This window comes from Hippopotamus amphibius, chromosome 10, assembly GCF_030028045.1.
Source record: "Hippopotamus amphibius kiboko isolate mHipAmp2 chromosome 10, mHipAmp2.hap2, whole genome shotgun sequence".
Taxonomy (NCBI): domain Eukaryota; kingdom Metazoa; phylum Chordata; class Mammalia; order Artiodactyla; family Hippopotamidae; genus Hippopotamus; species Hippopotamus amphibius.
In genome coordinates this window covers 58,732,121-58,800,422 of record NC_080195.1, presented here as the reverse complement: position 1 = coordinate 58,800,422, position 68,302 = coordinate 58,732,121, and the positions used below count along the sequence as shown (strand labels likewise).

Genomic DNA, 68,302 nt, shown 5'->3' with positions numbered 1-68,302 from the left:
AACAAAGTTTTAATCACGCCGAATATTTGCCACAAAATGGTGTAGGTGAAATCTCCCTTACCCAGTTGCTCTTTACCTGGACCCTGAACGGTATCTTTGAAGTTAAGTTAAAGACTAGAAGCTGTTTCAAGACGGTAGAAGGGAAGCAGAACCATAGAAAATTGCAAGCAGGGAACTTTCTCTGTGTATACTTTTCTTCTGTCTTGGTTGAAACTCCTGCTTTGAGGGCCCGTCCCATAGAGATAGAGGTGCTACTATCTCCTGTTGTGAGGAGAGGATATCACTTGACTTTTAGTTGGTTCCTCTGTTTGAGACTGAGCCCTCTGCTTGGGTAGAAGTCAGACTAAGTGAAGTGCCTTGAAAGCAGCACACACTTTCTCTACAGCTGTGAAATTTGCTACTAGAATTTTTATATTGTATAATTATATAATATTTTATATATTCTTATATTTAATACGTTATAGACCTTTAACATACTATATAAAATATTTTAACATTTCATATTTTGTAAGCTTTTAAATGTAAAATTTATACACACTGCCCTGCTGCAAAGATTTCCCATGTTCATATATTTGAAAGAACTCACAGACTCCACAGAGCACACTCACATAAGATTTTTTAATCAAGGCAAAGGATATGGTGAAGCAGGAAAAGGAGACTGTAGACATTCGGGGTTCCAAGAGAGAGCCCATGCCTACGCTCCCCAGGGTCCTTATGATACAGAGACCGCTCTATCCCCACTGTCTCCAGCTGGAACTACCAAGATCTGTGGGAGGAATTCTGACTTTGAAAGAGCTCAGAGTAGAATTTCGCAGGATTTTTGTGCCTCTCTGGCCATGTAATCAGTCAGGTTTACATAATCTATTAGGCCAGTTTGAAATCATCATGAAAGAAATGAACCCTAGGGATCCCCAGGGTAGTTTCAAACTTTAAACAGCACATTGTAAATCCTACTGCCTTTTACTTGGCCAAGAGTCGAAAACAGGCATCATCATGTCCCCAGAGATAAAAGAGAGCTTTTCCAGTCTAGCTGTAAACCAACTCCGTCCTGTACATGTGTGTGTATATATATACACACACACACACACACACACACATATATATACATATATACACACCCTTATCTCCAAACCTCCTTCCTCCAGTTAGGAAGCTAGGGAGGAAAAGGCAGGGCATAGCCGTGTCACTTATTTTGGCCCCTCAGCCACAGCTGATCCTTGCATGGGCAATAGACTACAAGTATATTCCTTATCTTTCCTAGTGCTCAGTTTCCCCAAGTCAGGGATAGTAAATAGGCACACATTACTCCAAGTTCATGCTTTGAGATCAAAGCTATTCTCTAGTCTCAATCTTGATGAAGTTTTTTTCATACATTCGTACTTATTGTTCATTTTGGTTTATTTCAGGGAGGGGGTAGTGTTTATGAATGAATTAATCTTAGTGCCACCATCTTTCCATGGACATCCAGACAACTTCTTAAATCTGGGAGAGGTAAGAGTTCCCAGAAGAAGGAGTGCCTGCCCCATGAGTATCCAAAAGCCATTGACCATGGTGACAATGGAGTCAGTATGAGGTACTTGCACAAATCAAGTGAAGGCTGACAGGACGAACAATATAATAATTCTAGCCTCCAAAAGATTGAAGAACTGTCATCACTTATCTCTCCCTGGTCCCTTCCTCATAGCCCTCTCCCCATCTTTGATTATATATACTATCTTATAATTGCTCATGTACATGGCTCTTCTCCACTAATCTGTACTGGGGGTACTTCATAGATGGTGCTGTGGTTAAGAATCCACCTGCCAATGCAGGGGACATGGGTTCAATCCCTGCCCCAGGAAGATACCACATGCCACAGAGCAACTAAGTCCATGCACCACAACTATTGAGCCTGAGCTCTAGAGCCCATGAGCCACAACTATTGAATCCATATGCCACAACTACTGAAGCCCATGCACCTAGAGCCTGTGCTCCACAACAAGAGAAGCCACTGCAATGAGGAGCCCGCACACTGCAATGAAGAGTAGCCCCTGCTCGCCACAACTAGAGAAAGTCTATGTGCAGCAACGAAGACTCAACACAGCCAATAAAAATAAATAAATAAAATAAAATAATCTATACTGGGAAATGTCATTCAGTTTTGTATTCCTGGTTTCTAGAGAGTACATAGAAAATAATATAAATACAATAAATGTTGGAATCATATAACTTGAGCATAGCCTGAAAATGAGTATCTTGGATTAAGAACTGGAATGACTAGATGGTTCTCTTCACACATCAAGACTTTCAGCTATTCTTGATCAAGTCTTGCCAAATTTGGGTATATTCCTGCCTCTGCCCACCCTGTTCTAATTTGGCTCTCTAAAGAGTGTTTGTGACAAGAAGCAAGCCAAAGACAGAAAAGAGGACTAAAGGAGATAAACAGAATGATGATGAAATGCACAGGAGGAACTTACTCTTCCTCTACATTTTGGGGGAGGAAAATGAGGCTTGCTTCCAGAGATTAGCAATCTTTCAGAAATGGTTTGCCAAGCTGTTCCCTATGGCCCTCCTTCAAGGATCTCCTTTTGCCTTGTAGATGTCCTTGGAAAAGGTAGCACGTTTAGCATGTCAGTTATACCTAATCACGTGTAGCCATCTGTGAGCCAGAGTAGTTCATGAGAGAGAGGCCTGGAAAAGGAGAAAAGGGCCAGGTGAGAGGAAAGGGATGCTTATGGCGGAGGAGGAAAGCCAAAGAAAAATTTGCCCAGGGTCAGTTTTAGCTATTTAAAATCACCTCTTCACCCAGCCTCCTTGGGCACATGTATCAACACATGGATTGGAGAGTGGAGGACCATTTTTTTGCTTTCTAGAAGGAAGTACTAACATTTAAGGTCTCCGAAGTCTGCCCAGGGACTGCCCAGTTTTCCAAGCTTCAGGTGATGCATGCAGTCCCCAAGTTAGGAGATTTGTGTTGAAGCACAAACATATGCCTTGTTGAAGGGGCTCCTTAAATGTTGAGGAAGCTCACAGTCCTTGCCAGCCTGAATTCCTTGGAAGCTCCAGCCTGGCTCTTAAGGCAATGATGAGGGTTTCTGTGTATTAGAGGTGATGAGCTCTTTGGATCTCAGCAGCAGCAGTGCACTGTGCTAGGAAGAAGTCAGTGAAGTTGCTTAATAACCTTCCCCATTCCCATAACAATTTGAAACTGGATTCTGAAATGCGACGTCTGGGATCTCTGAGAACTTAACATTGATTGCATCACAGGAAATCTCTGAGCTTCTCTGCATTTAGCATTCTACTCTCTAGAGGCCAAGAAAGATTCGTAAATGTCACAGAGTTAGAAGAAACTTAAATGTCTAGTCCCACTCTCTCATTTAGAGATGAGAAACGGAGTCTCAGGGGTAAAGTGACTCATCTCAGGTCAGGGAAAAGACCAATAGTTTTCCCAAGTCCAGTGACCTTTTTAAAACACCCACTGAATTCTGTTACAAGTGGCCCTTTGCCTCGCAGCACCTTTAGTGTAGCTGCTTGACAATTAGCTTCTCTGACTGTAATGTAAATGCTTAACATTAATCTTTAGATTGTCAAGGCATCCATGTCAAAGAAGCCATCGCGAATAAACATGCTGGCGCTACACAGCTACCTAAAGACCCAGCAACCCCCATGACGTCCCCCTGTTGGAAAGCCCTGGGTAACTTCCATAACTGACCCCTTGAGTGACCCCATTTTTCCCTTCCTGTGTTTTAATTCCCACTCTCATGTTTTAAAGTCACCGATAAAGAGTAAACCCATGAAACCCTAGGCACCTCACCCTCAACCCCAGTACCGACAGAACCTGCATCCTTGCTATGTGTATCCTCCATGGCCAGTGAGTAATAAACCTTGTTTTTTTACAGAGTTTCCTGATGGCTGACGGCATAAAATTCATATTGTATGGCAAGATGAGAAAAACTTCCACAGGAAATTTTTCTTTGCCTGTTTTGGCCTCCTCCCTCCGCTTTAGTGCGTATTGTGTGTTTGCACTAATCAGGCCTCCTTAGGAGATAACCTTCCTTCTTAACCTCGTAAAAGGCCACTATGACCCATGACCCACTGCTTGCTTTGTACGTGTTGACCTGTTAGCTGTCAAATGACATGTAACCCTTTGCCTCAAAAAAACATATGTAACCGAACTTTGACCTCTAATTGGCGGAACAGACCTCAGAGCTTTCTGAAAGACTGTCTCCCAGGTTATAATCCTCAGGTTGGCTTGAATAAAATTTTCCATTTCTTTGTTGGATCAACTATTGATTAATTTTTTGTCAACATACGTGTTGCTGTAGTGCGCTTTGCAATCATGATAAGAACCACGAAGACCAGTCCAGCCACCACATTGGCTCGTATGGGGAAATGTCTGAAGTATTCGTCAGGCCCAGGTGGTGCCCTCGGGCGTTCCTAGCTGATAGCATCACTATCGAGAGGCTGAGGCCATCAGGAAACACCACCCACCCTTGATTCTTAAGTTCTTAATAACAAATAATGTGTACAAAACTAAGAGGAAAGTTGGCAATAGGAGCTTTGCACCAACTCAGAGAGAACTGAAGAGAAATAGTTAGCATGTTAACTGAGCTTCACTTGAAGTCAGTACTCACCAACCACACCCTCTATCTGCACACCCCAAACCATTAAGTACAGAGCAACCACAGAGCAGAAAGGATTCCTCAGCAGGGAAAAGGGAATTCGTGGCACAGAAATAGACAAAGGTTCTTTTCAAGAGGCTTCTCTTTTTCTGGAATCTATCTACAATGCTGAGTACTGAGACCTTCAACCAGGGTCAGCTGAGGCCATCATTCACCCTGTCCTGAGCTGTGTTTGTCCTCAAGGCTCTAGGAGTTGAAAAGGTGTGAGCTTCATTATTAACTGTGGAGCCCTATGGCAAAGACACAGAACAAAAGAAGCCTCTGGACAATAGCAGCTGTCGGCAAGGGCTCTTTGACCTTGGCCGAACAGCCCCTCCCCACTCCAAGACCTTGGCTGAATAGAGCACGCCCCCGCCCCCCAACTCCTTACTAGGTAAAGTATCCAACTTTTAGCAAGCTCACCAATCACCTAATGACATCCTTTGCCTTATGGCGTACTGACCAATCGATTAATGCCATTTTCCTAGCAAGAATTTTCTTTGTCTTGAGAGTATAAACATTGGCTACAAACCCACAAAAATGTCGGCTCTCCCTGGTCTGCCAGGAAGTTGTCCTGCTGTCTTTACAGCGTCCCTTCTCTCTAATAAACTCTATCTTCCTTACATTCTGCCTTGTGTCTTGAAATTCTTTTCCGACCCGCGCTCGAGCCTCGACATTAACTATAATCCAGAGAATGAGACCAGTGGGCTCCCCCAGCTCTGCTACATCTGGGCCACCAGCCTCTGCAAGGGAAGGATCTCTCTGCTGAATTCGTGTTCACCTTAGAGCCTTGGGGTTTCTCTGGTGAAAAGAGTTCTCGGAAATTCATGGAAGGGAATTATGACAACCAGCCACTTGGGTGAGGCTGCGTCCTTTTCAGAGCTGTCCGGATTTCCCTAACTCAACTGGCTGCTTTTCTTTCTAAATACCATAAGCTTTTTCAAAAACTATGATTTCTTTCTTACCTTTTGTTGTTGCTGTTTTGGGAAGGACATGCTTTTATAGGCAAAAATAATACTCAGATGTCAAACAACCTGATCTATACCTCTAGAAGATGGAGACTCAGGTTACCTAATTCTCTGATCCTCCCATTTGCTGAGATTTACTGTGTATTTTTCCAGATTATAGAATTTGAGGACATTTACCAATAGCATCTTCCTCTGAATTTGTCCGTTTGCTTATACTGTGGTCTCCCAAATGATTACCCATGACTTCTCTGCCTACTTATTAGAGGAAGGAGGATTCGATGCATTTGCTAATGATCAGCTCAGTGTCAGTGAAACCAAGAGAATGCTTGAAAAAGTAATCTCAGATTATGAAGAAGTGTTGTCTTTCTTTGAGTGCAGGAACTAGCACCTTATGAATGTTATTCTATAAGTGAATTTTCTATTATTCATACTTAATTAGTTTCCTTGGGAGATGAAACTCCCTCATTATAATATTTCCTGAAATTGAGACAATTTGGGTCCCTTAGGAATGGTCCCTACGTAATTTCAGAAACAATCATAAAGAAATCCATTTTTATTGGCAATTTTAAGCTGTGCTTCACCTTGGCAAAAATGTAAGAGCAATGCACATCAACCTGTTTCTTGCACCTTCACTCCTCAAGCAGCTGTACAGACTGTTCTAGAAGGAAAGAGGAGGAAAGCTCCCCACTATGGGAGAGGGGTAGGGTGGAAGCATAATTTATACAATAAGAAAACTGTGTTCTGAAGTCACTTGTACTTTCTGGACCTTAGTTACCTGTAAAACAGGTAAGAATGAATGGTCTTCATGGAGAATAAGGGACAAAACAAGTGATTCCTCAAGTTCATTGAGGTACAAATTCCACTTTTACTATAATTATTTATAACAAAGTTCAGATGATGTGAAGACAAACTTGTGCAAATAAGCACAGATAAGTTAAATGCTAGTAGTATTCACATACGGCTTGGATACAGTTAGCAATATCTAGGCTCTCTAGAGTTAATAACCAATGTCAAGATTATTTGCAGAATTAGTTAAAAAAATAACTAATAAGCATGCCCATTGCTGATAGAGGCTTGCACTGTCAGGATGCTAAACGCCCAGGGACTCTGACTGACTGACTTAGGGTAATATTACTTGGTCATTGTTTGCTGGAAAAAAAAAAAAAGTAGGAAAGAAGGAAGGACGGAAAAGAGGGAGGGAGGAACGGAGAATATTTAGTTTATATGCATATGTAAAAAATAAATGGTCTATTTCAAAGACAAGGATTATATTCTGCAGTCCAGTTACCATTTTATACACTGTAATTTAGTAACATTTTCCTTTGAAAACAAAAAGAACCCCTGGAAATAATCTTCTTCTTTGTAATTTTATTTTAGAGGTTGCCAGTATGGGAATGGGCCCATTAGCAAGTAAGTCCAGGTAGTGAAGTGTGAAGGTCAAGGTTTCCCATGCTGGGAATTCCATGATACCTGATAGAAATCTGACAGTATCACCTTTAGCTACAGAGCCAGATTCTGGTGGTGATTGAGAGGTTCCTTTTCCCTGAAAAGACACTGAAGGTAACAGACACAGGGCAGGAAGTGGCTATGATTATAAAGCTGAGTTTGGTACTTGCCGTGGCTTTGGCAGCCAATATCACTGGACCCTTATGGTATCAAGCTTCAGGAAAGAAACTCACAGTATAAAGCAGAGCCATCTTAATCATTTTTAGACTGACATTTCAAAAAGGGTTAAGAAGCTACTGCTCTGTCTGTTCCATCTGTTCAGATGTTCATGTGAAAACACCTGTGCTGTGATCTTTAATTTTCTTTAACAATCATAGTTTTCACTTAACAATTAATACTTTAAAAACAGTAAAAGAGAGGTATAAATACTTATTCTATAGAATTTTTTATTCTGAACCACGTCCACCACGTTAAGAAAAGGAAAATATCCATTTTCAGTGCCATTATTCAGCACCAGATCCCCTCCAGTTAGAGAAACAATTCTTTTAAACATCTTTATGATTTAAGGCTTCTTGACAACTCATGAGTAGGCAAAAGTTTGCTATTTATTTAATCTTGGAAGAACACTGAAAGAAAAAAGGCAGGGAATGTAGGCAGTGTGGAAGAACTCTCCTTTATGTAGCTGGCCACATGTGGCTTTAAACAGCTACAGGGGAAACTGGCTGGGGCTAAGGTTACATATTTCTGTTCAGTAAGGGTATCCATGGTGGTAACTCTCATGATGACGGTAATCATCCTGGTAACCATCCTGGTATCCTTGATGGTAACTATGGTAACCATAGCCTGCATATTCATCTTCTGGGCAGCGCATCCCCAGTGATTGCTGAATGGCCATTTCCTGTCTCCGGAGTTGCATTGAATCAATTAAATCGTACACAATCACCATGGACCACATTGGGGAAGGATACCAGGATTTCACATTTCCATCTTTTCCAACTAGAAGCATAGAGAAGTACTCTGGGCTCACTTGAAAATAGTTACGTATGTCTTTCACCAAATGGGCTGGTACATCTTCTCGCTCCACAACGGAGCTCCCTAGAATAGGATTAGAAAAGTTGTTACTGGATTAAAGGGACAACACTCAGGAAAGCATCAAAGTGAGAAGAAATCACCGTGAGAATAGAGAAAGGACCCAAGAGTCTGTTCTCTTTAGCACAGAAATCTAAAGAAGTTTGCTGGGTTTTTTCTGCTAGAAATGAAATGTCCCTGCTGTTCTACAACATTATTAGTGTGTCAAACTTTGGGGCACCTAAAGTCTCTTTATAGGAGTGTTACAAAATATGACACCAGTCCCTTCATTTAATTCTGGCAAGATCAACTGCTTTAACATTTGGCACTGACAAAGATTATATTGTTTATATTTCTAAGTTTATTTCCAATTAGCTTAGTTTCTTCTTTGCAATTACAGTTTTCCTTTTGATGCTGTTGTCTTTATAACAAAAATCTTATTTCATTGTCAAAGGTGAAAAATACCAATTATCTAAGAGCTGGATTGATATATTTAAACTATTACAGTGAAAAGAAGAAAGGGAACAGGGAAGGGCTCTGACACTTTCTGGGTGTCTGCCCTTTCCAGCATCGTGCCAGGGATTTATATACATTATATCAGGTAAAGAGCTTGATCTTGGAAGGAAGGACTGGGTTTACTTTCTGAAATCTTTATCGTCACTGGTCATTTGCTTCCAGTTTCTTGAGCCTTTGAGTATATGTCCTCATCTGTTGAAAGGGAATCACTGAGGTATGACCTTTGTGCCTCATAAAACTATGGTGAAATTAAATGAGATAATCTAGATGAAAATGCTTTGTAAACCAATAAAGCCCCATGCAGACAAAAAAGAATTACATAGTTCAATTAAGAAAATGGATGTTTTTTCTGTCATTTATGAATGATTAAAAAAAAAAAACGTTAGTGCTTGTGCTCCCCTTCCCCTTCTACACACATCCTACACACGCACTCACATGCACACACACACACTCTCACACACACTCACTCTCACATTCACACACACTCACTCACACACACTCACACACACTCTCACACACACTCACACACACTCACTCTCACACTCTCACACACACACTCACACACACTCACTCACACACACACACTCACACTCTCACACACACACTCACACACTCACACACACACACTCTCACACACACACACTCTCACACACTCACTCACACACACACACACTCATTCACACACACACTCACACACACTCAGGCAAACACAAGGAGGGAGGATTTAGTGACCTTTCTTCACCTGAGGGGTACACCCACGGCTTACATATAATAATTTAACTGAGCTTATCAGTAGTTCAAACTGTTTTAAAGTAACAACACTTTACCATTAATCGGGAACAGTTCTAAAACTCCCCCTACTTCCTCTCCGACACCTAAAAGCTTCAGAACGGTTATGTGGCGCAGACCTGAGAGAAAAAAACAAAGCCACAGAATCTGTAAGTCTTCTTTCACATTCAAAGACTGGATGTCTGACAATTAAAAATCTCTAAGTTTAAAAAGAATATAAGACATAACCTGATTAGGTAAAGGAATTCTTTTTTTAAAGTTTTCCATTAAAAAATGTATTTAAATACTTATAAAGTCTTGAAAAAATAATTGCAGATTTTAGGATTAACCACAGGGTCACATGTGGCTTGGTTTGGTTTGGTTTTTGCAGATTGAAATACAAGAGTTTGCTCTTAAGCTGTGATTCTCACTCTTTTAAATGAGAAAGCAAAAATGAAGCCATTGGAACGTTAAAATATCTGAGATGACTTAAGCTGATTAGTGCTCTGGGAAAAAGTCATGTCTGATGTTATAACGACTTACATGGATAATTTAATTTCCTCTCAGCGAGAAGACTACAGACCCTAGTCGCTGTGCTTGCTTAAGAAATCATTCTGGCTTCCTCAAACAAAAGTCTGTCAGCTTAAAGGACAGCACTGTCTTAGCACTTTTTTCGAAGACTCAAAGGGGTAGCACTTAGGCAGGCACCGCTTGCTTCCCACCCTCAGCTCAAGTTTCAGGAGTGGAAAGAAGGTCATGCCTTGGCAGCTTGTTGGAATGCTTTTGAAGATGAAGCACATATGAAAAGATTCAGGAGAAAGAACACAAGAGGACAAGGGGGCTGTAGATGCACCCTATTCAGATTTCATGGTTTTAGACCAAATCCGAGCCTAAGCCATGGTAGCAACTGGGAGCGAATGAATATGAATGTTGACAGTGCTCATTGTCCAGGGGAGAAAACGGAGAGCCGCCACGGAGGGCACTTTTGAGGAAGAGCTGAAATCCAGGCAAAACGCTCTTCCGAAAAAATTTTGTGGCCTTCACTCTTCTCCCAGAGAAGTGATGCATGTCTGTTCTACATGTTGTTGAGTCATGTCGTCAAAAGGGAAGGTCATGAATTTAAATATTCTTGGAAAACACAACTCGTTCACATTTCCTGTCTTTTACAAAAGAGTTTGACTTGGGCTCTGTGTGCAGAGATTCAAAATGAAACATCACCGAACGGCTGCTGCAAAGATGTCATTAGAAAATTAGCAAACCATGATTTTATTTATATTCTTATTGTGCTCTAAGAACGTCTGTTTTACCCAGCACTGTCGATGGCTACAAATAATTTAAATTATGCCTAAGAATACCGGCACCATCAAATCTTCCTTACATATGTTGATATAAATTCTTAAAGCGTTAACCTGGATAAGAGGAGTATAAATAAAAATTCACAGACTTTCTAATTGTTCTGTTATGAGCTTGTTTTCTGCCTTCTTTTGAGTTATTATTTCACATCTTAAAACTGAAATGTATTTATAATTTGCAGGTACTGGGTCATAGCAAGGGCCCAGGCTCTGTTAATGTTTTACAGAACTTATATCACCACCTGGCCTTTTATAAATCAAACAGTTTTGTAACTAATAAATGATCTTCTTCCTAATAGAAGTATCAAAGTAATATGGATTCATCTATGTTCCAGTCATGAATTTTTTAATCTGTGGCCCCCTGGCTACTTTCCCCGCATCTAATGACTCTCAAAAGTCTCCCCCTGCAGAGGTGTATCTTGAAATGAAATTTCAGTTGTGATTTCCACTTCTGAAATTGCCATTACCTCTTTGGCTTAACACTGAACGTATTACTAAGTTCTCTGTATTAATATGCATTTCCTTTCTATATGCCCATATTCAAAATGATACTAGTTCTTTCTGACCACTAGGATAATAATGTTTGGTAAAGAAAGTATACATTAGCTTTCAAAACACTGAGTGATTTACTGCAAATAATGATAGTTATAATAAACCGTGTTTCTCTTTGACCTGCTTGTCTTAAAGCATAAGGTTCTGTTTAACAGATCTTGCTGTCTTCCTGGTGCCTAGTTACAGATCAAAATCCTTTCTAAGGGAATGGCAATATAGTATGGTGTGCTTCAATTCATTCATTAATTCCCAAAGCCATTCCTGTTTTACAAAAGATATTTAACCTATGGAGACATACTCAATATTGGTACCTAATTATTACCTAAGTAAATGATAATACCTGAGTTTTATGATCTTGAGACAAGTTTTTAAAAAGCAAACATGAAGACACATACTATAGATCACTTAAAGTAAAGCAGCAGGTATTTTCAAACACTTCAGTGAAGAACCTGAGAGGGCAGAATATTAAGAAAAAAAAAGGAAAAAGAAAAACAGACCCCAGTGAACTAAGACTCCAGTTTGAAAGCAACTTTATCCTCAGTATAACTGAGTAAGTGTCTGGGAATCTACAGTCTGGACTGGGGAATATTTGGATGACCTAAGCTCCTATGTTCCATTTTAGCATTGACCAGGAAGAGAGTGGTATGGGAAAGCAGTGATGACGGGGCTTCCCACTCACCAAAATTGCATGCCTGACCACTGAGGGCAGCGAGCTGCTGTGAATAGGCCCAGTCTTCATCATTAGGGGCCGAGATCACCAGCAGCCGCCTCCTCCATCGGAACCTGGAAAAAAGAAGCAGAAGGCCATGATTACTGCTTCAGACAATAGAGGCCAGTGTGAAAAAGCAGAGGAACCTCAGCTGTCGTTTTTTTCCTACGCCCAGAATAAAAATCAGTGACCCTTACAAATATTTCACAGCTCCTCAAAGACTAATATTAAACTGTATTACCACAATGCTTACATTTTTTGTTTTGTAACTTCAGTGTCTGCCTACTGTGGCTTTTGCATGATGTGTCAGGCATGAGCCTGGTCACCATGCCTGATGAGGTCGCTTAGAGAAAGACAAAGCTATCAGATACAATGAAAACTCGTCGATGTTGTATGTTAAATTGTAACAGAAATAAGAGAATCAGAAAATAGCTGAAGAAAACTCAAGTTCTCCTGGAGTTCCCTAGGGTTTCGGGGTTAGAGGTGGGGGCGGTGTCGGAGCGGTGACTATATGGACAGGAAATAGTATAGAAAAAAAGAACTGAATTTTAAGTAGATGACAGAGACAGGAAGAAGGAAAAATAAGAAAATGTCTCAAAGGGTCAAGGAGGGTTCCCATAAAAACAAAGCTCTATGTACCTTCCTCAGTAGCCAGTGGTTCTCCCAGAGTCAAATGCTAGTTCTAAAATATACCCTATCATCATAGCAAGAACCATCACTTACAGAGTACCCCTATGAAGTAGAATGGGGCTAAACCTAGAGCCATAGGATTTAGAATATATGGCAAACTTGTTTCTGTTCTTATAGTTCTAACACAGTAGGGCAGTGGAAAGGGCTTTTGTCTTGTAGCCAGGAAACTTGGTCTACGTTTTCTCACTCAATTCATCTAAGTCATAGTTTTTCCTTAGCTCTAGAGTCAAAAAGGGCATCTACCTCAAATAGGTGTTATAAGAATTAAACACTAAAATCCATCAATGTAAGTTATCCATGTGATGACATGGATATAGATCATGTCTTCATCTACTGGCTTCTCGATTTAGAACTTTGTCCTACAGATGGATAATTTCCATTTGCCCACTAACAGATCTTGGACATTATCTATCATGATGTCATACGATAATCGATGTAATCCTTACGTTTGCGTATCATTTTATAGCTCACTTTCACCGACACAATATACATTCCCCACTAGAGTTCAGTGAGGGCATGGCTTGTTTTCCCCAGTTTATAGATAGCAAAACAAGGTTTAGAGAAGTGAAGTAACGTGCCTAACTAGTATATCTAAGAGGTGGTACCAAAATACAGATGTCTCTGACTCCTGGTCTAGTGCTTTCCCTAGTCCACCCCCCTCGAGGTGCTGATGTTTGGCTGGCGCAGTGGGGGTCCCTAAGAGGACACGAAGGAGGGAAGGTGTGCATCCCAGGGGCTGCTGAATGCAGGTGTCTCAAATTCCACCTTCCCTGGAGAAGGGGTTTGCTCTCTGCCCTCCGTGCTAGCGACTGTGGGGTGTCACTGCCCTCACAGAGCCGGAAGCCGGTTGATTTTATTCATGGCTTCTCTCCCCGTGCCCCTTCTAGCCTCACAGTGAACGGGAGAGTTTTCAGTCCCAGAGAAAACGGCCTCTTGGGGGAATAGTGGTTTGGGTGAATGAGAGAAAATGATAGTCTGATGAAATACAACCTCTGAATGGGCGCCTGTAGCGAGTCTCGCCAAGAATTGCTTGCTGTGACATTACATTAGCTTCCTCTGCTTGTTTTTCTTCAAAGGGAAAGAAAAACTAAAATCTCCACTGAGGATAGGAAGATGAATGTATTTCCACAAAGGAGAGACGAGGAGAGTCTGAGACTGTCCGAGGTTTCCTGGGAAAGGGAACCGTGACTGCTGTTGGATCACAGATCAGTCTCCTGTACTTTCCCTGCTTCCTTAGGAGGCATGCCAGACCAGCACGCCCCCACCCCACCCCTGCAGCCAGCACCCAAAGCAGGCCAGCCTTCCTGGCCCCACACAGAGCTGCAGGGTATCCTGGAGGGAGCTATTTTGGGTAAGGTCTATTTTGGCTTGTTTACCTGCGTATACCACTGAATGCTGTCGGATTGGAGAAGGAAGGGATCTGAGACTCCCTATCACAGATGCAACCAAGAGAAGGTCATTTCCCCTAAGTGATGATTCTTTATCCCACAGACCTTCCCATTAAGATACAAGGCCCCAGCTCCCAGCACGGAAGGACACGTGATAATGGAACTAACTTCTGAGCGAAGTAACGAGAGATGTGAATGTGGTCCAGATCCTTATTTTGGACACTGTCTTTCGGTCACTTCAGCTTGGCAGTAACTAAAAAGTCTACACGCTGTGCATGTGTTTGCTTCTTTTAACAGCATTCCCAAATTAGTGTGCATTTGCCTACTCTTTGGGGCTTCTGTCTCAGAGAAAGGTAATTATAGCCTAAACCATATGAGTGTCACTAAACACTAGACTGGCTTCAGAGTCTGGTCAGATGAAACCAGGCTGTATAGCCCCACCAACAACTCCGCAAATTTGAAGGAAAATTCCCATTTGGATACTAGTTTATTTACAGAACTATGAAGTAGAAAAAAAATTTTTTTTCAGTTCTCTTTGCCTGGGTTTCAATTCTGAAGGTGTTCATTAAGCTCCTCTTAGTTCTCCTTTGATGACAAAGTTCTCTAAGTAGGCCCTGAATAAATGGCCCTAATACTGCTAATAACCACCATTTATTGATTACTCGCTTTGTGCTAGGTTCTAGGCCATCATTACCTTTAGTATTGCATTTACCTTTCACAACAATCTTATGAATAGATAAACTTATTATGCCCATTTTGCAAATGAAAAAACTAAAGCCCAAAGAGATTAAGCAATTAGCCCAAGGTCACACAGCTAATAAGTGGAGAAACCAGGAATCAACGTCAGGGCTGTCTGCCGCCTTTAAGTAACACACTTTTGTACTTTAATTTTTAAGATCATTGATAATTGTCAGCACAATGATTCCATGAGTATGAGTCACAGATAGCCATAGGACACCTAAGTTATAATCATACACCATTCTGGGTATCCATAAAAGATGTATGTTCCTGAAATAGTAATGAATATAAGAGCTCATAAGGCTCTTATCTTAGAAGGAAAATACATTTACATTACATTGGGCCTATCCAGTTCAAAAGACTTTAGATGCAAAATATGTACAATGTCTTAAAAATCAAAAAAATGCAAATTCAAATCAGTGATCAACTCGAATGGGCACTGCAAGCTTTGTGAGCGAACAAAAGTGAGATAATGTCAGCTTTCCCTTTCAAGTTTTGAAACCCATGACTCTGTGATTATAAAAAAGACCCTCTGCCTGGAAATGGTGAGAATAATCCCTCAGAATGTCTGTAGTTGCAGGTCTCATGGCTGGCCTAAATCCTTGCTTATAAATAATACCAATGACCTGGAAGGTAACTGCTTTAGAGATCAGGTTATGTGAGTTTAATGGGTTGGTTTAGTGGGTATGTATCTTTCAGTTCTGGAAGATTTAGAATTAAGCAGAGGAAGTTTGCAAAGAATCAAAATCATACTAATAATATACATTTCTAAGTAGGATCCTGATTTTCTTTATATAATTTATGTTCTTGTGAAGCTTAAGAGAATTTGGCTTAAAATGATAGCCTTGAAACTCCAAACTAGAATGCGTAATTGAGTATTTGGTTTACATGTATCATCTTAGGTTGAAATCTTAGCATATATAATTATTGGAACATCCAAGAAAACTTTAGATTCACTGTATTTACAAGATTAACTTATTAAACTTATGGACCATTTAAGTACTAAGAAAGGTTTTGTTTATTTCAAGAAATTGAAAGGAATATATTAAACGTAAAACGGCTGTTTGACATAATGACATTGCTTAATTACTGAGTTCACAAATGAGATCAAACATTATTCAAAGCCCTTTAAGAATGATAGTTAAAATTTGCTAGGTTATAAATAGAATGACAAGATTTAAAAGCCTAACTTAAAAGTTTAAGAGAAAATGAAGGTCTTGAATTTGTAGCCTGGATATATTTAACACTAATTGTTATGATCAAAAGTAAACTTCTAAAGAATCTTTTCTGCCTGAGAAAAGGAGAGAGAGGTAAAATTAATAAAAAGAGGGGGAGGGGAAGAAAATACCTCAAGGACAACAAGCTCTTATCTTCGATCTTCTAAATCACTGCCAACTAGAAGGATGACCTTGAACTAGACGTTGGTATTTCAGTGCCCCCAGGACTGGACAAGAAGCCATCTACCCAGTAGAGCCCTAGAGTGTTTTCTCAACCAAGAGAGTGTCCTGAAGACTGACTAAGCCTTAAGTTCTTACAGAGGTTTGCAGCTTTCATCTCCATTACAGGTATTTGCACTGTACTGAAAATTTGGATGAAGGCAGAACTGAAAGCGTTTCTTTCAGTTCTGAAATCCTGAGATATTAGGAGTATCTTTCTTCACTTCAAACTCTGGGCCTCTGGATTCACACTAAAAATAATTCACATTATATTTTCAAAAAGAGTGTTAGATAAAAATGTGGACTTTGGGGACCAGATTATCCTGGGGCCACGTTCTAGAACTGATGCTAGCTCAATGATGAAAGTCATTTAATCTCCATTAACCTGAGTTGTCTTGTATGCAACAGGACAATAGTTACAATATTTAGATCATGGGATTGTTGTGAAGATTAAACTCAGGAGGGAAGATGAATTGCTTGGCATAGACGGTAATCAAGGCAACCTTGGAATGGAAGTAGGGCTACTTGCTCTCCTTATTCTCATGGGTGAGAGATTTTTAAGATAGGGTTAATTGGAAGCATAGGGACAACCTACCTAGAAAATTGTAAACTGAAAACCTGGATGAACAGCAAGTCCTATGCTCTTTACACATCATGATGTTATCTCTTAAGCGACCCAAGCCTCCTGAATCTAGAGAATTCAGATTACCCACTTCCTAATCACAGAATTCTTGATGCTGTAGGTGAAATTTCTGCATCCTTGCACCTCTTAGGCCCAAAGATTTGTAGAACTTTCTTCCAACATGAGGGAAGGGATGGAGAAGGGAAGAAATAGAGTGATTTTATTTACACTCTTTTTTGTGTATGTACCAGAGTTTGCCTACAATGGTTTTCAATAAACCACACTCCGCAAGGAATCTGGGCGAAGAGGATTTCTCCTTTTGATGTCTTAGTGGAGCTTTTGTTGTTCTCTGAGGAAACGGGAGGAAGCAGAAAATCAAGAAGCGTTCCAAATCCTGTTTGAAACTAGAAAGGGCCCAATAAATGTGTAAAATAAAAGTACAGTATACAAAGCCCTCCAAATCGACAGACTGAAAAAATTAACCCTCAAAGAAAGTCAGAATTCTGTATCTGTGAAAAAATAAAGAAAGAAAGAAAGAAAGAAAGAAAAAGAAAGAAAGAAAGAAAGAAAAAGAAAGAAAGAAAGAAAGAAAGAAAGAAAGAAAGAAAGAAAGAAAGAAAGAAAGAAAGAAAGAAAGAAAGAAAGAAAAGAAAGAAAAGGCAGAAAAGAAAGAAAAGACCTATTCAAAGCCAACAAATCAATACTCAAGCTTGGAGCCGACCCCGGCCAGCCTTGCAACCAGAGCCACTTTCAATAGGACAAGACTAAGCCTGTTGGCCAGAGTGCTGTGAAGCAGGGAGATGGCTCACAGGGAGGGTCACTCTGCACACACGTCTGCTCTGTGTTTCTCTGGGGTTTTCATTAGCTCGCTCAGAACACTCTCCTGCCTGCCTCCTTGGGGTCTCCAAAGGTGAGGTACCTGGATAGGAAGTTCTCCAGTGACTGCTTCTTGTCTTCTTTGCAAACAATACCCTCCTTCTTCTGCTTTTCCATGTCTTTGATTCGGGACTGGAAAGTATCGATCAAATCGAACACAGACTTCATTGCTATTGGCACCTCATAATATTGCTGTTGAAGGAAAAATAAAAAGTACACAATGTATAAAGGTGTTTCTTCCCTATGTCCAGAGGATAGAGAGCCTGGGAGAATTCAGGGTGGCTCTGGGGAAATCGGAGCCTGGAGGGCTCTTTGATTTATGAATTCTCTCCTGCAGTAGTATCTCTGCTGATGTTTTGAGGTTCTGAATCCACAAAACAAAAGCCTTTACCTTCCATGAGGATTTCTTAACTTCACTCTTTATTGGGAAGGGTCCATACCTTCCTCACCACATGTATTCTAGGCTCCCTTTCCTACCTCTGGGACTAAGCTGGTTCCTGTTCACAACTGGAGAGAAGGCCAGAAACACTGTACCAAACCCAAGAAACCAAATGGAATACCATGTTAGAGTATCTGACCTGAGCAATAAGGGTACTTTTCCACCAGGAGGAGGCCTGCTCTGTGGTCATCAGGAATCTACATAAACGCTTTGTGATTCCCAGGGACTATTTTATTGAGCAAGCATTACTTAAAATTAGGTCATGTTTGCTTCCGTATTCTCAGAAAAAAAGCTGGGATCTAACTTAAGGATAATGAAATTCAGTTTCCTGCATCAAAGCCGTCTGCATTTAGAACAGCGACCTGAGATGGATTTGAGGGCTGGCTGAGCAGAATCAACATAAGCCAGAGAGAGAAGTCCGGACATGGCTTGAAGCTTGTGCCCTCAATGGGAATTTAGTAAATCATGGAATGTGAAAGCCGGCAGAGACCTTAGGGATCATCTAGTCCAACCTCTCACATTAGAGGTGGCACAACACAAAATGCCGAATGAATTATTAAAGGGATCTCGCTTCAGACCCAGAAAAATACTGTGGGTTGAATCAGCTATTCTAATAGCCCAGGCAGCCTCTTTCCTAAGGATTTTCACGTAAGCATGGGCTCTGGAGTCAACCCGCGTGGGTATGAAGTCCAACACGAACTGGCTGAACTTAGGCAAGTTATTTATCTACCCTGGGTCTCTGTTTGTCCTCTGTGAAACAATGATAATACTTGTTATTTATCTTAGGGGTTTGAGATAAGGATTGTAAACATTTGAGGTGAATGCCTGACATAAAGAAAGCACTCAGTAAAGTTAGGTATTATTATTATTATGACTACCTGGCACAGTTTTTTAGGGTTCAGAAACTTTGTCCCTATCATAGGAAGAAAGTGGGTACAAAACTCTACTGTCTTGCCCATGCTGGATCAGGAGGTAAACTCCAAGGCCCTTCCAAAGTAGGCCTGTGTTAAATCTGGGTTTTCTGAAAACAGAAGCTAAATATTCTTTAATTTTATCACCAGGGCCTGGCACGTCATAGCTATTCAACAAGTATCTGGTGAATGCATGACTTTGATGTTACAAAAGAATTTAGTCTGAGTCAAGTAGCTGGGCCATAGGCGGTTACACAATCCAACATTTTCCATAGACCACATTTCTAGACACAAATTCTACAGGACAACGGGAGCTATTCGGACTATTTCAAAACCTTCCCATTTATGAAATAATTTGTGCTTAGTTATATGTATAATAGACTCATTGACAACAAATTGAGTTGCTGTCTTAAGCAGTGTTGTCACTGCACCATCCAGAACAGGAACCCGTACCTTGACTCTCAGGTCCACGTCTGTGAGCACCATGAAGAAGTCATTGTAGGTCATTCCATACTCCTTCCTCAGCTCGCGGATGAGAGGCTGGTCTACCAAGTCCTCATCATCCACCACACGCATAGGTTTCTCATTATCTTAAGGCAGAAGAAATATGAATGTGGGTGTGACAAAACAGAAGTCAGCGGGAAACCAAAGCGTGGAGGCCCTGAGCCTCCATCCCAAGTTAATTAGAACAGCTTTCGTGAGTTGCACACATTCGACCAACATTTTGTTTGAACACACATTTCCAAAGTGAACACATAAATATAGAAACAAGTGAATAAACTCATTTTGAAAGTCACTCTTCTAAAGATGATCAAACCCCATATCTGCCCACCCTGCTGGTCGTGAATCAGAAGGAGCAGTGTGAGAGGAAAGCTCCTGAGTCATCCCTAGAGGAAGATTGCCAACTCACTCTGGCAATGCGTCATCACCCTAACTCACCAGGGAACCAGACCCAGATTCTTTGGTTAGTTTTCATTTCATTTTAAATTTTATTTGAGTTTTAGCTATTTATCTGTTTAAGTCTAAAATCAGTGTCTGCTCCTCCCTCTTACGAGAGAATCACTTTGGGACTCAGTGACCTATGTCACTGCAATAGAGAAAAATAAAAAGCCTATGTTCACATGTGGTCATGTGGCTCCAAAAAAAGTCAAGCTGTTCATAATATACATCTTGTCAGTGAATAAATACAATATTAAGTAAAATGTTACCGAATTTATGGAAGTTTTTAATGTTAGGTATTTCTTCAAATATCAAGCCCCAAAAGCAAATGATTGTAATTCAGAATCGTTCCTGAAGGTGCCATTGGGTTAATGGGAAGTATGAACATGGCAAATTACTATGTCTGGAGAACATTCTGGAAAGGATAGGACAGCTTTATTTACTTCTTCCCTCCCATACAGGTCACAGTGTTTCCCTCAACCCTATTAAATTTTTTATCTGCAAAATAATCCCCTGTATTTAAAAAAAAATGTACAAAAGTTAGTTAGCAAATATGTGATAACAGATCTATTACAGAAGGGAATCTATCAGTTATTATCAATACTGCTACCCAATGAATAGCACTACAGTAGAAAAAAAACACAATTTTGCAGATACAGAGGTTATACAGCTGAGTACCACAGACTATTACTCTTTTATTGATATGAAGGGGGCAGTTACAATTAAAGTATTACTTTGGTTTATTTGACTAGGATTGTTGAAAGTATGTAGACAAAAAGCTTGATTCTCCCAAGCAGATCATAATGAGAGGAGAAAGAATGCTCTCATTAATAAAATATAAATTAATTTAAAAGAATTGCTAGGTTCATGGTGTTGGTTTTTGTTCGGGATATCTCCTTGAATAAAAACAGCAACTTGTAGAATAAAATGCACAGTATGGAGTTATTCCTGGTTAAAAGGAAATAAAGCAAAAGAAAATGCATCCATATGGGAATATGTATAGGAAAAAGTCCAGAAGAACATACAGCTGATAACAATCCTTGCCTCTGGGGAGTGGGAAGAGGTGAGGTAGAAACTTTCATTGTTTACTCCATGTAAGTCTATATTATTTAAATTTTAACAAGGAGCATATTTTACTTTGTGATTAATAACAATAACAATAATAATAATAATGAAGTTTTCATGATTTATTATTTACAAATTTATTATTACAAATTATTTATTATTACAAATCACTAAAAAGTGATTTGTAAATGTCCTTAACAACTAATGTTCTGATTCTAAGACTTTACAAGCCGGATTTTATCTTGAACCTAGGAATTGCTATTTTTCATCTGCAACATGCATTCATTTCTGTTTTTGTTCATTGAACAAAATATTTGCTGCCAGTGTCCTAAGCTGTGCTGGGTGCTGAATTCAGAGATAAGTAAGCTGGACAGAGTTCAAGTTCCTAATTAGAATCAAAATTAGAACATTAACATCTATCTAACAGACAAAGTCACAAAAACCATTGGATGGCTGAGATGAAGGGAAATTGGAGACTGTAAAGGATTTCAAACACAGTCCCAATTCTCCACTCACCTCTATACGTACACTCTGGCCAGTAGCTGTAGCTCCCTGTTATGGTGGATGGGTGGAACTGTCCTACCTCTTCATTCTGAGCTCATTTATATAATTTGCTTTGGTCAGGGTTAGCCAATGTTCACATAAGTGACAAAAATGGACACTACAAATGGCCTGCACATTTGGGACTCCTGCTACTTCTGCCATTGCCATGAGACTATGTCCATACTAGCCTTGTGGAGGATAAGTCAAGCCAAGTTACTCTGGTCTCATCCCAGCCAGGGCTACCCCAGATCAACTGACAGCCAGTTGACCCCTAACATGTGTGCAAGCCCAGCCAAGTTCAGCAGAACCACCTAGCCAACAGGCAGCTGACTGCAAACACATGGGCAAGCCCAGCCAAGCCAAGCCTAAATCAGCTCAATCTTTCAGACTGGTGACTAAATGAATGTTTAATGTCACATGCCACTGACGTGTGGCATAGCCTTACTGTGGCAATAGATAACAGCTATAGATATTATCTGGCCCAACCGATCACATTACCAAGGATGAAACAGAGATTGTAGTGGACTCTGGCGTGCTGGCCAGATCCTACCTTCAGGACTAAGGCTGCTGTGAATGTTAGCAGCCGAATCCCTCTCTGAAAATTGCTCTCCTTAGAAAAGTGCTGCCTTTCCCCAAATCACACCCTTACAAGGAGACAGCCCACATTCAGTGGTTGCTACAGTCAGGGAGGGAGTAGATATAACAGCTGTCCCCTTTGCCTCAAAGTGAACAACGCTAAAGGGCCAATTGCATTCAAATTCTCTGTCACTTTCTATCCCTCACCCCTCCCCTCACAGGCATTATTCCTGAGAATATTTCCCATTAACCGCTTGTATGCAAATCTCAGAGCGTGCTTCCCAGAGAATCAACCTATCACAGGCAGCACGAAGGGAGCATCTGCTCAAGTTCACATTGCTAGTTAATAAAAGAGTGCGGGTTAAGACTCAGGTAATATGACCTCACTCCCATCCAGCGCTCTCTCTACTTTCACAAAATGCATCACACTCAAGGATAGAGATGACCCAGGACCAAGATTTAACCCCAACTTTATTCTACTAAGATATGGGGAAAAAAAAAAAAAACTCAACTTCATAGCCTGGATTCTCCTTTCAATGAAAATATTTTCTGAAATGATTTGATCAAACTAAAAATGATAAAGGAAATATTTTGCACTCCCAACCTACAGAAAGATCTACAACCCTAGTGAATGTCTGCTCTGAAAGAATCCGCCAAAGGAAAATGATGAAAGCCCTGATGGACACTGGATTCAACTAGGATGGGAGCAACTCTAGAGCAAGACAGAGTCCACCTCTGGCTGAATTCTGAGAAGGGTATGCGTGAGGCCAGCTCCCATCTCCAGCTACTTACTCCTGACACAGGTCTCTGTTACGCTCTGCATTCTGTCTAAAGCAGGTCTAGATGAACAAGAGGTTCTCTTCAATCTGGAAAAGCAACATAAATTTGGCAGCTTCTTATTAAATTTATCCAAGTTCTGCCAGAACTCTCTAGTCCTTGTCAAGGGTGGCAGGGATTAAAAGCAAACATTCTTTAGAACACACCCTGTAAATTGTCCACATGGTCCTGATCCAGCTAAAATGATTCACAGATGCACATCCATTTGGTAAGATGTGGTCATTCCACACAAGCTGCCTCTGGACCCAAGATTTTTGAGGAGGGACAGAAAGGAGGGTGAACTCTGCTGTGTGCTGATGAGGACTGGCCCTAGAAGAGAAACACTTGCCTAGTTTCCCACCCTTTCAGAACTCCAACTCCAAAAGTCAGTGGTCCAATTCAGGTAGCAGTAAATTTCTTCCTGTATTTGTGGTTCCATGTCTGACTATAGACAACAATGACACTGCAGAAAAGTTCAGCTCCAATTACAACTTATTAAACACCAACTGTGTGTGCCAGGCACTGTATCTGAAGCCTCTGTCTGTGACTGCTGCCTCTCTGTGACATTCATGGTTTCTTCTCCTCCTCCTTCTCATCCCTAAGTTCAAGTCATTCCTCCAATGTCCTGGGACCGCTTCAGCTCTGCCATTGCTACAGAATTTCCCAGTTTCCTCTTGCAGTTTTTCAAAGTAGGATTCACTGTCTACCTTCATCACGAACACCTGGAGTGCACGCTAAAATTACAACCCTTGAATCCAGATCTGTCTGGTTCACACCCCATGGGGGGCACTATTCCTCTGCCTTAATCAATTGTCTCAGGGCCAGGTAGCAGGCAATTAAGGGCCACCCTACAGCCCCAGTGCTACCAAAATTGTTCAAAGTAGCCCATCCAGCTGTTCACCCAGCTCACCTTGCTGTACCCATGGAAACCCCAATAAAGGCCATGGTCTAGGCTCTCTCCTCTCACTCTGGCTTCTGCTTCCTGACCAAAACTTGGTGTTCCTCCCATGGCCTTGTGAGGCACGCTGCAGTTTCCTCTCTGGGACCCATGAGTAATAAATGCTATTTTCCTTTGGCATTCTGGTCTTTTGAGTGTCACTGACTGTGCTGCATGACCATAACTTAATAAATTCTGTCCTGGGGTAACGTACAATGTAAATAAAACATACGTATAAGGCATTTAAAATATAGTTATCCTATTCAAGAAGTCAGTACAGGCCAAAAATCTCTTGGTTGTGTTTTGGATAAATCTGGAAACAAAGACTCCAGCAGAGGCTGAATTGCTTTTATCTCAAGACTATTGCCAGGATTGCTGAGCACTCTGTAGTACATGATTTTAGTTAGGATAATCTTGGCCTCCAGCTAATGGGATTTACTTCCTTTTGATTGGAAGCAGATAAATTTAAATGACTTGATCCACTTGTCCTTGACCACTTGCTCCAATTTTATTCCCCTGTGAGTGGGTCATTTGTCTGCCTAGCACCCCATTGTGGGATGAGTGATTGAATTCAATGGATAAGTGAGACTAGCCTGGCCATTCCTGATCAAAAGCTGCTGCTCTCATTTGGTCCCTAAAGGACCAATTTGCCAATTTGTCTTATCTATGAAGAATGTGTCCTGCCAGGTGCTTTTCTGTCCTACAGACTGACTACCAAACCTTAAAAGTTATTTAAAATTTATTTGAGGGACTTCTCTGGTGGCCCAGTGGTTAAGAATTTGTCTTCTGACGCAGGGGACATGGGTTCAATCCCTAGTCTGGGAAGATCCCACATGCCACGGAGCAACTAAGTCCATGCGCCACAACTACTGAGGCTGCACTCTAGAGCCTGAGAGCCACAACTACTGAGCCCATGTGCCACAACTACTGAAGCCCTCATGTGTAGAGCCCGTGCTCCACAACAAGAGAAGCCCCCACTCACAACTAGAGAAAGCCCGAGTGCAGCAATGAAGACCCAACGCAGCCAAAAAATTTTTTTAATAAAATAAAAATAAACTTACTGTAAAAAAAAACATATATTTGAAAAATAAATTTAGAAATCTTTAGTGACTTCATGTGCTTTACCAAATAAAGTTTGAATTCTTTGTCCTGGTATTTGAAATCCTCTAAAATCGGGTGCCAATCTACATTTCTAGCCCTCTCTTCCTTTCTGCCCTACACACAACCTTCTGCTCTAGACCAAACTTAAATCAGAATCACTTGAGCAACATTTTACAAACAGATTCCTGGACCCCATCCCCAAACTGCGTCAGTATCTTGGAGTGGGGAGAGGACCTGGGAATCTGAATTTTCACCCTAATTTATAAAGAATACCTATAAACTGAGATTAAAAAGACCAACAACCCAATAGAAAAATAAGCACAGGATACTAAAAACAAAGCATAAATAATCTTGAAACATATGAAAAGATCTTCAATCATACTCATAAAAAGAGAAATGCAACCCAACACTATGTCATACTAAGATACCATTTTTCACATACCGCATTGGCTAAAAACATTCACAAATTTGATCACAGTATACTGAAAATGAGGTTTGGGGAGATAGACATTCTTACACATTTCTAGTGGGATTGCAATATGATGCAACTTATATGGAGAGAAATTTGGTGATATCTACCAAAACTAGGTACACTTTCCATTTGGCCCAACAATCTCACTTCTCAGAATCTATTGTGAAGATATACTCACATACATAGAGTGACATGTGTACAAGGTTAATTTTAAAATTGTTTATAATAATATGCTGAAAGCAATCCAAATGTCCATCAACAAGAGGAATGGTTAAATAAACTATGGTAGAATCTCACAATGACAATAAAGAATGAGGAAGATCTCTATATATTCATAAGAAAAGATCTCCAGGAAATATATTTAAATGAAAAAAGCAAAATGCAAAGCAGTCTCTATATATACTATAGTTTGTATAAAAAAGAACTACTGTATGGCATAGGGAATTATATTCAATATCTTGTAATAACCTATATAGAAAAGAATCTGAAATATATATATATATATTCACTCTGCTGTACCTCTGGAACTAACACAACATTGTAAATCAACTATACTTCAATTAAAAAAAAAGGGCTTTCCTACCTAAGGTAATAAAACATTTTCCTCTTTAAAAAAAAAAAAGAGAGCGAGAGAAGAAGAATATAGGTACTTAAACTTCTTTGTGTCTGCACAAAGAAGCATTAAATGGATAAACAAGAAATCATAAATATTCCTATGGGGGCAAGAGTAACAAGGTAAAGGGTCAGGAATGGGTTGTAAGACTTGTCTGTGTATGCCTTTTTATGTAGCTTTGACTCTGGAATCCAAAAAATGTATCGTTTGTGTAAAAAAAATGAATAAAAACAAAAAGTACCTCTGATAGAGTGATCACCTATCAAAACAATCTACTCAGCTTCAAGGCCCCTCCTTTAAATCCACCCCCTTTTCAGAATTCTGTGACACATACAATACTGTGACAACTGCAACTGGAAGAGCTTATTCCTCCACCACATTCTTTAAGCACTTGTTTTATACACTGGCCTTATCAGGGGTTTTTCACCCCTTGCTTGTCAGGGGTTGATCTTGACACCGATAAGGCTTGATGTTAGAGGCAGTGGAATGGGATGACTGGACTGGGGGACAGCCTCTCTAGCCTCTAGGGCACAGAGTAATTGATAATCAAAGACTGAATAAACAGAGAGGGAGACCTCAGGCAGTGTCTGGAAATCTGATCACTCCCTCAGCCTTGTCTCCCAGCACAGGGTGGCTGGGTCTAGAGAAAGCAGCTGCCAGGCATTGTCACCACTGAAGAAGGGAGGAATTGGGGCAAAGGGTCAATTTTTCAGGTGCTCCTGGGGGAGAACAGCGTTTCTGCATTGTTATGGATCCTGATGGCTGTGGCGTGGTCCACAAAGAACAATTCTCTTCAACAGGATCAAAGACAAAGTATTTTAGGCTGAAATGTATTCTATCAGTCCCACTTAGGAAAGTGGTTTTAGAAATTCACCCAGGAATCCCCTACTCATAGGAATAAGGAACCAACACGGTCTCTCCTTGTTGCCACATTCCACTTCCATCAACTCTTCTACCTCCCTTTTTTAATTCCTTCGAAAGGAGCCATCAAAAAACTGCCCTTGCCCCATAAAAATGTCCTATGTTCTAGCACTTACAATTTGGTGATCAATACCAGTGTCAAAATATTTTTCATCTCTACATTTTGCTAAGCACAGAAATATGTATATACATGCTTGCTGTGTTTTCCTCCCACGTCTCTTTTCATTCTGCAATAAGATGCCTTTAGCCAGCAACTCTTTCCCATCTGACAAACTCTGTCTATAATTCATCCTCTTAACATAGACACCAATACTCCTATCTTAGATTGATATTTTAAGTATCTCTGACAATTAAGGATGCCTTTACGTGTTAGGTCATTCTATTTTTTGTCTTTGTTTTTTTTTAAATTTTATTTATTTTTTGTTTCTATTTTCTTTTTGTGTTAGGTCATTCTAAACCCTCACGTATAATAGCCTCTGGGCTGGCAAAACCAGATGGGCTTATTCTGCACTCGGATTTGCTCAAGCATGAATAACTGTTGTTAGGCTAATGACTAAAACCTTAAAGTAAGTTTCCTGGGGTTTGCAGGTCCATCATCTATAATTCAAATACATTGAGCAAGATGGACCAGCTGGTGAGTACAGCCCACCCTGTCGTTGGAAGTGGGCCTCTGTTTTTAAGGCCCAGTAAAAGTCTGGAAGAATAGAGAATGCGTGATTTCTTTTGAAGGAAAGTGAGGCCATCTGACAGGTTTCCAGCTAAAAATCGGTCAAGGCTGGAGATCGGTTCACTGAGACCATGGAGCATGCCAATTGCTATTTTCCCATGGCTGACTCCCAGTCTTGGCTAAAAGTACTACAGCCCTTCCCATAAGGGTAACCTGGGACAGGACACAAGAAGAGAAAGGCCTTCCAGGAACTAGGTGAGGAACAAAATAAAAGGCCCCCACATCACATCCAAGCTGCCATTCAGTGAGTGGCAAACACCCAAATCACAATACCTGATTTCTAATGGGGCAGAAAAGAAAATCTCAGTCCTCTACAGTTCATATTCAATCCAGATGTTTAAAAGACAGCAGGATTAATATTAAAATTTTGCCAAGGCAGTACCAGATGCTTGTAACAGTTAGGACGATATAGAGGTTGAGACGGAAGATATAATGATTTTTCCAAACTTCTCTGAAATAAGGAATGACAATCCTTTGTGTGAGTTTCTGGGTAACACATTTGACACTGGGAACACCTGGCGGAGGAAGGCTTTCATCACCAGCCAGCATGTTTCTGTACTGGATTGAACACCTACTTCCTCTCTAGACGTCTGGATTATAACCAAACTCGCTCGCTCATGCTACTATTTGAAAATTCAGGAAGCCAAGGGTTGACTCCCAGTTAACCACTGAATATGTAGCTTTGTAGCATTGGTTTGTTGGGCTTCAGTTTTGTCACCAAGAGTAGTAATGCAGCCTGACCCTGAGGAGCAGTTGTAAGGGTTCCCTGTCAACACTGTGTAATTAGCAGAAATCAATTACAAGTATTTTTCAATTATAGATGCTCTAGTCTCTGTGACAGCTCATTGATCCCCAGATGCCTGCCGGATCACACAGTGGTGAGGACCACAATGACAGTACTCATTACATGACAGGTGCTTACAGATAATTTCTTATTAAGTCCTCACCATCACCTGTGAAATGGATATAACTATATTCTACGCTGAGACTTAGGACATAACTTGCCCAAGGTCCCACAACAAATACATCGTGACTGTGGGTTTGAACCTCTTTGTTTACCTCTAGAACTTTCGTGTCTTTGTTTGTATGATTATTGTTGCTGATGGTAAGTATTCGCTCTCTCTCAGTCTCTTTTTGTTCTCCCTCCCAAACATACACATAGCACAGGGATAAATGTCCACAAATCAATCACTGATCCACAATGATTTATGACAAGACATTGGAAAGGATGCTAATTATTTGCCTTTAGGACTATCTCAGGGGAAAGTGAGCTAATAAAAATAGAGAATGCATAACTGAGACTTCAAACCCAAATAAAGCTGGGAGACCTGCTGGCCAACACTGTACCTAGAGTAAACAATACTGTATTGTGCACTTAAAAATTAAGAGGCTAGATCTCACGCTAAGTGTTTTTACCACAATAAAACATATGATTTAGAAAGCTAGACTATATTAAAACCAAATTGATATTATCACGACATAATTACCACTCATATGTGCTCAAGGATACCAAGTTCATGTGACAGAAAAATCTGTGATGTAACATGTTATATATAATAAAGTTAAATGTTAATTAATGGAGGGACTTCCCTGGCGGTCCAGTGGTTACGACTCCACGCTTCCCCTGCAGGGGGCGCAGGTTCAATCCCTGGCCGGGGAACTAAGACCCCACATGCCACAGTGTGGCCAAAAAAAAAAATGTTAACTGATGGAAAAAGTATGTTTTATATGCTTTCTGATGAAATATATTTTATGAAAAATATGCAGGATATGCAAATGGTACGAGAAGAAGGATTTTCATTATAGCTGAAACAACAATAGACAAAAGTAGAGAAACCATGTAAGAAAAAAAGTTGTTTTTCTTTTTTTTTTTTTAAATAAAGCTCTAGAGATGTAATAGTTACTAAGAAAAACTGGGTGGGGCAGATCTGGGGCTTTTGACCATGAGGCGTAACTACTCACAGTAAGTCTTGCCATGTTCCCCTGAGGACCGCAGTGAGTTAGACCTCAGCTGCCCAACGCTGAGCTGTACACCTCACACGCATCATTAATATGAAAAATTGTGAAAACTCTACATTCAGCCAAATTCCTCTGCTTTCCAAAAGGACGTGGGCGCCATTCAGTCTGCATTTCCAGTGACTTTTCATTTAGCTTCACAGCTTCTCTCAGCCCCAGCTTATCCCCCCCCCCCCAAGACGGGCCAGAGTCAAGGACCGCCAAGGGTCTGCAGGACCCCATCTGCAGCATAAAGGCTGCTGGAGATTCAGATGGTGCTGCTCACAGGTGAGAAGACTCAGGATCCAGAAGAAAGTGTCAGAATACCTCTCTGGCTTGCCCCCCCCCCCCCCCCAACACACACACACACTGTATTACTTCTCTCATCTTCCTCCATCTTACTGACTTTCAAACCATACAGCGCTTGCATACTTTTCATTTTAAAGCGCCCCAAACTTAAACCAAACCAGAACCATCCAGAATGGTTCTATATAAGTAATTAGGCAGACTGATCTTTGTTACCACAAGGAAAGAACCCTCCTGAAACCTGAATTTTCCTTTGGTTTAACCACCGACCTCTCTCATAAGGCGTGCGCCACCTTCGCTAAGAGGAAAGCAATAATATAACAATGAAAGTGTCTCAGAGAACCTAGCTGGAAGTGGTCGATTTTCATGCTGCTGTTGTTGACAGGGCCAAAGATGGTGATCACAGAGACCTTCCTGGTGGCCATCTTGCAGAAACTCTCCAGATACTCATCTCGCTGCTGCACATACATGTTGTTCTCAGCCTTGGGAGTGGTGATCAGCTGCAGGAGGGTGAAAGCAAGAAAATATTAACTCACAGCGATAGTTTCACACTGAGGCAAAAGCCAAAGGGGTGATTTGGAATAGAGGGCTGGTAGTGGCTGACACCTCCACTAAAGAAACTAGATTGTTTTGTTGGATAGTTAGCATCATTAAGGCCAAAAGAGACCATTTGGAAAGGTTTTTTTTAAAGTGACTTCAGACAGCTTAGAGCTTTCATTTCCACTATTATTTGCCTTCATTACCAGTCTCCATGTGTCTTGGTTTTCTCATTTGTGAACTCTGCACAGGAATTCTTCTTTCGCAAGGCTGTTGTAAGCATTACGTGATACTTGGCATGTAATAATTGTTCAATGAACACTCTCTTCCTTTATTTTTTAAATGACTGTTTTTTGTTTTTTGCTTTGGTTTTGTTGTTTTTTTGTTTTTGTTTTTGTTTTGGCTACACAGCATGCAGGATCTTAGTTTCCCAACCAGGGATCCAACCTGTGCCCCCTGCAGTGGATGCGCAGAGTATTAACCACTGGACCACCAGGAAATTCCCAGTTCTTCCCTTAGTTGGATCTACATTATCTTAATTGGCTGCTCGGACATTCATAAATTCAGCAGTTACTGCTATTATTTCATGTCTCACAGGGTTGTTTCATAGACAGGCCTTGGGCACAATGGAACATTCGATGGCTTAGAATTTTTATTGGGCCACCTTGCAGAGAATTTTTAGGATGGCCTTTGGCCCAGTATTGTCACAGAATATAGTCATTGTCACACTGGGCCTGCACAGAGCTTGTGGTGGATGTCTCTGAGGCTAGAGTACTCCAACAGGACGGATTTTACTCTTTTAATTCAGCCTTCTCTCCAATTCAAACCTGGTATTTTTCACCTAGCCTCTGTGTCTCTCACACTCAATTTGAACCCCTGACTTCTGGGGAAAAAGAAGGTAGAGCAATAGAAAGAGATGCTTTAGTCATCAGCTATCTGGGAAAACATATATTTCATTATTTTGGATAAAATGAGGGCATTCTTATTTTTTAGGGCTCCTCTTGAACCCTCTCCCTAAGAATGCCTCAATGACTTAATCCAGCCAGATATAAAAGCCTTTCTACTCTGGTGATTATTTCTGTTGCCCTTTCCCAAGCCTTCTCCAATTCTAGCAGGTACTTCCTGAGCAGAACCAGAACTGTGTACCACAGTCCACGAGTGTGTGGGCATGTGCTGTTCACCCTGGAGGTGGAAGGACATGACATTTTATGCTGATGATGACCAGGTCTTCGCTGATCTCTCTAACCCCAAACAGCTCGCTAGGAATGTCTGCAGTAAACACTGTCAACTCACCCTTTGCAGGCTCATCATTAACTCAGAGGCCAGGATTGAACCAGCCGTGTCCTAACCACCGGATCACCATTTATACGGTTTCTTTCATTTAACCAATTCAAATTTATCAGCCACTTTTCTACTTATCTATCTAAACTTATAAAATATTTCTGAGCTTTGTGGCTATTAGCTTGGCATTTTGCAGAGGGGAAGTCACCATGTTGTTAAGCTCTTTATCAAATATTTTATCAAAATGGTCATAACTCTGGTCCCAGCTCATCCTGCTGTTGATTTTGCTCTGTCAGAGATGTGTTTATTGCCGCCTGCAGGCTTTCTCTTCTACCAGTTCTCTGTGTTTGACAAAGTACTATCCTTCATGGAAATCAAAATGAGTTCAATAGTCTTTGAGTGGAACATTAACAAAGATTTTTCCGAGATGAAGTTGTTGTTTTTTCTCAGATTGTTATTTTAAGTAGACATGATTTAATCTATTTTTGATTTGGTGTTTATATGCCTCTTCAGATGGACAGGGTGGGTAGGAAATGTTTGTTTTAGAAATAAAAAAGATTAAAGGTGGCTATAAAAAGATATAGTGATGGTATTTTTGCTTTGTTTGTTAGTTTTTTAATTAGCTACATCACATTTGAAAATATTTCTTTAGGTTTTGATGGTGGTCTATATCCAGGAGTTTTGTTTTTAGTTGGTATGTTTTAGGTTTTTCTTTCTGGCTTTTTTTTTTTTTTGGCTCCCAGGTACACTATTTTGAAATAAATAAAACAAATGTTTAAGTGAGAACACAAAATAGTAAAAAACAAAAAACAAAGGTAAGATTTACTAGTAATGATTTTGCACTCCCTGTCCTAAATGAAGGACAGACCCATATTTAGAATATCTGCTAGATGACTGATAATTACCTGCCTCTGTAACTTCAGATCCATACACAGACTCCATCCCAGTCATGGCCCCTATGGTCCCCGGACAGACCCTGATACGACAGGATGACAGGATTTTAAGAGTCCTCAAAGCCTCCTCTGGTCTTTTTCTCACTCTTGTGCATAATTGAGAATTTCAGAGAATACGTAACCATATAGAACCTCATTCTCCCTTGCCTGGCAGCTTCTCCTCTGTATCTCTGAACACAGTAGCCTGAGGCCGTGGATACCCAGTGGGAGCTGCACTTAAATAAATAAAGGGCTCTGATGTTTACTTTCACCTCAGGCCCGCTGCCCAAGGAAGCCTTAACCCACCCGTGAGGTGACATTTAGCATGACTCATTTCCCAGCTTCCAATCCCTCCACAGCCTGGCCTCAGGCTCTCGCTTGCTACTCCTACTCCTCCCACTCCTCCCTTACGTGACCTCTTCACCCTGTAGCCAGACCAGCCTCAATTGTGAAATGAGAGGAATCTGTGCAAAGTGGCACAGAGAAAGGGTGATTGCAGTCAAAATTGGAAGGTCTGCATTTTAGCCCTAGTTCAGCCCCTGGCTACTTTGTAACCTCAACAAGGCCGCTTAACCTTCTGAACCTTAGCTTTCGCATCTTTACAATGGAAAAACTTCCCCGCAAACTCATAAAGTAGTGAGAATCAAGCATATATATTAGGATATATATATATTAGGATATATATATATGGATATATATATATACACCAGAGCATCATAGATGTATGTTGCCTCTCTACAATAATTCACTCATGTTCCTTTGTCTGCCTTCACCCACGTCACCCTTCTCACCCAGAAAGTCCTCCCCACCCTTCTACCTTATCAGCATCTGAGTCATTCTTCAAATGCAGCATTCTCCTGAAAGCGTCTTCTAGCCTATAATGATCACTTTCTCCTTTTAATTACTGTTCTTATTGCCTGCATGGCTCACCTGAAATTTATGTATTTCCTTGGTTTACCATTTTGTTTTATGTTTATGTCACATCTCTGCAACTAGAGTATCCATTCTTCAAGGCACTGAAGCCCCAGTCCCACCACTGCCATGCAGATAGTAGGAGCACAGTGCTGGCCCACGTTCCTCAGGTTACACAGATCATTCCAGCCAGAGGAGTGGTTCCCTGGTTATGAAACTCTAGATGCAGCCCACACACCGTTAGTAAAGACACTCCCTTATGTTCAATCTGCTCCTTGAGTTTGCAGCACAGAAAGTAAGGGAGGCTGGTCACCGGAACGTATTTCAGCGACTCTTTCCCTGCGTTTTGACATCTACCTCCCATTTGTTTTCTAGTGCAGCAGTACTTCAAACAGTGTTTAAAATGGTAACCATTTCCAGTCCCCTCTTCCTAAAAAGAGCATTCTAGAACTTCTCAGTAAACATCATTGTCTGGCACTTGGCCTCTTTCCAGTTTGGTGATGATAAATCAGGGCATGTATCAGGAATTTAGAACTGTGTTCTTTTTTATATTTCTGTTCCAACTGGTGTGTTGGCACAAGGACCCTCAGAGTATAATGAAGCCAGTTTGCATAAGTTAAAGGGCGCAAACAGGAATGGGAAGATGCTAGGGGGAAGATATGTTAAATCTCAGCTTATTCCAAATACTGTGTTAAGCTCAAAACACTAGATTTTTACAGGATTCTGAGAAATACATTCCACCTGGTAGTCTGCCTTAGTAAACCGGAGCTTTATATCCTTTTCTAAAATTAAACCAAATAAGTATGTTGTTGTCTCAATATTCAAATCTCTGAGGTAAGGTTAAAAATACTTGAATTACAGGAGATTCAGTCTCCAAAGAATGCTTAAACTTGAACTTGAATCTATGTACTTCCGCATGATGAGGCCTCTTGTTCATTGGCAGGTTGGTAAATCTCAGGGCACAACATGATGGCTTTTCAGCTGTACTCCACAGAGTCCAATGTTTTAGTGATAAACAGCTCATCGTAATCTCACTGTTGTCACCCCCAAACCTACACCAACCAGTCTGAGGGATTAGGTTAACTGGGATTCAATCTATTGTTCTCCACGGACTGTGTGGAAAGCCAGTGAGCTGAAGTGCAAAGGACTCGCTAGGTATTAACAGCCGAAGCTCTACATTGGTGCCCAACACAAAATGTTGACAATTGGTGTATCTTACCATTCATACGAGTAATTCAAGGTTGGAAATGAATTTTAAAATATCTGTTTTACTAACAGGTTCATTTCTCAGTTTCCCCTTCCCTTCTCGGCATATGCCCACAGTAAGCTCACACCCACGGGAACGCAGAACGGGGAAGTGTCTCGACCTGAATTTTAAAATCAAACAGACCTCAGTTCTAATTCTGGCTTTGTCACATATTAACCATACACCTTGGGAAACTTCTCAACTTGTCCAAGCTTCTGTTGCCTCCTCTGTAAATGGAGTTAAGTAGTCCTTCCTCATGGGATTGTTGTGAAAATTAATCCACAGTCTCAGCAAAGCACTTTGCAGGATGTGCCCCTTTTGGTTGACAGGTTGAGAGGCAGAGGGTTTGGAAGCTTGACCTCTGGGCTAAGAGTAGGACACCTGGCTCTACCTACAGCTCTTTGGAAGACCACTAGGATGCTGTTCACCCAACCATAACCTACACCATCGCTGCCAGTGCTTCTCTAAATAGTTAAGTAGCGGTTATGTGATGTTTTCACATCTAAAGAATGATATAAATAAACGCAAAGCACCAGGTTAACTGTAGCTGGGCACCAGGTTACTGAAAACCTGGGAAGGTGAGCTAAAAGACCTGCACAGTTTCTTGGAATGCAAACCTCATTTCAGTTTGAGCGCACTGGGTTCGGTTGAGGCCAGTTGGAGGGCTATGCTGTCAGCTGTACTTTAACAGCTTGGAGGCCGCTCAGCCTTAATGAATATTAATTGAATTACCGAAACTTCCTGAATAACATCAGCCATGTTTGACAGGAAAAACGAATGGAAAAAAGATAAATGGCACCAGCAAAGTCTTTCACCCAGACACACGGGTCTCCTCTCTGTCTGGTGAAAAGGACTCTTTTCTCTCCGTCTTTTGACTTTATGTTGTTTCTTTTATCATGTCTTTCTAATCCATTCTTATTTGAGACATTATTAGCTCTTGGGAGAACACAGTTCTGATGTGATCATCAGCTGGGCACACCTGGGACTGAAATACAAGGCTGAAATGCCTCCTGTTGACACTTTCCTTTCTAATAACAATCCTGGTTCTCTGTGCAACCCCGAAGAACAACACTGCCATGAGCAATCCCAGCTGGTTTCTGTTTTGCCTCACATGACATCAGCAGAAGCTGTCGTTTGAGTTTCATTCGCTAGGAATTTACGATCAGGGATACTGTTAAAAGCAGAAAAGACCCAGCCGGGCTTTCAAATCCCTGACTAAGGCAGTGGAGAGAAAGAGAGAGAAATGAAAGGCATGACTCATATCAGGGATATAGAATGAAAACCTCTTTCTTTTGACTCCCAAGCTGGAGGCAGTGGACGTATTTGCCAGATGGGTGCACAATTGCAACCCTGACATTTTACCCACGATTATTTCCCCCCTGGTTAAATACTGCCCACGAGGGACACTATGCCTGCCCTGCTGGCCAAATGGCCAGGGTTGGGTGATGCGCTTTAGCAGGCTGGACAAAGTCCCAGGTCCTCAGAAAGAGAGCATTAGCGCATGCTACTAACACTTTCCCATACCCCCAAAGAAAACAGTTTTCCCCCGCAGGTTCTGTACCAGGTAGCGTTCTACTCTGAAATCAGTGATTCTTTTGGTTCTGACTGGAACATTCCCATTTAAACCTATATACTCTGGGAATAACCACCCAGCTGTTAAACTACTCTAACAGCCAGCCTATCCTTTGCTAACCTGAGTTTATATAGTTACTTTAAGGCTCTGATTAAAAATGAGTAACGACACACAAAAACTATATAACAAGACACACACACATGAACCTATAGGACCAACCAAAACTCAGGTTTTGTTCTAATACCTAGATATACTATGGATGGAACAGCTGAGAGAATGTGGGCACGTGCCCCACCCGTGATAAACATCACCAGGGACTCTGCTCTGAATAACATTGCAAAAGCACATTTAATGTTTTGAAACCACTAAAGATAGACACCAGAATCCCTTTGCTCAGATCATTAATCCACATTTAGTTTGAAAAACTTGAAGACCCTCTAAGAGATGCCTTGAGAGAAGAGTGTCTGGCTCTTTGGGTGGAAGGAATGCAGGGCATGAGTCACCTTGTGTCTTCAGCAGGATAGATGCTGTCCTCAATGGCATGAGACAGCTCCCTCCCACCCAGTTAGCTGAAAGAATTATTCCTGATTCAGGTTACCCAACATTAACTTAATGATCTTTTTCTCTGAATTAACTGCATCATGTTTCCTCCTAACAGCCTAGAGGAAGACGTAGCATTAAGAAGCTAGGGGCAAAATCTTGGAAGGGCAATAAAATAGGGGCAAGGAGACACTGAGAGAAGAGGAGCCATTCTCAGCACTGATGAGAATTGCTGGTACATTTAAGATGGTCCTTAATCCTGTCCAAAGCCCTCTTGCCTCTGACTAGATTCTGGTATCATTCTTCAGACGGTGGCAAGGAATGACCAAAAGTTACTGAGATGGACCTGTGACTCGCTCAATACTCAGGACACTCAGAACCACAACCACTCAGAAGCACAGAAGACTGCTTGTCTCCCCTCCCCCCACCCCCCACACACGTTCTAGAGGCCCGGGAGAAACTGACATGACATCTTGACTCCAAATTCAGATGTGTCTCTAAGGTATTAGAACTTGGAGCAATTAACCCAGTTCCCACACTGTACTCTTTTTGCTTCTTACCGGTAGCTGGGCAGTCGTGGGGGAGGCAGCCTTTAGGGGAGAAGATTTTAGCCAGCTGGTTTTAAAAGGCTGTTTATGAGGGCAGACCAACAAGGACGCCTCCCGATTCCCATTCATACCCACTCCCCACCCAGGCTGCCCTAATTTCCCCCTTGAGTCTTCCTATTGTTGATATAGACCTAATTAGGGGGGAAAGGAGGACACTTGCCATTTACCCAAACACATGCTTCTAGTTTTTAAGCTCATGCAGAGAGAAACCCTTTTCCTAAGTTGTGACCGCAATCAATGCATTCCATTTAAGGAACTCTTTTATTCTTCTTTTATTCTTCCAACTTGGCAAAAGGGAGATGTATCTAGAACTGTCCTATGGAAGAGAGCAGGAAGGTGGGGATAGGTCTGATGGGTTTGGAAGAAGCTGAGTACAGGTGCTTCCCCGGGCTCATGACTGAGATCCCCCAGCCATTGACTCTGTACTTAGGGCCATGGGTCTGTGTGGATAGAGGTTCGTAGAAAATCTAAACCAAAAGGAGCTACTGGCCTGGTTGCCCTTCCTTGACAAACCTCCTGATCTTCCTAACAGAGAACCCGTTTGGCCACAGCCTGCCGTCCAACAACGTGATTTTAGAAAAAAATAACACACCAAACTGTAACACTGCCCCAGCCCACAGAACACCGCCAGGGAGAAGATTACTTACAAGGAGCCTTCGTTTGCCTTCAAAGGGCCCCAGCAGGTCGGTCGCCGACTTCCTGGGACTCTGCGTGAAATGTTTTGTGGGTTTCAGGTGGCCATCCTGCTCCGTTCGCCCCAGCTTTTTCTTGTTCTTCTCCTTCTCCTGCCTGCTCTTTTTCTCTGCCTTGTCCTTCTTCGCCTGCTTTTCACTCTTGAGTAACTTGTCTGCTTTCTCACTCTTCACCTTTTTTTTCTTCTCCTTCTCGGGTTTCTCAAGCTTGTCGTGCTTTTTGGACTCCTTGGCTTTTTTGGGGGAGACATGCCCCACCTGCAGCTCCTCCTCCAGCTGAGAGGCGGTCGGCCGGCTGAGGCCATACTTGTCCTCGTACTCATTGCTAAGAATTTTGTCCTGGGCTTTCTTTTTGGGAGGTCTCCCCTTCGCCGGCTTGTGAGGACCGGGCACCAGGTTTGGGTCCCGGGGGCCAGGCTCCCACCTGTCCGTGCGGTTGTCCCGCCAGCGGCCGGCGCCCGCCCGGCTGCTGGGCTCCGCGCGGGTGGTGGGAGGGGCAGCCGTGAAGCCCTCGAAGCTGGTGGCCTTGCTGGGCCTCCTGGTGGTCTGCGGCCTCTCCCTGGGCTGCTCTTTCCTGGGTGGGGGGTACAGGTGCTCAGAGGCCACGGGCCCCCTGCCAGGGGTCACCTCAGCTGCGGCGGGGAGCCTGTGGGGGTCTGAGGAAGAGTGCCCCCGGGGGGTCCAGGGCCTCTGGGTGGTCGGGAAGGCTGTGGTGGTTGCAGGTCTTGCAGCTACTGTCACCACGCGAGAGATGCTCCGAGTCACTGCTGTGACAGGAGCAGGAGGCAGGGTGGTGGCCCGGGGGGTGGGAGGAGGTGGGGGAGGGGCCCCCGCAGGGGTGGCGGGTTTTCTCAGCACCTTCACCCGACTCTCCCTGGTTGGTGGCACTTGTGCTCTCCTCTGCTCCTCTTTCCTCTTCTCACCGCTCAGGCCTGGCCTTCCCGCCTCTCCGCCGTTGTTCCCCTCCAGCACCACCTGGCCCTCTACCCCCGAGGCCTTACATTTTTGCACAAAACCCTTCTGCCTGATCTTCTCTATCCGGCGGATGGGGCCCTGGTCGATGATCTCGTACATGGCCTCCAGCCTGACAGGGTAAGGGTAGCGCTCCTCGACCTGCAGCGTCTTCTTCAGCAGCACCATGCCGAACTTGCCCTTCTCCAGCTTCAAGAAGCTCATCAGCTTTGGGATGAGGCTGGGGTCCAGCGGCTGCTCCAGGACCCGGCCCTCGCTGGTGATCCTCCGCACCTTGCCTCCTTCCTCACCCGCCTGGTGGAAAAGCACGATCTGCTGGATGTGCCTTTCCGCCAGCTCACAGTACACGTCGTCCTTCAGCAGGCTCATCATGAGCCGGTAGTAGCCTTCCGAGGCGTGGGGGGCCGAGATGACCCACACCCTGTTCTTCCCCGCGAAGCTGGCGAGGATGTTGGGAGAGCTGGACCCAGACGGGAAGCGCAACATTCTTGACCGAGCTGAGGACCCCTCATCTCGGACCATCTCGCGGGGAGAGCTCCGGGCTGCTGGTCTCTGCTCAGTTCTCCCTGGGGCCTCGTGGATGCCCAGCGAGGCTGGCGGTGCCGTGGCATGAGCCACTCTCAGCACCGGTACGCTCCTCCTTCTTTGGAGAGGCTGAAGGTTTGCTTCTTTCAGGGTGGTTCTCTCAAGGCCCTGAGACCTCCCGGTGTGCCTCAGTAACCGAGCTGGCCTTCTGTGGACAGGGGAAAACAGAGGCGCTTTCTGCCCTCTGTGGCTCCCTCTATTCGTGGCGTGCGCCTGGGGTTCTGATCCGCACACCAGCCACAATGCCAGCAGCATGGTAAAACCGGGTCCCATTCTCCATGTCATTGTGCAGTCCACTTTGGGGAGGCAGCAGGGTCAAGAGACAGAAAGGGGAGGGCGGAGAGAAAAAGAAAGAAAGAAAATCATTTCATTGCAAACAGAGCTGGGCATTATCTCTTTCTCTATCTTGGCCAAGGGGAGGGGGAAGGGGTGGTTAGAGAAGAAGAAGGAGGGAGGTCAGGGAATGGAAAATCGGATGAGATCCTGTTGCTTTTAAGTCCCTGTAATTTGTCAGTGCTTAGCAGAGATGGTTACATTAAGTAGGAAGCCCAACTCAGTTCTCCATTCAGCATGCTTGCTCTGTTTCAGCTGACTGTCTGATGCTCCAGAGAAAAGGCACACTGAGCACATTAATTATGACAACATTCCCATTTCAGTTCTTCAGATAAGCGACAAAGAAACAAACAAACACAGCAAAGACAAGCAGGATCTCACACTTACATGGTGGCTCATGGAGATGGAATGCGGAGGCTTTAAAAAGCAATCTGAAGAGGGCTCCCAGGACAGTTCCTAGATGAAATACTTTTCCTCCCAACTCTCTTTCTCCTTTGCGAGGCTGGCCGATACAAAGGGGTGTGCTGCAGCTCCGGCTCCCAAAGCCGCACGCAGCCCACCGCCTGTCCGGACCTGAGGGCTGAGCTGTCTTCTTTTCTTTCTCTCTGTGCCCTTTTACCTTCTTGACAAGTAGAATGAGGTGAAAGGAGCTGTCCTTTTAAGTCTTTGCATCTCCATTTGTCTGCAGCTTCTGCTCGGGCTTGTGTGTCTGTGTGCCAATCCCCCGGCCGACAGCACTGGACGCCCCTTAAAGTGGAGCCCCAGCGATTTCTGAATCTCGCTCTTTCTCTTTTTCGAGTTCCAGGATCCTTCTTATCACCCTTTCCCCCACAGTCTGGCTTAGTCCCTTTGTTTCCGAGCGTAAAAGCACTGGGATTAATATGTTTTCCAGGCTGAGGGAAAACACAGGAATGTGATGTTGAAAAAGTGCTTTTTTCTTTTCCTTACGCTTTTCTCCTCCCTTTATTTCTTCCCACCTTTTCCTCTCCACTATTCCTTCTCCTTTTTCTCCTTCCTCTTGCCTGGATTCAGTCCCAGAAATGCCAGGACAACCTCAGTTTTGATCCAAACCAAACTCAAACAACAGCAGCCACTGGAAATCAAGGAAACTTCACTAAGAATTTAACAGATCAGCAAAACACTGCCTCCTTCCCATTTCAGCATGGTGAGCGGTGAGCCTGGACTGGGAGGGAGAGAGGGGGGCTGTTCTTTGGGGTGGGGTGGGGCAGTTTTGAAACACTGCACATCATCATAAATCACTTTAGAACGGGATGGCTGAGAACTTAACCCCTTCCCTACTGAGTCATCAGGACACTGTCCCTTCCTGTCTGTATACACACTGCACTTTGGAAAGGGAAAATTCTCGGATTTCTACATCTGACTGCTTGGTTTTCCTAGAGACAGAGACTCATTTGGGTCAGGGTGCATGGCTGTACATACACAGACAGTACATATATTTATTGTTCCATGCCTGTGTTTTTATCTCTTCCTCCCTGCTTCGTGCATTTCATTTGAGGCTGGAAAAGCCCATGGAAAACATGGCTGGGTTGTTTTTATTTTATGCTAATTGGGGATCATGTTACTGTGTTCTTGTTCCTAGTTTCTCCTTGGCATGAAAGGAAGCTGGTAAAAGTTTAGAAATGCAGGCAGTAGCTGTTGTTCCCCTGAGATTGTGGTCGGCCATTACACAGGGAGAGGCCATTACGACCTCCAGTTCTGGGCTCTGGCTAGAGATGGTAGGCTAAGAGCTTCCCCAGAGGGTACAAGTGTATGTGCACGAGTGTGTGTTGTGCATGTGTGTGTTGTAATATCTCGCTCTCCAGAGGCTTCAGGTGTCCAGAGGGCGTTAGGCAATCCTTAGAAATAGCCATATCGGGTTCTAAAGGAGATACTGAGGCAGCTCTGTGCATCCACCTCCTGGATCTGCCATGAGGATTCAGCTTTTACTGGGGAGGGAAGGTGACGGGTTGTACAGATATTTCTTCCAGCCTCTCCAAGTGCATTCAATCGGCGTTAACTGCCATGGGCCGTGGCGAGCCAAGGTTTTCAGGAGACTCCTTCTAACCTAGGCCCTGTTAATGGCTACCCTCTCTGGATAAAACCTGGTCCCTGGCTGCTCCCTTTGATCAGCCCCATTTCCGACTGCTCATTTACTTTTCCTTCACGTAAGCTCCCAGCACTGAATTGAAGATCTGTAGAGGGTTGAGTGTCAGGCTTTCGGTCCATAGCATAGAGATCAAGGGGTGCCAAGAAAGAAGGCCCTCCTGTGGGGCCCTCTCAGATACTTGTGAGTCCAGAACAAAGATGGGCTTCAGGCAGAGATCTTCTGTCCCCTGGAGATAGATTTCCACTTTCATGGGATTCACGTGTTAAGTTGATCAAATGCCTTGTGCTAAGTTGGACAGTCCCGATGTGATTTCCATTCTCACATCATAATGTGTTCCACATGATCCCTTACTAGGTCTCCTCCCTTCCTTCTTTTCTCCTTCTTTTGTCTTCTCCCTGCTATAACAACTACTATTCATTGAGCATTTTCACGTGAGGCTCTGATTTTGGCACTTTCAACATATTCTTTTATCTAACGCTTACAGCATCCCCATTTTACAGATGGACAACCTGAGACTGAGTGAGTTTAAGTAATTGCCTACTGTCACACAAATGCTAAGAGGTGACGCTGAAGTTTGCACCCAGATGTAGAACTGTCTACAAAGCGTTCTGTTATCCAGACTCCCCCTTTCTTTTTCTTCCCACACCTTCTCTTTTTTATCGTCCCTCAATTTCTTTTTGTGCTTCCCATATTCATAGAAGACTCTCATTTATATGCTTATCCAGAGCACATATCCTTTCAGAATCCCATCTTCTGGAATAATTGTGCAGCAGTACAGCAGTACTTTTTGCCTTTCTTAATAGGTCCTTAAAGTCTTTTATACTTTTTCTTGAATGTCCCATGGCTTCCACCAACCTCTCAACGATGTGCACATCATTTGTCACCTATGCACTGGTAAAGTTGAAGTAAATCCACTTTAGCAACCTGGATTTGACCCAGAGGGGAAGCCAGCCCAACCCTGAGCTGTCTTCTGGGAAACTCAGGCTTTCTTCCCTTGTGTGAGCTCCAGCCACTAGATGGTGCATTAAACACATACACAGGCGAGGACCTAACACCTCAATGTCTCCCCAGTGCTCCCCTACACCCGACAGACACACTGGCAATGTGTGCCTGTCTGCTCAGGATTTTTCAACCTCAACACCTAAAGCCTTCCTTGGGGCCTCAGAAAAAGCTCCCAGGAAAGTCCAGGGAGCACACGTCTGATAAGAGCAGTTAGGAAGCAAGTTAGCATGCACCCCTTTCTGGAAAACCCATAATCATATAGGATTTGTAATGACTCTCAATTTCTAGTCCATGATTTAAGATCCCTGTTTTCAAACATCTCCCACCTAGATCCTTCCATTTTCTCTGTAACCTAAGAAAGAAACATTAACTAGTTGCAGAGAAGAAAGAAAAGAGAGAGATTTGAGAGAGAGGGGGGATGTCAGGAAAAGGTAAAAAGAATAAAATTCAAAACTAGATTTTAGAAGTGCTAATTTAAGGATTTAAGGACAAGACACTGCCTGACATTGGTCCCATAGTAATTTGGAGGGAGGGAAGGAAAGAATGTACAAAACAGATTTACTCTAGAGACACTGGAATGGGGATGATTATTTGATGAAAATGAGAATAAATGTAAGGAGGCATCCAGAAGGGGGTGTGCTAATTGATCAGAACCACTCTGACCTAAGGCTTCAGCCACGTGAGACCAAGACTCAGGAAAATATCCTGTCCCAGGCACCCTAGAGAAACTATGGTTTTTGTCATAGTTAGTCCCCTACACAGAGTAATACTTTGTGGACCTTACCAACTAGATTCAAAACATTGCTCTATTGCCTGAAAAAAATCATTTGCTTAAGAGGAAACCAGAAAAAAATTAAAGGGGAAAAAAATGCAAACTCTTCAGTGTGGTCTTGAAGGGAAACCACCTTTCCCACTCTGTGATAACCTGTACCTCTAGCAGAGACATTTTTTCACATCTTTGTGACAGTGGCACAAAGAGTATGCACATGTGGGATAATGCGTGTGCTTTTCCTTTCCACTTGCAGGCTCTAATCAATGCTCAGTCTTCAGCCACATTTGTGTCATTCAGAATGAAAGTGAACTCTTCTCTTTGTCAGTATTCGCAGTGTAGAACCAACTAAAGAAATGAACGGCAACGTCAAGGGGAAAGCCCACAATGACCATGAACCCAGAATGCTGCTCCAGCGCAGAGAAATTCTCAGAAAGGGTAATCCCCCAAAAAGAAATTCTCTGAAATTGTCTCTGAAATGTCAACAAGCTCCCACGTTTAATCTGAAGTTGAGGTGTATGTATACTTTTAAAAATAAATAAATAAAAATAAAAGTTACCGGAGAGATAGTGGCCAAAACTATTGGGAAGAACAGTTTTAATATTCTTTTTTATTCATTTAGTTTTGATTGCTTCGGAGGTCTTTTTTGGGGGAAGGGAACTTGAAGGTATTTTTTTCCAGATGGAAGTTGTTTAATTAAGAAAATTCTGACGTCTTCATTTGTAGAGACATGGATGGACCTAGAGACTGTCATACAGAGTGAAGTGAGTCAGAAAGAGAAAAACAAATATCGTATATTAACACATATATGCGGAATATAGAAAAATGGTACAGATCAACCGGTTTGCAAGGCAGAACTAGATACGCAGATGTAGAGAACAAACATATGGACACCAAGTAGGGAAAGCAGGGAGGGTTGGGGGGGAATGAACTGGGAGATTGGGATATCAAATTGTACACTCTAAATATATGCAGTTTATTGTCTGTTAACTGTATCTCAATAAAAGTTCTTAAAAAAAAAAGAAAAGAAAAGAAAAAGAAAATGCTGACGTCCTAATTAGAACAAATTGAAGGTTTTTGCCATAGCAGAGATCAAGGAACTATGTGAATGGCTTAATGGCTCATTTTAAATCTTTAACATTGAAATTTTAAATCTTTAACCCCTCAATTTGCTGCTTGAAAGGTTACTGCTAAATTGGGAGGGGGTGAACTATACTGAGTTCAGAGTTAGCCACTGGCCATTTAACGCCTACAAAAGTTTGTCAATCTGGTTTCAAGGGGAAAATTCTGAATATGTTGTTCTCCACGTCCTTAGGTATAGCCAAGTAGAGAGTGATGATCCAGTTTCTTTCTCTCTTCTTTTAGCTCTTCTCCCAAATGTTTGCAAGAGTGCAGACTTTGTACTAGGAATGAAGAGAACCAGGCAGTCTCTTCCCCTAAGAAGCTCACAGCCCCTTGGAGAAGATAAACAAATGTTAGTCGATGATACTCTCTGCAGCAGTACTGCCAACTTTCTCTTCATGTAAAAATTCAGTGCATGACTATGGCTCCGTTCCTGTTGGAGATTTGGCCTCTTTGATTCCTGGAGCAGGCTTTACTGTGAAAGAGGCTTCCCATAGCAGCCACCGTGTGGCACCTGGAGAACTTGCTTGGTGTATTGCATTGGCTGTAACGTCCACTGCAGTTTACAAGAGTCCAAGGTGCTGTGCCTGGTAGGGTGTGCTGGATGGTCTGTCTGTCATCCTCATTTTCCCGCTCTCCATCCTGGATTTGTCTCCTGTGTCTGCCCTGCTAGGATTGCCCTTTCACTTGTTTCTCTGTGTTGACCCTGCACTTCAGGTTTGATGTGATGTGACATCACCTTCCTTACATGAGGAGGGGTTGACCATAAGGATGGCAATTCATTCATTCAACAAATATTTTATTCAATGCCAGGCGTGGTTCTAGTCACTAGGGATATAGCAATAAACAGTCCCTGATCTCATGGAGCTTCTGTGCCAGTAATAGGAAACAGGCAATAAGATTATGAACAAGTAAATAGACCTCGACCTAGTCATGGGCTTGGAAGAGATTTTTAAAAGGGAAGGGAGTGAAAGGTGATGAAGGGAAGGAGTCCATTTTAGATAAGGGTCAAGGATGATGATCGTAAGTGAAGCTAGGGGAGCAAGTCACTCAAGTGCCGGGGGAGGGAAAGAACATTCTAGGTATGAGGGAACAGCGAGCACGTAGGCACTGGAGCAGGGACTGGTCAGAAATGTGTCTCACAGGTACCACAATGTTCATTGCAGCATTATTTACAATAGCCAGGATGTGGAAGCAAACTAAATGTCCGTAGACAGATGAATGCATAAAGAAGATGTGGCACATATATACAATGGAATATTACTCAGCCATAAAAAGGAATGAAATTGAGTTATTTGCAGTGAGGCGAATGGACCTAGAGCCTGTCACATGGAGTGAAGTAAGTCAGAAAGAGAAAAACAAATATTGTACACGAACACATACAATATGTATGGAATCTAGAAAAATGGTGCTGATGAACCTAGTGACAGGGCATGAATAGAGATGCAGACATAGAGAATGAACTTGAGGACACAGGGAGGGAAGGGGAAGCTGGGATGGAGGAAGAGAGTAGCACTGACATATATAAACTGCTAAATGTAAAATAGCTAGTGGGAAGCTGCTGCACAGCACAGGGAGATCAGCTCGGTGCTTTGTGATGACGTAGAGGGGTAGGATGGGAAGGGTGGGGGGGAGGCTCAAGAGGGAGGGGATACGGGGATATATGTACACACATAGCTGATTTACTTCATTGTATAGCAGAAACTAATACAATACTGTAAAGCAAATATACTCCAATGAAGATGAAAAAATAAAAAGAATAACAAAATCAAAAAAAAAAAGAAAAAAGAAATGTGTCTCAGAGGAGAGATCTTGAAAGACTTTAAGCAAGGATGTGTCAAAACATGATACATGGTGAAGGCTTTTTTTTAATTAAAAATTAATTAATTAGTTAGAAGTATAATTGATTAACAATGTCATGTTAGTTTCAGGTATACAGCGTACCTTTATAGGTTATTATAGGTATTCCGTTATAGGTTATTACAAAATACAGTGTAGTTTCAAAAAACCTGATATATGGTTTGAAATGCGTGCTACATGGAGAACAGAGTATGGGGACAAGAATGGCAGTGAGGAAACTATTGTATCAATACTAGTGTAAGTGAAAGGTCAGGTAGATTGAATTGGGGTGCCAGGGGCCATGAAGGTGCAGAAAAGTCATCCTCTTTGGTATATGTTTTGAAGACAGAGCCAACAGGGGTAGTTTGGGACAGAAACAATCAAAAGTTGTTTTTTATTTTTGTTTTTTTTTTTTAATTCCCATTCAACACTCTGGTACAGAGGTTGAATAGGCTGCTGGTACATGAGTCTAAACTTTAAAGGGTACTGAGCAGGGATTATGAATTTGAAAGGCTATCTAAAATACGAGGCTTAAGAAATCACTTAAGGAGTGAGTGCAGGTGGAAATGAAGAGTTCTGTGGCCTGGCATACAATATTTAGAAGATGAGAAGAAATCGATGCCTGCATTCTCCACCAAAAAAAAAAAAAAAAGAAGAAGATGAGAAGAAGATAAGGCGCAGGGAGGGGGAACAGCTGGTGGTGGGAGAAAGGCAGGAGGTCATGTGATTTTTCTCACCCATAGCTTGAACCATATGTTACCTCTGGCCCTTTCTCCACAAGTCCTTACGACATGTGTCCACACCCAGTTCATTCTGCAATGTGCAGGCCCTGTAACTAGCTCTTCCACAGGGTTTTCCCAGAAACTCTGATATGAATCACCTTCCTTTCTCTGAGAAAGTATTCTGTAGAGCATTACTCTTCTGATATTTTTGTACTTCAAATATGGGTTCTTGTCCTTTCAAGCAGATCTTTTAAGCTTCTGAGAACATGGAATTGCCTTACATTTAGTTTGCATCCTTTCTAGCACCCTGCATATAGTTAAGGGACAAAAATTGTCAGTCTGTACCAATCAGATACAGTTAAAAGGAGCAATGGCAAAACTCCAGAACACAATCCAGCTACAACATATTGCTTTAAAGAAGGAAAGAAATGAGAATAAAAGCCTACACTGTTAATGAACCAGAGGGTTTCTTTATCTCTATTTATTAAATAATAATAGTAGAAACAAAAGACATAGCACTAGAAACCTCAAAATTAAAACTTATACTTGCATTGAATTATGGAATTGTGACATTGAAGCAAAACATTTTATGTAAAGTAATATAAATCTTCCTTTTATTCATCCATTTGTTCAAAAACTATTTATAGAGCATCTTTTATGTGTTTGACCTTATTCCAGTGTTGGGAATGCAGCAACAGATGAAAGTCTCTCCTCTCATGGAACTCACATTCTCTTAGTAAGAGATGAGTGCTCTAAAGAAAAACAGTGAAGGGGAGCTTCCCTGGTGGCACAGTGGTTAAGAATCCGCCTGCCAATGCAGGGGACATGGGTTCAATCCCTGGGCCAGAAAGATCCCACATGCCACAGAGCAACTAAGCCCATGTGCCACAACTACTGAGCCCCATGCTGCAACTACTGAAGCCCACATTCCTAGAGCCCATGTTCCACAAGAGAAGCCTGAGAAGATGAGAAGTCTGTGCACCATAACAAAGAGTAGCCCCCACTCTCCACAACTAGAGAAAGCCTGCACACAGCAATGGAGACCCAACGCAACCAAAAAAGAAAAAAAGAAAACAGTGAAGGGAAAAGTAATAGCGGATAAAGAAATGTACCTTTTAAGATGGCGTGATCAGACCTGATCAGGGGCTAGCCTTGTCAAAGTGGCTATGTGCTGCATGTCATGGAATCTTTGGCATACCTTCAACTTTGTCAATTCTTCAAACTTTGATGTTGGAGTTGAGCATTAGTCATAGTCTGAAGTCTCTAGGAGCTAAGTCTATTGAGTGAGGTAGATGATCAAATTGTATAATTCTGGTTGGGGTCAAAATAATAAATGACTATAAAGTAATAAGTTTCCTGCATGGTTCATTAACTGGCTTTGGAGGAAATATGAAAAAGCAATTTTAAAAATGCTCTGAGTGTCTGGCATAGACTATGTACTTATTATGTGTTTCAGTGAATGGTCAAAACATCACTATCTACAGTCTCCCAAAATGACTGCTTTGAATTTAACGATATTAATTTGAACTCTGCTGTGGGTTTTTTTTTTTTTTAAGTCATTCATTTGTAATCACATCTCAAAAACCTCTGTCTAAAAATGATATTGTTCTAACTTAAATGCTTTTAACCAAAGTCTGTTACAAAAACTCCAGAATGAAGATCAAATACAATGTGGTCTTCAATGCAAGTTAAAAAGTTCAAAGTAGAATTCGTTCTGAATGTTAACGGGCAACATTCCAAAGTTTTAAATAATATTTTTATTTAAAAGTTAAGTATGGGAAATACAAACATGTGGTCCCTTTACAAATAATTTGTGATGGTGGATTTTGGCAGAAGCCTTGGCATTAACTATTGGGAAAATACAGTCAGTACAAATAAATGTTAGTGAGGAACTGCATCAAAACGAGAGGAACAGCTTAGATTGAAAAAAAATTCCTGATTAGAGAACAGTTGCCATGTTTGGAGATTTCACTCATTGATTGTATAAGATTTGTTTTGCATCTGAGAAAGCAGCACAAAATTTGCAGCCAAGCAAACCTTAGACTGGAATCCCAGTTTCACTCTTCACTAGTCGTGTGATGTGGGCAAGGTGTCAACCTCCCTAAACTTCAGTTTCTTCATCTATAAAAATGTGAACGGCTATTTTTTTAATATAAATAATAGGATTCAATTTTTTTTGAAAGATGATTTTATTAGAGTGCGTCATGGTTCAAATAACAGCAAATTTACAGCTAATGGCTGTAAACGACAGGAACTTTGTCAGCTCACACAAACAAAACATGCTGAAGTGTCACAAGCTTTGAGGTTGATTTGCTTCAAAAGTTCTCAGTCTTTTTTGCTTGTTTATTGTGGTAAAATATACACACCTCTTACCATTTCAATGATTTTAAGTATAAAGTTCAGGGGCATTAAGTACACTCATATTATTGTGCAACCATCACCACTGTCCACCGCCACAATTTTTCATCTTCCCAAATTGAAATTCTGTACCTTTTCAACAATAACTGCTTGTTCCTCCCTTTCCTCAGTCCCAGGTAACCACTATTCTACTTTTTGTCTCTATGGCTAAGAATGGCTATTTTTTAATGTATGAAATGTGCCTAATACTCAGCTTAGTGGTTGTGGACATGGTATCGCACGAGAGCAGTCATAAACTCAGATTTCCAGCCTAAGGCAAAAGGCAAGTGAAACAACATGGGAAACAGCTAAAGGGTCAGACAGAGGTGCTAAGCGTCAGACACAAAGAGGAATGACTGAGCACTGGAAGGAGATTCACCTATCGTGCATTTTGTGCCAATCTGTCATGAAATCAGAAGCCAGGGCAGTGTTTACACTTTGGGTCTCCTGTTGGCTCTCACTTCTAAGGCTGTAATAGTCTTCCAGTTGCTCTTCTGGCCACCAGACATCCTTTCCCATCCATCCTCCAAATGATTGTCACTATAATTTTCTTCAGACAGGCAACATTTCATTCCTGCTGCAAATCCCTTAACAGTGAGCAGAGAACTTCAGAGAGAAAACTCAAGGCTCCCCTGGCCTAGAAGTGAGATGGGAAAGTAGGCACTGATGCTAGCAATAACAATGGAGGTCTGGTGATGGTGTGAAGTTGGATCAAATTGAAAGGAGGAATGAGACTGTATGCCTGCAATATAATATCCGAGGGGAGTTTGGCACCCTGAAATTTCCTCTTGCAAAGAAGGTTTTGAACTTTAACCAACAGATGAGTATGGTGTAGAGGATGCCTTGAGGAGTAAGAGAAATGCATGGCCTCAAGGCCATGGTCTTCAGGAAAAAAACACTTGATACTGTGAGTGTTAGCGGCAAGAATGTACTGGAATCATGAGATCCCTTAGAGACACATCTCACAGGGTACACTGAATAGAGAGCACCACCATATATGAAGGGAAAGCAGAGCCCCAGAGCCTCTGTTTCTAATTAAAGAGCAGCTCAATTGCATGATTTGGAAATTGAGGAGCACTGATTCCATTAATTATGGGTCTTAACAACTTGGCTATAAGAAAGTTTGCCTGAGTGTAAACTTGGAATAAGATGGAAATAATTTATTTTCACCACGGTGGACCTAAATTAACCTAGTTATGTTTAAAACTTAGAAAAAGGAAAAAGTCAGGAAGAAGATTGTGGTTTTAATTTTATTTTTCTAAATAAAATAATTTGTTATTTTTAAAAGATTGTGACTTTTATTTTTAATTTAATGTCTCAAAATAGATGGACATTATAATGACATGTACCCTATCCATGGTGAGCTAGTATGTCTAAATTATCAAGATTTCTGTATAAGTGATTATAAATAGAAATATAGCATTAGGCAATATTTTAAGCTCAGAAGTTATTTTTAAGAGGCTTTTTTGAAAAACAAATATTTTATTATGTGTAAACAAGTAATATTCACCCAGTTTATTGAAAGAACACAAGTACTTAGCGAGAGATTTGAAATTATCTGTTTCACAGATATTCAGAGCATGACAATCTGACTCGTGCTTAAAAGAACCAATTTCTTTCCTATGTTCCAGCTGCAGTAGAGCCAGTTAAATGTTCACCCAACTCTTCAAACACAATTTACCTCAATGGAAAAAATAACCCAATTGATTTTTTGTTCCTCCCTTTTCCCCACTGTGTTTTTCCAGCATCCTGATAGCTGTTCTTTCATATGCCCAAATATTAGATAACATTTCAGCTTTCTAGAAGGAAAATACTATATATATCATAGCTGTTCAAAAATGAAGAGAGATGTGTCAGGAAGCAATCAGCCCCCTGTTGGAGAAGGTGTTATAATAGGGGTTCCTTAGCAGAGAATTTAAGCATTAGGTGAATGACTAACTCAGGTGAAAGTTTAGCCTTAAAGATTGTAGGAGTCTACAGTTACTGTGATTACTATGTATGAACTGATGAATTTCCCTGGCTTCTTTCTGAGAAAAAAAAATTTACATGGAATGCTTGTTATCAGAGTTTCCATCTAAAGGCACAGGGTAGAGAAGCAAGTGTCAGCATAACACAGAAATATTTACTAGTGGGCTGTTCACTTACAAAGTTAGTCCCCAAACATTTTTCTCCGTATAACAACTTTGCCCATCAATTCGCACCTTAATCTAATAAGAAATGATATAGAACTGCTGAAGTTACATGCAGAGATATTAACAAATAGATTTGACAGAAGAGAAAATCAACAAGAATGGAAAAAAAAGATTGGTACCTCAAGTGAAAATTATTTGGATATCAACAGATTAAAATGAGTCTTTCAGAATATCAATTAAGCCATCACAATCCATTGAATAAGCTTAAAAATGAGATCTTCATGGTGACTGTGCTGTAAAGTTCAACTGTGAAGTAATGGATATTAGGTCATGTTATACAGTTTGGTTGGCAAAATCTTACTCTTCCTCAAATCGACAGGTGAGTCACTCTTTCACTATCCTAAGAATTCAGTGCACGTAGTTCTCTGGTGGCCTAGTGTTTAGGATTCTAGGCTTTCACTACTGTGGCCAGGATTCCATTTCTGGTTAGGGAACTGAGATCCCGCAAGCTACATGGCATGGCCAAAAAAAAAAAAAGAAAAGAAAAGAAAAGAATTTAGTGCACATTTGCAATTACAATTCAATTTGTTAAATCTAAAATAAACCTCATATTTTCCTTTCAGATTTCAAGATAAGGTTGCAAATAAATTTTAAATGATTTGCTATGACATTTAGTACCTGTTGAGATGGATTAGTTTTAATGGACTTTTCTCAGGATTAAATTTTTGTTAAGTAACATGGACCTCTTGTACTTTCACAAAGAGCTCCTCCAAACAATCTGAAAACAAACATGTAAAATGAGATGCATTGTACTAACAATTTTTAAGAAATGACTTACACTTTCCTACCATACACGTATCCACAGCAGAAACAGCCGATATATATCAGCCTCAAAGGGAAAAATCTAAGCCTGTTGTGTCTGAAGCTTTTTTGGAAATCTAAGATCATTCCATTAATTAATTATACTAAAAACAGTTTCTGCAAGGCAGGAAGCATCGCCTGGGATGCCCATCATTGAATGCAATGACTATGGCTCTTCTTTTTAGGTGACGCAGCACACCTACACGCAGGTATTTCTCCTGGACGAGGTCTGTTGCACCTCTGCCTGTGACCTCTGCTCCACGAACCCTGCCTTGGCCTCTTGACCTACCTCTAGGGTTTCAGGGTCAAGCACATCAGTCTGAGTGCCCACTAGAGTCAGTTTCTGCTTCCACAATCATCACAGGTATGTTGACCTAAATAAAGAGGTAAACGGAGGCAAAGTCAAAAATTAGTTTACTCAGAAGTAGCAGAGGAACTGCACTTTGGGAGAAGCAAATTACAGCAAGCTATCGGTGAGTCAGTTGAGGGTTTGTAACAGGTTGTATTCATAGGCAGGGGATGTAGAGGGGAGAGTTCAGTTAGAGTCAGTGAAAATCAAAAACAAATGAAGCCCAGCCTTGAGAACATCCTGAGCAGACAAAATCTATCTAGTCACACAAACAAAGCTCAATTCAGCCCACTTTGTGAGACCAACACGATGTGGGTCATCTCTCATTTGTGCCTTTGGTAGAACTTCTCAAGGTTGATATGAGACAACCTCTGATCAACCCCCATCACCTAAGAGAATTCTGACACCACCAGTTTTTTGTAAACCACGTGTTTATAGGAAATTAGTTTTGTCTTCCTGAGGGTGTGTGTGTGAGATTCTCTTTATATCCTCCAGTTCTATTTTAGATCAAATTCTCCATAGGTATTTCCCAGGGTTCTTAAAGTAAATATATCTCTACCCCAAGGCTCCACCTTATCCGTAAATTATCAAGAAAGACTGCTTTGGACAGGCACAATGTCTAGTTTACTGGCAGGCTTTGGTTCTTCCCTAATTACAGCATAATGTCCCAGGGGAGAGTTGGGAGGTCAGGAAATCCTAGTACAGAGGTGGATGTTTAGGCCTTCTCATAATTGAGCTAGGAAGATTTTGCAGGAAAATTCAGATAAGACAGAGCCTCAAATGCAGACAAGAGCCCAAAGATCAGCCCAAACAGCCTTTCAAGATCTTTCTGGCACCTTCCTTTCCCTTTACAGAACTTATGACCTCACACATTGACCAAAAATATACTGGTTTTTGGGCCAAGGCAGCAAGGGGAAGAAGGGCCCTGGAGCAGCATTCTCCTCTATGGGAGTTTTTCACTTACATACGTATGCATCACTGGGAGAAAGGGTTTAACCTCTGGCTGCCTTCCTTTATTACACAATCCATTCTTTACCGGGGGCCCAACCCTAGTTGCTCATTTCTTATTTGGATGAAGAGAATTTTAAATCCTGGACTTTGAATTCTTTAAAAGCTTATCTGGGTGGCTTAGAGTCATTTTCCTCTATGTTGGTAAATTCATGCCAGATGCGTTTACTTAATGTGATGACTTTTACACAAAATAATAGGATAAAGTCTTCAGCTACCTGTCTTGCTCCTACTTAATTGGTTCTCCTTGCCTTAGGAATGGGAAACCCAGCCCCCGGTTTGCCCCTGGCTCTAAATAAACCCAGAGCAAGCCCTGAAAGCTCCTCTGTGGGACATACCAAGACAGTGTCTCACACTCCCTGGAGTTCCTCATGGAAATGTGACGGAGATTAGAAATATGTAGACCCTTCTCTGTGTCTGTCTTCCAGACACCCTGTGAGGGCTGGCAAAAATGTTCTTATTCTCCAAATATTCACTGGCAAGATTTTGTGTAATAACATTACGTTTGGGGTTTGTAACTGGTTTTTTTAAATGAACATCTGTTATTCTCTTTCAGTCAAAAGGTTCTGAACCCAGCTGGGCAGGGCAACTTGGCTTCACCACCTCTGCAGTCACAAATGGAGCCTGTCATCTGTCAGCTGCTTGTTGATTGGCTGATCAGTCAGCACGCATCTCCCACAGCTGTTTTGGCTCTGAGAGGCTCCAGGGTGGGGAGGGGGGGAGTCAGGGTCAGCTTGTTCTGTGCACATAGCCCATGGGAGTTCCAGGAGCAGGGATATTTCATTAAGCTGCTCTGATCAGCCATTACTGGATGATGTGTGTGTGTGAAGCAGGCAGAGGGTCTGGCCTGTACCGTTTGGAATGGTGAGTCATAGCAGCTTAGTTTTTAGAGCAGTTGTTTTTACCTCCTGGTGTCTCTCTTCCCTATGTCTGTGATATAGATTATAGATGTGACCTGTGCTAAGGCAAATGAGAGATGTAGTTACAAAGAGTGCTTTATTTTCACCAAAGAAATATGCTCTTTGGATTTATACCATGAGTTCCACATTATTTAGAAAAGGAAGTTTATTTTCTTTATACCGCAGCATCAGCAAAACCAAAAATCCATCAAGTTCCCTAGACCATCGCCAACTCTGAGAGCTTGAGGAGCCTGGCTTTCAAGAAGACCAAAATGTAAGACCCCAAGGCTCTCCCCCCAAAACCCTTGAGCAAAATCATACCAGTAGCTGTAACCATCCATTTGACACACTGTTGTAGATTGATTACTCTTCCTGACTCACAGTTCCAGTCATGTTACTGTTTTGCTCAAAGTCCTTTAATGGCTTGCAGCTGCCAACATTATAGGTCACACTCTTCAGCTCAGCATTCAAAGTCCTCTATGATCGGATCTTAAACTGCTTGTCCAAATTCTTATTGCCAACAACTGCCCTCAGTGCCTTCCTCAATCAAGCCAAAATGCACCACATACTGTTTCTTTGTTGCCCCTTGATGATCTCCTCCTTCTGTACTTTTGCTTATTCTATTTATTGGCCGATCTCAAGTCCAGATATCACCTACCTGTGAAGTCCAAATGAACCTGCTGCATAGAGTCTTCCCAGCTAAGCCCACCTCTGCCTCTTCCAAATATCCAATGACTCCCCCCTCCCTCTCTCAAAGCACATTTTAGTACTTTGTGCCTGGACTCATGGCTCACAGTGCATAGTTGCCTACCTTCCTCAGCAGGAGCAGGAAGAACTTGCATACAGTTGCTCTTTCTACTTTCCCTAGGGCCTTCCAATTAGTATGTACTTGATACATTTTTGTTACAAATATAGCAATAGACATTTGTAGAGAGCTTTAAAATTTCCGAAGTGGATTCACTTAATTCATTAATTCACTTAATTCTCATAAGTGAAAGTAGAAGGCACAGGTGTTCCCTTTGTTAAGAATGAGGAGAGAAGAATGGATATTAATTTTTAGTCGGAATTAACTTCTACATATTTCATCAAACTATTTTTTGTGTCATTTTTAATGTCTGCCTTTTCTGCCATATTTTTAAGCTCCATGAGAGCAGAACCATGTCTGTTTTTTCACTGTTGTATTTCCGGTGCCTAGCACAATACTGGACACAGTAGGGTAAAAGTTCATTGAACATGGCTGAATGAATGAATGAGTCAATATTATGAGATAAGCAGCGGGCTGAATGTTCTATATGAACAATTTTACTCTCACTGCAGGCATCATCTCTATCTCACAGGCAAAGAAATTAAGTCTCTAGGGCACACAATGCTTACGTGTGTAGATGGAATTGAAACCCAGATCTCACGGTTATATATACATATTGTGTTTATCATCACACCACCAGTGCCTTTGTGTTTCTTTTGTTGTTGTTTTCACCTTAATTGCTTTATAATTCTACTTTAAAAAAAAAAGAAATTTCAAGAGTTATCTTAACTCTTAAATATTTAACTTAATTACAAACAGTTACAAAATACTGGATAGTGTATTAGTCACTACTTGCCAGGTTCAACCGTGTCATTGAGGGCAGATGGGACTTCACTCTTGGAAGGGAGGAAATAATTTTTTACACATATCTCTGCCTCTGATCTAAGAATGAAACTTTTGATCTAAGAATGAAACATAATTAAATTTTGACCTAAGAATGAAACATAATTAAATTCCCATCACAATTTATTTTGTTCTAAGTGATCCAGAGGAATATTCATAGTTACATTTTGATCATCTCACTGAAGAGAGGAAATGAACATATATTGAGCAATCTCCTCATGCCAGGACTTTATTTAGACTAACACCTGATGAGGTAAGAATTATTATCTCCTCTATTTTACAAGGGAAGACAGTATTGCTTTTATTTCTAAGCACAGTTTATTTTCATAGCTATTAAAATTCAAATAAAAATTGAATTTATCATTGAATTGTCCAAATATCCTGCTTTTTCTTTCTTTGAAATTTGGGGAAAGATTTTCTTCTGATCAAACAACATTTTTCATACCTAAAGGCAAATGGGGAAACTTTAAATTTGTATTTTTTTTCAGTCTTCTTTCATAGCGTTTTAATATTGCTGGTAAGTCGTTGGGCTTGAAATTTTGTTGTTGGTTAACACAAGCATGCAAAAACAGAGTTAGGTAATGTCTGATGATGATGATGTTTTTTTTTTCTTCTTTTTTAAAAACTTTTTGTTTATTTATTTATTCGTGTATTGGCAGTGTTGGGTCTTCATTGCTGCGCTTGGGCTGTCTCTAGCTGGGGTGGCGAGCAGGGGATGCCCCTCACTGCAGTACTCCGGCTCCTCATTGTGGTGGCTTCTTGGCGTGGAGCACGAGCTCTAGGCGCAGGGGCTTATTAATCGCAGCACACGGGCTCAGTAGTTGTGGCTCGCAGGCTTAGTTGCTCTGCGGCATGTGGGATCTTCTTGGACCCGTGTCCCCTGCGTTGTCAGGCGGATTCTTAACCACTGCGCCACCAGGGAAGTCCCCATGGTGATGATTTAATGTGTTTGTTTCCTTTTGTCATGAGATCTACATACTTCTTTAACTTCTCCTTCTCAACGTACGTTTGGAAAGCCAAGTCTGAAACTACTTGCTTTGAAAGGTGTGTTTCAACATGATTTCTAAAAGGGAGTTCAGTTTGTTCATATTTTACAAATTTATGTTAATCTACCTTTGTTACCCATCATCTAATTTGCATATTTACTATTTAATAAATCTTTAATATTCAATGTGTCTTTAGTCACAATATGTTCTGCTTTGGTTTTGTGCAGACCTCAATTACTAAACTGCTGGTAAGCAGTTAGCTTTCATGAAGTGTATTTGATCAAAACAAAAGACCTTAAGGCCAAAGCTTTATTCTCTAACACCATTCCCATGGGCCTGCTTGGTTTCCACAGCATGTTCTTATCATTGTGACATGGATTTAAAGAAAGCTTTTAAAAACACAGCAGATTAGCAACATCTAATCACTCCTGGATGGAGCCATGACTCTCAAAATGCATCCAAAACTGACATCACAGAAACTCTTTTGTAGAAATTTCTGTTCTTGTGGCTACTCTTGCAGTGCAAAATATTTATGTGAACCCAAACTTTTCAAAGTGACTATTGAAAGGATATCATCTCGTGTCTTCTTACTACTGTCTTCATGGTCTTACCTCAAATTTATTGCTCTTTTATAGCAAGGGAACCTGGAAAGAAACATTTGCAAAGGTGACACTGAAATGGCAACTGTAAAAAAATAAAAATGTACCTTCTAAATAGAGTTTTCTAAATAATTGCATCGATTTAAATAGAAATATAAGTTCCTTTTCTGAAGACAGAGAAGTAATCTTTTCTTTGATGGACCCTATATCCACCCACATACTCCAGGGCTCTAGGTCAGTTCTACAGAGTCCCCAGGTCCAGAGAGATATCCTTCAAGAACCACAAGGCAAGAGAAGGGGTCTTTGCAAATGCCTCTAGAGCTCTGTCCATCAGCCCTGCCACCTCTGCCTGCATGTGATGAGCAGCATTTCCTTTCCTTACCATAGTCCTTAGTCTTTTTTTTTTTTTTAATATTTTTTAAAATTTATTTATTTGGCTGCACCGGGTCTTAGTTGCCACACATGGGATCTTTAGTTGTGGCATGCAAGATCTTTAGTTATGGCATGCGGGAATCTAGTTCCCTGACCAGGGATCGAACCGGGTCCCCTGCATTGGGAAGTAGGAGTCTTAACCACTGGACCACCAGGGAAATCCCATAGTCTTTTGTCTTGACCTCTCAGGGTTTGTAACTGACATACACCTTGATGATAACTGTCATTTCTTGGCCATCAAGTTTAACATCATTCTACTTCAGTTGTCTGGTTCTGGTCTTTGTAGAGCTCTGGGCTACTTCATCCTTACTGCCTATTTGTAAACTTCTCTAGTCCCCTTTTTCCACTGGAATTTCCCACCATAATAGCTATTTAATGCCCTCTCCCACTCAAAGCAGATATAACCCCAGCTGACTGACACAGAAGAATTTTACCCTTCAGGTTTTGACAAGATATGCACATTATAATGAATGGAAATAATGATTTTTGAAGGCAATAGTTGCCTAACTAATGTCATAAGACAGCCTCTACTGCCTATAATCTCTGTCATTGTCTCTTATTCTCTGTGTGCCTCCAGCTCTTTTTTTTGTTTTACTCTTCTTTTGACATGGGAGTATGAATCAGAATAAGTGAAAGAAGAGATAAAACAAAACCACAAGGCCAATACCAAGGGAATAATTCTGACCAATTCAATTAATGATGAATAAGCCAGAAAATCCATGAGGACCAGTTGAAAGGTATAATCAAATTTTATACAAACATTAATTTATGTAAATTAATTTTAACCACTAACTATTTCACAATCAAAATGTGGGTTTTAGGAAACATCTTGCAAAGATCATGCACAGGGCTTCCCTGGTGGCACAGGGTTAAGAATCCACCAGTCAATGCAGGGGACACAGGTTCGATCCTTGGGCTGGGAAGATCTCACATGCTGCAGAGCAACTAAGTCCGTGCTCCACAACTACTCAGCCTGTGCTCTAGAGCCTGTGAGGCACAACTCTCGAACCCACATGCCACAACTACTGAAGCCTGCATGCCTAGAGCCCATGCTCTGCCACGAGAGAAGCCGCCGCAATGAGACGCCCATGCACCACAAAGAGTAGCCTTTGCTCACTGCAACCAGAAAAAGCCCATGTGCAGCGATGAAGACCCAAAGCAGCCAATTAATTAATTAATTAATTAATTATTCTTGAAAAAAAGACCATGCACAGAGTCCTGTCCCTTTCTTTGATCAGTTGGCCACATCAAAAAAGTTGTGTATAAACTACAAATGAGAGGAAACACTTGAATACAGCCTAGGATCGGGTTTTCCTAGAAATCTCCATGTTCCCTTTGTCTCTTCCTGGCACAAAGATCTTTTTGTGGGGACTGAAACAGGAAATACACATTTATTCATGTATATGTGGCCTCCATAGCAGGATTTCTTCTAGAAGTTTTGGGAATTGTTGAGAAGAAGGCCCATGGTATTAAGATAATGCTAAAAACATGAATAAGCTAAATTAAGAAGTTAAGCACAATAAAGAAGTGGACTTCATATGTGTCAAACTAAAGATGGCAGACATTATAAATAGCTCAAAAAATCCTTACAGAAGAACCTGATATACCAAGATAATTTTTCCAAAGTTTTGAACTTGACCAGATGAAGCATTATTTTTTTAAAAAGTGAGGTCAAAACATCCATATAAAGAGATAATTGGTCAATTATCGAGTAGGTGGGATCTCCAAAGCCTTAATATCTAGAAATTTGGAAATACTGGGATGGTTGGTGGTATAGGCTCTAGAATTTCATTCCTTTAAAAAAATAATTTGCACTTTGAGTAGCACTACTTAAAATTCAAGCCATCTAGTACATGTTATGAATCTGAATATACTTGAGATTAACCAGTTTCTATGGCTAATAATAACAAACTGGGGAAGTGGAATCATTAATAAACAAATGGTTGGAAGAATCATTGGCCTTTGGATTGGAGCAAAGATATGAACTGCATTGAGAACAACCCAATCTCATGGAAGTCTAGCCTTCTGGAATTTGGTTTTTGGACCCAAAACTCAAAATTCTTTGGGAAAGGTAACAAAAAGAATTAGATTACAGTACAGAAGGATCCCATTAACATAATTGAGATAGGCTTTTCTGATTTTATAAAATAAGAAATGATTAAAAGGAGGAATGGGATATGGACAGAGATTGTTAGCTATCTTTTAACATTCATTCTTCCCTTGTTTAGTGTTAAGAAACCCGTATTGTAGCTTGGAATATAGTGTGTGTGTGTATGTGTGTGTGTGTGTGTGTATATATACATTTTTTCAACCTTCCTTTCAGTTAGAGCTAACCATGTGATTAATTTTGGCCCATATAGCATAAACGGAAGTAATGTGTGACATTTTAGGAGTTCTTAAAGGTCAAAAAGCCCTCCTCTGCGCTGTCTCTATCCTGTTGATGTGATGTTGGAGCTCCAGCAGCCATCTTGAAGCATAAGAATAAGGACCACCCCTTAAGCATCTTGGAGCAGAAGCTTGGAGAAAGACTGGTTCTCTGATGACTCTGAAGTTGCCATCATGCTGGGCTTAATAACTCTGAAATTGTTTTCCTTGAGAGAGAAGGACACTTTTATTTTTTTTAAGGCACTTTTTTTGTGTGTGGCAGGGGGAGGGGAAGAATTGGTCCACGTTATTCTCAGATGACTCTAATCCTAATTGATATATTTTATTCTCTCCTCCCCAGGACTCTGCTTGGATGTGGTGTTGGAAGTCGAGGAAAGTAGCAGGTAAATGGAACATAGAAGATTTGACATTCATTTCAGCTGCAAACTGTAGGCATAATTTTCCAGAGAAAAGGTGGACAAGAAGAAATTCATGTAGAAATTGAAACAGTTTCTAGATTACCTGCTGAATTGTCTACCACCTTATTAAATAAAAGACAAAGTAAAATATATAAATGTTTTTCTTCCTTAATTCCAAAAGAATGTATGTGTGTAAATGTGTGTGTACATGTATAATTTTGAGTATGTTACAGTTCTGATTTTCTCATGAAAATTAAATGAAATTTCAGTTTCATTATTTTTCATTTATGTGATTAAACCACGGGAAACTCTAAAATCTGAGTCCCTAGGTCTGTGTTCAATTTTAGCTGAATATTAGCCAGTTTTTTGTTTCTAAAGGCAAATTCCCCAGTAACTTTGAGTCCCAGAAAGAAAAGGCTGTACACCTGAAACTAATACAATGTTATAAATCAACTATACTCCAATAAAAATTGCAAAACTAAAAGAAAAAAAGAAAAATGCTCACATAGTTGGAGCCAAAACTTCCTGTTTGGGAACAAACAGTACGAGCATTTGTGGTCATACTTCTTATGTGAGTTATATTTGTGTCAAAGAGCAATAAAGAAAAGTGTGTGGCTTTGGAGCAAAAGAAAGAAAAAAACTATTAGATGTAGAATCTAAATTATCTTCCAGTTGAGAGATGGAATCTGTTTTGCCTTGCTGAAAGACGTCTAATAATGAAAAGACAGTGAGGCGGGAGGACAATTCCATTTACTCCTCTTTGCTGCTAGAATTTGAGCGTGTGTGTGTGTGTGTGTGTATACATATATATATAAAATTACAAACTATGCAAAGTTTTTAAATTGAATTAGCTGGTAAATTAACATCTATCCTTATGTCAATTATTCTTGCAAGTAAATATTTTAAACAAATGGGTCAAAACTGCACTGAATATTTTTGGAAGGTTTTGAAAATAGTTCAGAAAGTTCTATTTTCAGATTTTGTAGGTATACAGAGAAAGAATAATGCCTGATAACATTAATTATTTTCAGTTAAAATTCACTTATTAATAAAAGCATTTTCAAATAAAGCTTTTTTTCAAAATATGAGTTTCTTTCGAAAAGCAATTTTTTTCTTACTCGTTAAAACATTCTATCTTGAGAGAAGATATCAAATTTACTTTTACAAAAAATATCTGCAATGTAGCATACTGTCAGATCTGCTTAAGTCATCATGGTTTTTAAATCATTTCACGGTTGACAAAGAGTTTATATTAAAAATATTAAAGCATCATTTTGGACATGTTTTACTGTTTCCTTGTGCTTGTACTGTTAGCATTATCTTCAAGAGGAGGAATGTTTGTTTTTTGGTTTTGAGGTTTTTTTGACAGAAATCTTTTTTATGCCATTCTTCCATTCTGTGAGCTTTGTCTAGGTTAAACCAAACAATATATGCTGTAAATACACTTACCCAAGAATACGTAAATCACAACATATTACAATTCTCTAAAGGCAAGCAAATCAGTGAAGATGCCTCTGTCAATTTCCTAATGGTGTGAGATCCTACTCTTCCCCTGGAATATCTCTATATATCTATGACAAGTGACTACTGACTGTCACGCTCAGTGAGGAAGCTCATGTCAATCTGTACACTAAATAGTAGGAAAGAGCTATTTCCCTTGTATGTGTATATATATATCTCTACATATATATGTATAGAGATAGATATACACAAACAAAAGTTCTAATATTTTCTTCCCACACTTCAGTGGACTGTTTTGCCTACCCCTGTGGTATTTTGGATGCTACTGGGGAACTGGAAATCAACTCCACCTTGCAGCATCCATTCATTCAACCACTAATGGCAACATCCTACCGTGGGGATGCCCTAATCATTTCCAAAGTATATTGTGCAACTAATGCGACCCAGTTCGACCAGAGAATTGATGAACAAGTCTTTCCTTCTACCCGCCAGTAATGAGAGCCAATCCAAGACCTTGGACTCCCTACTCCCTATTTTGTTCCCGTATAAGAGTATGCTGGGCTGGGAAGACAATTCCAGGCCAGCACCCTTCCACTTAGCTTCACTACCTCTGGGTGGTGAGGCACTGACAAATAAGGAGAAGTGAGGCCAGCACTCAGTTGCAAGGCCCGTTCTCAATTCCAGCATCTTTCGATCAGTGCTTCTCCCTTTGTTAGGCACAGCCCACTCTAGCCATAAGTCAGACCTAGAGCACAGAGTTAGGTGTGGCTCAAGTCTGCCAACGCAGGAACCTATCTTCCTCTTCTCCCCTCTAGCCCAGGATTTGGGTTTCAGAACAGTCTTATTCCATCTTTTCTTCCCCAGATAATGAAGCGGTCGCCTTCTAAAGGTAGCCACCTACAGTGACTCTAAAGAACATTTCTTGGGCTTCCCTAGTAGCACAGTTGTTAGGAATCTGCCTGTCAATGCAGGGGACACAGGTTTGATCCCTGGTCCAGCAAGATCCCACATGCCACAGAGCAACTAAGTAAGTGCTCCACAACTACTGAGCCTGTGCCCTAGAGCCTGTAAGCCACAACTAATGAGCCCACGTTCCACAGCTACTGAAGCCCGAGTGCCTAGGGCCCGTGCTCTGCAACAAGATAAGCCACTGCATTGAGAAGCCTGCACACCACAACGAAGGGTAGCCCCTGCTCTCTGCAACTAGAGAAGGCCTGAGTGCAGCAACAAAGACCCAAAGCAGCCAATAAAAATAAATGAATAAATAAATAAATTTATATGTATAAAAAAAAGAACATTTGTCAGCTCAATCTCTTTCTAAGAAATGTTGGGCTCAGTGAGTTCAAGTGCTTTTCTAGCTCCTTTCTTTTTTTTTTTTTTTTTTTGGCACACGGGCTTAGTTGCTCCGCAGCATGTGGGATCTTCCTGGAGCTGGGATCAAACCCGTGACCTCTGCATTAGCAGGCAGATTCTTAACCACTGCGCCACCTAGGAAGCCCATCTAGCTCCTTTCTTGTTGAAGCAGTGAGAACAAAAACAAATTCTATCCCCAGCTGTGCCTGCATTACAATATTGAATGCACACTGTGTTCAAGTGTCACCGTCACTGTGACACTTACAGTCAACGTCTTATTTAAGGCTCACACAGACTAAGGGGTAGTCATGACTATTAGCTCCATTTTACAAACAGAGAAGTTGAGGCTTAGAGAGGTTACAAAACTGGCACAGTTCAGAAAATGGAGGTTTATGATACAAACTCGGGCAAGAGCAAATTCAACATCCAGAAAATAACCATTAAGCTATATTAAATTCCATAATTATGCTTGTGGACAATTGTTCTCTACCAGAATTATGCTCAGTGGTAATATTGATGGAGTATTTTTTCTTGATTAGGTCACAGTGCGTTTGGAGAGAAAGAAAGTTTTTTACAATAGAAATTGGCAAAGGTTGCCTGGAGAGCACCTAACTCTGCTTAGAAGGGCATCGAAGGAAGCTTCATCCAGGAGGAGGCTCTTGAGCTAACACTTGGAGGATGAGTAGATGTTGGCTGAGGCAAAAAAGACTGGTGGGCGCGCCTGGTGGAGGGACCATTTACGCCAAGGTGAGGGGGCTTGAGAGAGTCTGGCACAGTGGAGGACAGCAGACAGCTTTTCGTGGTCTGAGCACAAGAAATGAAGTTTTGAATACTGAATGGAGGGGCAACAAAAGACGAGATGGGAAGAAAAGGCAGAGGGAAGAACGCAGAGCCTGTGGCGTGCCACAGCAAAGGTGTTGGACTTGTTCTGAGTGTGGCAAAATGCCATTGAAGGAGTGAGTGTATCATGATAATGCTTGCATCTTCGATAACTCTAAAAATGGATTAGAGGGATGTATAAGGCTTAGAGCCCTGGGTGGAAAGGTTGCATAAATTCATGATGCCATTTTATCCTAAAACTCAGGAGACCCCTGAGCCACTAGGACAAACACAGACCAGCTGAGTCCCTTTCACATTTTTGAGTTGAGAACTTAGAACCAAACCTGGATTTCTTTTTTAGAAACATCTTGGGAAACCTCAGTTTCTTAAGGCTACTCACTCACTCACTCACTCACTCATTCTTCATTCAGCAGACATTAATTTGGCATGAGTTTCCAAGAACTGAGCTCAGAGCTGGAGCAAACTCTTCCCATCAGCTTGACCCAGGACAAACCCATATCCTTTAAGCTAAGCCAGAAGAAGTAGACTCTTCCCCCTGAGCAGGAGAGAATGTAGGGCCACCTCTATGCACCTCTCTCTCTGCACTCTCCCTGCACTTACTTTTGTGCGTCCATCGCACTACCAGAATCCCCGTGGAAACACCAGTCACATGGGTCCATGTAGAGTCCCTCCCTGCCTTCTAGATAACCCTGTGTGGTGACAAAGTGCTGAGCAACCCACATGCTAAAGCCCTGCAGAGCTTTCTGCAGGGGGCTCTGCAGACTACTGTGGGCAACATGCTACGTTGGAATCAGAATTGCATTGGCTAAAGCATGTCAGCATCTTGACCTTATCAGACAAATTCAAGGTTAATGAAAATCCTCATGTGGTTCACAGAGACCTTTCAAATAAAACCTACATGGTATTCACAAAGGAAACTGTGATCATCCCAGCCTTCCACTCCAGAAAAGATGAAAATTTTGCCTTCTTGCTTGCATAGATTTTTTGGAATCGTTAGTGTTAGAGGAGGAGACAACATCGCCAAAGTAGAGTTTTTTTATTTGTCTGTCATGCTCTTCTTTCCAAATTCTGCCTTGTCACTGCTTTCACTGGTCCCAGCAACAAAAATTACTTGAGGACCCATGTGTGCAAAGCACTGTACAGGACACAGGAGATATAAACATGCATAAGAGAGCGTCACTGTCCTTGAAGACTTCAGTATAATTGAAGCAGTTATATAAGAAGGAACATAGGGAAAAATAAATAACCTAAAAAGATAAAATATGCTACGTATTAAGTACATTGTCCAGACAATGATTCCAAGGGAAGAGGAGATTTATGAGAAATTAAAAGCCATAGGGAGTGTTTAGATTATCAGAGAGAGGAGCAACCCAGGAGGAGGCCATGGAGGAACAATGTGAACTGGGGACTGGAACATCTAACGTTCACATAACGTTGCCAGGCTCTGTTCCAAGCGCTTTAGACACACACATTTATTGTATTCCTTACAATATCCTTATGAGCTCAGTACTAAATTATCCTCTGCATTAAATAGGAGACAAATGCAACACAGAGAGATTAAGTGACTCCCCCAAAGTCACACAGCCAGGAAGTAGCAAAGTCATATTGTGATTTCAGATAGTCAGCCTTCAGAATGTGCTCTTAACCACTCTTCCACTACGCCCCACAGAACATGTGACCAGCGGCCAAGTTCCATCCAGGGGCAGCAGGATGAGAGCAGAGGTGGGCAAGTATGTCGCTGGGGCAGAGGGCGAAAGCAAAAGGGAGTGGGACGTACACAGAAGTGCCCCCAAAACCCTAATAGTCTCAGTGTGGCGGACAGACTAAAAGCCATTCACTTCTAGATTTTCAAAGGCAGTTCGTTTTATATTTACAAACATATCTAATGTCAAAAGTCAAAACTCACGTAGTAACATCTTAAATTCAGGCTGCAGTAGTATTGGGTCGAACAGGAAACTAGGGGAAGTGGTATATCGCATAACCAGTGGTAACCAGTATGGCCTTCAATTGTGAAAATGAACAAATTTAGAATTTCTCTAGAATTTGTATTCCTAGAATCAATGTACATGTAAACTCCAACTTGAATATTAAAACGTTCCTAAATGTTCTTTATGTTTGGCCACAATTTATCCGTCTCCCTCTCCGTGCTTCTCTCTCCTGCTTCCCTCTGCCACGGGTCGGAGCCAGCGGGCAGAGACGATGATGGCCATCCTGAGCAGGTCATTCTGTGCTCTGTGAGGTTCTGTGCAGGTGGGAATACTGAGCCAGCTCACGTCCTCCCCACTCTGTTCACCGTGCTTCTGGTTAAAGGAGAGGAGAGAAGACGGATGCGGCAAAATGGGGAGGCTGCTTTTGTTTCAGGTCGCAGGAAAACTCTATAATCAAAGAGTGAGGCTCAGTGAAATCGACACTCTTCCGGGACAAATTCACAGAACTCTTTTCCACCCCAAACCTTGCCAGAAAAAGAATGACCTCATTGGAAGGTGCAGAGAGCCGTTAGATGAGGACTCCAGCAGGCAAGTTTCCTGAAGAGAAAAAACAAAATACACCTGGGCAGCGTCTGAGGTTCCTAAGTCCTCCTCCCTCCCCTAAAATGTCTAATGGGGCAGATGCGGATAACTGCATCCTCTTTGCTCTCCCCCCAGCTCTAAG

The 68,302-nt window shown here is 41.5% G+C and overlaps 1 protein-coding gene across 1 annotated transcript; it reads right to left on the bottom strand.

The window, feature by feature from the left end:
• Positions 1 to 7,636: 7,636 nt before the first annotated feature.
• Positions 7,637 to 40,983, bottom strand: CCDC80 (coiled-coil domain containing 80). Its single transcript, XM_057696912.1, has 8 exons — positions 40,729 to 40,983; positions 38,407 to 40,304; positions 30,474 to 30,630; positions 19,573 to 19,709; positions 17,813 to 17,961; positions 11,990 to 12,093; positions 9,466 to 9,546; positions 7,637 to 8,149 (listed from the first exon to the last, which is right to left on the bottom strand). The coding sequence occupies exons 2-8, from the start codon at positions 40,291 to 40,293 to the stop codon at positions 7,803 to 7,805; spliced, it is 2,862 nt and encodes a 953-aa protein (XP_057552895.1). The 5' UTR covers positions 40,294 to 40,304; positions 40,729 to 40,983; the 3' UTR covers positions 7,637 to 7,802.
• Between the last annotated feature and the right edge of the window lie 27,319 nt (positions 40,984 to 68,302).

Bases quoted from the DNA above. Each gene is read 5' to 3' on its own strand.
- CCDC80 (XM_057696912.1), bottom strand. From the start codon at position 40,293: ATGACATGGAGAATGGGACCCGGTTTTACCATGCTGCTGGCATTGTGG. The intron at 30,631-38,406 runs GTAAGTAATCTT...ACCCTCCTGCAG, and splicing joins AAGGCAAACGAAGGCTCCTT to CTGATCACCACTCCCAAGGC. The intron at 9,547-11,989 runs GTGAGTGGGAAG...TTTTTCTCTCAG, and splicing joins TGGTCAGGCATGCAATTTTG to GTCTGCGCCACATAACCGTT.